At 40.7% G+C, this 71,718-nt stretch overlaps 3 protein-coding genes across 6 annotated transcripts in view; 2 read left to right on the forward strand and 1 right to left on the reverse strand.

Moving 5' to 3' along the window:
* The first annotated feature begins 2,752 nt into the window (after nt 1-2,752).
* On the forward strand, nt 2,753-37,112 carry SLC25A14 (solute carrier family 25 member 14). 4 transcript variants are annotated; one of them, XR_013825772.1, is made up of 10 exons: nt 2,753-3,037; nt 7,933-8,026; nt 10,175-10,322; nt 12,496-12,590; nt 13,989-14,074; nt 17,360-17,455; nt 22,437-22,561; nt 22,695-22,716; nt 23,357-23,492; nt 35,600-35,680. XR_013825772.1 is itself a non-coding variant. In XM_079911145.1 (10 exons), the coding sequence occupies exons 1-10, from the start codon at nt 2,906-2,908 to the stop codon at nt 36,709-36,711; spliced, it is 1,035 nt and encodes a 344-aa protein (XP_079767271.1). In that variant the 5' UTR covers nt 2,753-2,905; the 3' UTR covers nt 36,712-37,112. The 4 variants fall into 4 exon arrangements, 3 of the variants coding, with proteins under 3 accessions (XP_079767271.1, XP_079767273.1, XP_079767272.1); XM_079911145.1 differs by lacking the exon at nt 22,695-22,716 and adding an exon at nt 36,670-37,112; XM_079911146.1 differs by lacking the exons at nt 2,753-3,037; nt 22,695-22,716 and adding exons at nt 3,206-3,414; nt 36,670-37,112.
* Nucleotides 37,113-45,883: 8,771 nt separating this feature from the next.
* Nucleotides 45,884-46,957, reverse strand: GPR119 (G protein-coupled receptor 119; the record flags this gene model as incomplete). Its single annotated transcript, XM_079911791.1, has 1 exon — nt 45,884-46,957. The coding sequence occupies exon 1, from the start codon at nt 46,889-46,891 to the stop codon at nt 45,884-45,886; it is 1,008 nt and encodes a 335-aa protein (XP_079767917.1). The 5' UTR covers nt 46,892-46,957.
* A 15,244-nt stretch (nt 46,958-62,201) lies between these two features.
* Nucleotides 62,202-71,718, forward strand: part of RBMX2 (RNA binding motif protein X-linked 2) — a 9,532-nt gene continuing 15 nt past the window's right edge. The window contains exons 1-6 of the mRNA XM_079909681.1: nt 62,202-62,250; nt 62,428-62,543; nt 63,896-63,947; nt 68,369-68,498; nt 70,190-70,367; nt 70,833-71,718. The exon at nt 70,833-71,718 is cut by the window's right edge and continues 15 nt beyond it. Of these exons, the coding sequence (XP_079765807.1) occupies nt 62,246-62,250; nt 62,428-62,543; nt 63,896-63,947; nt 68,369-68,498; nt 70,190-70,367; nt 70,833-71,335 (984 nt within the window). The 5' untranslated portion in view covers nt 62,202-62,245 and the 3' untranslated portion in view covers nt 71,336-71,718. The remainder of the gene's footprint in view (nt 62,251-62,427; nt 62,544-63,895; nt 63,948-68,368; nt 68,499-70,189; nt 70,368-70,832) is intronic.

Genomic DNA, 71,718 nt, shown 5'->3' on the forward strand with positions numbered 1-71,718 from the left:
GATTAATGATGTTGAGCATTCTTTCATGTGTTTGTTGGCAGTCTGTATATCTTCTTTGGAGAAATGTCTATTTAGGTCTTCTGCCCATTTTTGGATTGGGTTGTTTGTTTTTTTGTTATTGAGCTGCATGAGCTGCTTGTAAATTTTGGAGATTAATCCTTTGTCGGTTGCTTCATTTGCAAATATTTTCTCCCATTCTGAGGGTTGTCTTTTGGTCTTGTTTATGGTTTCCTTTGCTGTGCAAAAGCTTTGAAGTTTCATTAGGTCCCATTTGTTTATTTTTGTTTTTATTTCCATTTCCCTAGGAGGTGGGTCAAAAAGGATCTTGCTGTGATTTATGTCATAGAGTGTTCTGCCTATGTTTTCCTCTAAGAGTTTGATAGTTTCTGGCCTTACATTTAGGTCTTTAATCCATTTTGAGCTTATTTTTGCGTATGGTGTTAGGGAGTGATCTAATCTCATACTTTTACATGTACCTGTCCAGTTTTCCCAGCACCACTTATTGAAGAGGCTGTCCTTTCTCCACCGTACAAACCTCTTGTTTTGACAGTCCTTTTAACTTCGGCCATGCTGGTGGGTGTGCAGTGTGATTTTAATTTTAATTTTCTAGATGACTAATAATGTTCAGCACTTTTTCATATGCTTATTGGTCATTTGGATCGACTCTTTTATGAAGTGTCTTTCAAGTATTTTTCCGATTAAAAAAATGAGTTGCCTGTCTTTTGGTCACTGAGTTTAGGAGTTATTTATACTGGATATGAGATGTTGTGGGATACATGATTAAAAATCTCTTCTCCCAGCCTGGAGCTTGCCTTTTCACTCCCTTAATCATGTCTTTTAATGAAAATAAAAATGTTCTCAATTTAATTTGTTTTTCCCCCAGTTTTATTGCGATATAATTGACATAATATTGTATTAGTGATGTGAACTTCACCTCAATTAATAAAAAAAAAGGTCTTCTGACTCCAAATAAAATTCTCTTTTCATTTTTTAAGACCAAATGTTTCTCTTGGGAGAGTAGAAAGATGAAAGCACGTTTTGGTTCAACATAAGTGAGAGTTTTCAGAGTTGTCAAATAGTGTAATGGGCTGACTTGTGATCTATACTTACACTGGAAGCATTCTAGCAGGGACCGGACAACTGTCTATAATGAATATTGTAGAAGGGACTGCTAAATCTCCTTCCAACATGAAGATTCAAGGATTCTATTCTCTTGAAGAGCTTATCTCTTGGAGAGATCAGAATTTGAGCATAACACAAGACAGAGTATAATCAAATATAGGTCTGTGTGGTAGAGACTACAAATAGAAGGCGATAATGTTGGAAACAAACTAAGCAAACTGCAAATGTGTCAAATAAAAGTGTGCTATGTGTTTATAATGCTATTTTTAAATTCATCTATTGTAGATCTTTTAAAATAAGTCATTTGAAAACAGTGCTCCTTTTTAACAAAATTTACCTAGGTGGTTGGTGAGATTAGCCGGTAGTGGCAGTGGCTGAAGAGACAAAAGTGCAGTGCAGTCTCGTAGAAAAGCTAAGATAGTGATTTGGTCACAAAGAGAGCCAAAATTCTACAAGGTTGAGCAATCTGGATGTGAGGGACAGGCCCAGGCCACAGCCACAGCTGGACATACAATTCATGTCACTGGAGAGAGTATAGTCCTTCCAAATAAGAAAGACTCTAAGCTACAACCCCCTTAGTGTGGCTGAAAGGGAGTACTTTGCTGAGACGTAAATTTAAGGGTATTCGCATTTTGGAATGCATGTACGGGTTTCTCACATTATCTCTATATTTAGTAAGGAAGTTTCTGAAGGTAACAAGGGTATTATTAAAGTTGAAAGCAGTATAGCAGTGGTTAAGAGCCTGAGCTCTGAAGTCAGAACTGAATTTGAGGTCTTAACTTCTTAAGACCTCAGTTTTCTCAGCTATCAAAAGGGGGAAATAATAGCGCCTGTCTCATAGGGTAGTTGTGCGCACATCCTTTTGGAACAAAGGTATTCCCAAAATATATTCATTTAAAAAATAATTATTTAGGGCCACAGGCCTTGCATTGACTTACTTTTACTTATACTCAACGTCTAAACCATAGTATTTTGTATTCTTGCGTGATTACGGAACCTTCACGCGAGAGGCTTAAAAACATAGCCCATTGGTTCACGTAATTATCTATGGTGCTTTGAAGTTATTCCTTCTGGCTCCTGGGGTGGGGCTAGAGCCCGAAGCTGGTCACCAGGCCCTCTCATCATCTTCTGGCTGATTGTGAGGTGAGGATTAACTCGGATTTCCCCGTTAGTATTTCTACTCTTCATTTTCTTTATCTTGAACTTTTTATGGTCCCTTTTCTGCTTCTAACTTGCTCTTTCTCAACCATGTGCTTTAAGCACCTGGCGACCTCAGACCTGGTGCTGAGGTTATTTGCTTATTTGATCTTTATTTCTGCCCCCACCCTGTCCCACTCCTCACCCCCGCCCCACTCCCCCCACAGCTCAGGCACCTCTGTAAATACCGCTCACTCCCTTTCCCTCATTTTCCCACTTTTGTTTTAAGCATTTGCCCCGCCCCCTCACATTCCCTCCTTTTTGGTACTCTGCCCGCAGGCGCCCCGCTCCGCCCTTTCACTCTGCTGGCTCCGCCCCTCGTACCCCGCCCCTCCTTTCCCTAGTCCTTGTACGCGCGAAGTGGGTGGTGATGCGGTGACGGGGCGACATCTCTGCACCCACGTTAGCTGCAGAAGCTGCCAAATTTCTCATGTCTTAGCCTCCTCTCCCTGCACCTCCCTAGAGTCGGGTTGCCCCGTCTGGGCCTTTGCGCCTGCAGCCTGCCCGACTCCTCCGTTAAGACCCTTGTCATTTCCGCCTCCTATTTCGCGCCTTCTCTTTTAGGCTCGGAGGGGGCGGAGTTGGAATGGCTGTACCACCGTTGCCGAGGCGACGACTTGGTTACTTCCGTTGGTACCAATACTTCCGGGTTGGCGTTGCAGTGGCGCTTCCGACTGTGGGAGCCTCGTCTTCCCAGTCGTCCGATGAGCCCGAGCAGGTGAGGGGGAGCTCCTGGGCTTCAAGGCTGGGGAGCGGGGCTGGGCCGCGCCAGGCCGCGCGGGGCCGGGCTGGCCTGGTTCCCGGCCTGGGAGGGGCTTAACGGTCCTTTGGTCTCTCTCTCCCCTCAGCTGAGTCCCTTCCCTGTCTTTCACTCTTCTGGCATCGGTGGTTTTACTTCTTCGATTGAACCCTGCTTCCTCGACCCCCCAGGGAGGCCGCCTCCTTCAGGCGCCTCCCTTCTCTCCACGAACTCGCTCTGACAGCTGAGGAACTGGCAAGATCCTGCTACCCAGAGGGTGAATGGGTATCTTTCCCGGAATAATCCTAATTTTTCTAAGGGTGAAGTTTGCAACGGCGGCCGTGATTGTAAGCGGAGTAAGCAAACACCTCCATTGTATTAGTGTGACGGATGCTGTTGAAAGATGCTCCCCTTCAGTTTCTACCCCCTGCCACTCCTTGAGGTCAAGGCATTGAAGGCATCTATTAAAATGCAGTTCAGCTAACTAATTAGGATGACAGCCATTATTAACATGAATTAGTTTCTCAGACAAGGTAACAGCAGGGACATTTGTAGTGTTCTGTCAGTGTTTCCTTGTTTTTTTCAGGCTGGGGATGCTTCAAGTCATCATGAACTCTTCCCTCCCCTTCATTCCCTACATCATCAAGTTCCTTTGTGTCTCTGTTTTAGAAGTTTATCTCTAACCTCACTGCCAACAAACATCTTGTCTGCTTTACTTCACACCATCCTAAGCTAGTTTCCCTGCCTCTCCTGTTTGTAATCCACTGGTTGGCTGCAGCCCTAGTAGGCTAACTAAATGTGGTAGATTTCCTCAAGTCACTTCCCTATTCAAAAATTTACAGTATCCCTCCCACCCTGCCACACACACTTTGGTTTCAGGACTTTCAACTTAACCTGTTCCTTATCATACTTTTTGTCTGATACTGTTTCAGTCAGATAAAATAATTCTCTGTTCCAGTTAGATTGCACTCTTCCTTCTGGGTCAAACCATACTGATGCTTGCCTCCACATGCTGTGTTTTTCCCCACATTTGTATCTATCCATCCTGTTCTCCTCCCCGCACCCTCTCCTTACCTATACCTGTTGAGATTCTACCTGCCCTCTGTCAAGGCCCACTTTAAGTTCTCTCATCTCCATAAGCCTTTTCAAATTATTCAAGCCCATGCGGATTGTCTCATTTTCCATGCTTCTCCTGCTCTTATAGTTTGTGCTACATAGTTTGGCACTTATTTTTTTCTTTAATGAACTACTCTGATTTCTTCCACCAGTTTATAAGCTCTTGAAAGGCAAGAACTGTATTTCATACAACTTTTATCCCCACACCCATCTCCTTAATTATCCAGGAAACATAAATATTGTCATGGTGTTAGAACATATGGTGTGTGTGTGTGTGTGTGTGTGTGTGTGTGTGTGTTTTAAACATCATGTTTATACCCATAGCACATTTGGGCATTTAGTATGCCTTCAATAAACATTTGCTTGACTCTCCATTATTACCTCCTGAATCTGAGAATCTCTAACGCCTACTCTTCCTTAAAGGAGAAAGCAAGAAAGGCACCTGCATTTTTCTGACCAGATCTTTGGAGTAGTGTAACAGGGTTATGTAATTTGTGTTCTAGATATTCTTCTGACTCTTTAGGCTATAAGATTTCCCTTAGTCAGACTTCAGAATACATGTCTGCATTTTGAAGGCATTTTTCATTGGCTTCTTAACACGATAAAAATATTTAAGGTACTATATTTCTACTTCAACTCAGATATGACTCTTTTCTTTTACCCATATCTGGGGATAGCCCCCACAAGTCAAAATCATTTTTAGAGTGCTTGGGGTATTTTACACAAGTAATTCTCTGCAACAAAAGCCAGGGGAGAGAATTAGTAGGGAGAGAATCTCTGAGGACCAGCAAAGTGTTGTGTACAGTGTGTAGCATTGGTCAGGTCCAGTAAGTTAACTTTCAAATTTTCCCCGTAACCTTTTACATACAGGCTGTATACATGCATAAAGGACATCACACTGGAACCAACCAAGTATTTATCAATAATAGACGTGTACCCAGTTCTGTACCAGCTATTGTAGGGGTTATAAAAAGTACTGTGAGACATGGTGTCGGCCTTCAGGGATCTTACCTAGTTAAGAGAGAAAATGACATGGGGCAACCAGAAGATAAACCTCATCCTAGTCATTATTTGTATGCCTGAGATTTAAGATATATAAGGGATACATGAAGGCTCAAAAGAGCATTATACAGCTGTGGAATAGCTATGACATAACATGCATGCATATATACAGCCTTATGTAAAAGGTTTTAGCTGACATTTGAGTGATTCAGTAGTGTGATATGGCCCCTACAAAAATGACTGAAATTTTCAGCTGTAGTAATTGAAGTGTAATATAGAGAATGACAAAAATGAGCACAAAGTAGGGTAGCCAGTCTTATTTTGCCAAATAAGAACACTAAACAATATCAGCTACCAACTACTAATACATTTCATACAAGAAAGGTGATTTTTAAAAAATGCTCCAGGAGTAGGAAGAACATGATCTTGTAATAGTCCTTTACATTAAATACATTTAGCTGAAATAAAAGGCACTAGGTGCCCTTATTTTCTTTAGTTCAAGCCAGAATCGTGAACATTTTCATTAAAGAACCACTGGGCTAACGGACCTGAGATTGTGACTGGTCTTTCTGGTCCCTGCTGTGGCTTTGCCCCCTGCCTTTAATTGCTTTATTATTGATCCCTGAACCCTGAGCACATCTTCTTTATTAAAAGGCTGGGTAGCAGGTAGTCAAGTCAGGCTTCTTCTGCGATGAAAAGAGTTGAAGGAAGTTATAAAGAGAAAGTGTTGGAGACAAGTATAGCAGCCATTTGAAATGTTTGATTGTTTTGGGCAATCTCTAAATTGGTGAATGGAAAGGGCATTCCACCTTGCCCCAACTTAGAGAAGGGATATGCCATGGTCCTTGCTTTTCCATGCCTACCCTCTCATCATTTGTGTCATGTTTTACTATCAGTTGTAATCTTAAAATATGGGCATAGCTGAAAATGTTGATAAGGTAGTATTTAGTACTCAAGACTTATCTCAAGCTGCAGCTGATAATTGAGTTGCTTATTGCTACTTTGCTTTTTAGAATTATTTTCAACAGTTTTCCTCCAAAAGAGTTGTCTACTGCAGACTCTGTCAGATGGACTGGCTGATCATACTATGTTTGAAAGGAAGTTTCCATAATTATTTTTCTGGCCTCTAAAACATTTGTCTGCATGTTAGCTATCCTGTCTGGAAAATTGTTCTTTTGTGCTTAGTTACAGAGAATTCCTTATGTGGAAACGAAACAAAACCTTGTCTCCCATAAAGAGACTGTGATTCAATGGTGCTAACCCCAGATTGGGCAGTAGGGGAGGTGGGCAGTAAGTATTATCTGTTAAAATGTATATTTGAGTACTTAACTATTCAAAAATGTAATAATGATAATAGCTAATAGTTGAACTAGGTGCCGGGTACTTTTCTAAGTGTTTTACATATATTATTTAATTTTCACAACAACCCTATAATATAGTATTTATTATTATTCCCATTTTACAGTTCAGAAAACTCAGGCACACAGTGGTTAAATAACTTGCCCAAGGTCACAGAACTAATAAGTGGTGGTGTCAGGATTTAAACCTAGGCAAGTCTGACTTTAGAGTCTTCATTCCTGACTGTAAACCACTTGAAGTTGCTTTTGAAATTCAATAGTATGCATACCATGAAGATCTGAAAAAGGAATATTTAAAAGAAATCTGAGAATCCATCCTCAGAAAATAGATTGCTTCCAGCTGGACCAGGATTTAGTAGGCAATGCCTAGAGTAGTAGTTCTTAAAGCGTGGAAGCATCAGCATTATTTGCAAATTTGCAAATTTCCCAGACCACCAATCAAAAACTCTGAGGGTAAGGGCCAGCAGTCAATGTTTTAATCTGCCTTCTAGATGATTCTGGTGCACATTGAAATTTGAAAACCACTGATTTAGAAGGCAGAACTGGAAAAAATAAAATCCAAGAGGGAAATAGCTGGGAGTGGCCGGAAAAAAAGGCTGAAAATATTGAGGGTGACAGGTCTAATGGGGGCGGGATGGGGAAGGAGGTGAGGGGGATGGGGAGTAGTATACATTGTTAAAGAACCCAAACATCAAAGAAAAACAATATTTGTATGTATGTGCTTTAAAAGGCCAGGGAAAAGGAGATTCATTAGATGGATGTATGTTAAATGTCAGAGAGAGGAGAGACATCATCCATATTGCCATCATTCCTCTGGGAACCAGAAGGAAGGTGAAAATGTGCTTAACTTACCCTGGGCCTAGTGGGGGGAGGTTGTGTGTAGCTGGAAAGTAGCTAGATGAAATAAAACCCTAAAATTTAGTGGAGAGATGAGAGGACTAAGACTATGAGAGGGTAGTGGTGTCAGTCTGCCTTGCACCTGAATCAAGCTAACTGAATACCATGAACTGCTTTTATGAGATGCCTCAGCCTATATAATTTAAAGTCCAGGCTCCTTCACTTGTAATTGTCTAGTTGGATGTCTAAGTTGGGTGTGCTGGATGGAATGAAACCTCTTCTTTGGGTGGGGATGCGAATAACATTAAAGAAACTAGAGAACGTGAAGGGCACAGGTTGATATTTGAGTGAATCGAACACTTACCTCTACAGAATGGCAGTAAAGAACACATTCATGATCATCACATAAAACAGGAGCCTTCATTTTTTGTCATTCCACCTGGTAGGGTTTCTTCTCTACGTTTGTTTTATTTGCAAATTTTGTTGATATAAATTATGTGATCATACACTAACAGATGCTCCTCACTCTTGTGCCTTGTTCTGATTTGTGTTTACTTTTAGCACCAGAAAAGTGCCACTGTAAGCCATGAGATGTCTGGTCTGAATTGGAAACCCTTCGTATATGGCGGCCTTGCCTCTATTGTTGCTGAGTTTGGTAAGAAAGTGAAAACTGAGAAACCTGCTCCTTAGGGTATAGATATGGTAGCGTTATTTGTTTTTTGTTTTTTTTTGCGGTACGTGGGCCTCTCACTGTTGTGGCCTCTCCCGTTGCGGAGCACAGGCTGCGGACGCGCAGGCTCAGCGGCCATGGCTCACGGGCCCAGCCGCTCCGCGGCATGTGGGATCTTCCCGGACCGGGACACGAACCCGTGTCCCCCGCATCGGCAGGCGGAATCTCAACCACTGCGCCACCAGGGAAGCCCGCTTGCCCTATTTAAAAAAAAAATTATCATAAGAAAGTAATGTACTTTAAAAAAATATATTTATTTATTTATTTGGCTGCACCGGGCCTTCGTCGGAGCACGCAGGACCTTCGTTGCCGCGTGCTGGATCTTTGTGCGGCATGTGGGATCTTTAGTTGTGGCATGCAGGATCTTTTAGTTGCAGCATGCAGGATCTAGTTCCCTGACCAGGGGTTGAACCTGGGCCCCCTGCATTGGGAGCGCAGAGTCTCAACCACTGGACCATCAGGGAAGTCCTGCCCTATTTGTTTTAAAAACTGTTGTCTCAAAGCTATCAAGTAATATTTTCTTTATATATGGAATCTAAAAAAAAAATGGTTCTGATGAGCCTAGGGGCAGGACAGGAATAAAGACGCAGATGTAGAGAATGGACTTGAGGACACGGGGAGGGGGAAGTGTAAGCTGGGATGAAGTGAGAGAGTGGCATGGACATATATACACTACCAAATGTCAAATAGATAGCTAGTGGGAAGCAGCCTCAGAGCACAGGGAGATCAGCTCGGTGCTTTGTGACCACCTAGAAGGGTGGGATAGGGAGGGTGGGAGGGAGATGCAAGAAGGGGGAGATATGGGGATATATGTATACGTATAGCTGATTCACTTTGTTATACAGCAGAAACTAACACACCATTGTAAAGCAATTATACTCCAATAAAGATGTTAAAAAAAAAGATGTACACCCTAAAGAAAAAAAAGTACTACAGACGGTATGGCAAGTGAAGTTAAGAAAAGTCAATTTTAGGAAGCTGTTTTGATAGTTTAATTATTTGTTAATTTGCTATGCTTAGGAAACATACATGAAAATATAGAGGGAGTGAGATAAGATAGGGGTTTCTGTTATATTCTTATACAAGTGGCCTTTCTGTGTGCTCAGTTGTTTATAAATTTCTTAGCAAGTATTCAGATTTCCTTTTTTCAAACCTCTTTCCCATTTTAGAAGATTGACCAAGATCAAACCAGATTCTTTTCTATTTGATTTTAATTTTGAAATACTTTTAGATTGTGTTTTTTCATCTTCCAAATTTTCTTTCCTAAACTGTTCATAAGTGACCCCAATCCACTAGTTTTTATTGACTTTCTTGGCATATTGTCTGGTGTTATGATATCAAGGTCATCAGCGACCAGAGCTGCATAAATATCTTGTTAGTTTTAGACCTTGAAATAGTCCTTGAAATATATTTTGCCAATGTAATGACCACTTCTCTGTGTTGATATAATAAGAGAAAGAAGTTTGGTTAAAGAAAATTTCCCACTCAGCACTGTGCTGGTGTTAGTCCTGAATTACCTAAGGAACCCAGATGAGTAGGCCAAATAGGACTTTGCCATTATCTTTCATAATACTAGAAAACTATTTCTCATAGACAGATAAAAGAAAAAACCCACAAAACTTTGTAATAGTATTTAAGAGTATGTGGAGCAGCAATCCCATGCTTTCCTATCTTCTTGGTGAAGATTTGGGGAGATTTTATGAGGGAGAAGTAGGGAGACTTGAGGTGGGAGGGGGGCAGAAGGAAGAGACAGATAAATGCCAGATTGTATGTTAACAGATGAAATTAAAACATTTACGTATTTTGCATTTATAGTGTATTAGGACTATCCTAAAGCACTTTATTATATCACAGTTTCAGTTATACTGTGGGTCAAATCCTGCTGCCTAGATATAGTACATTTCACTTTATCACATACAACTCTTGTCCTCTGATAGTGATATTTAAGTAGAGACCTAGGTGTTAGAAAAAGAACTTTGTCTTATGTTTTAAAAATTACCATTGGCTTAAATTCATCCAAAACTTAACTGTGATTCTTTGGAAAAACTTATAAATGAGTGTGTTCCTTCACAGGAACTTTCCCTGTGGACTTGACCAAAACGCGACTTCAAGTTCAAGGCCAAAGTATTGATGTCCGCTTCAAAGAGATAAAATACCGAGGAATGTTTCATGCCTTGTTCCGAATCTATAAGGAAGAAGGTGTATTGGCTCTGTATTCAGGGTGAGACTGGACTCTTTCCTTACGTCACGAATAGAAATACTTTTTTGAGAAGCCATGTATTTCAGCTGTCTGATAGTTTGTGCCCTTTATATTCACCATTTCAACTTATAATTCAATATTGATGTGCCAGTTTATATTTCACCTGCTTGTAAATCTTGAGCTTTGGATCTTGTGTTCATTTGGCTATAAGCGATACATTTTAAAGTGGATATCTCAAAAGCCAAAGCAGCATTGGCTTTTTCCTGTTTTCCTGAGAGTCATCCATAGCCACTGTGAATAGCGGCACCAATTCGCAGTATATATTTCTGTGATAATCTTCCTGAGTTGCCAAATACTGACTTGTAAAAAAATTTTTCCTCTTTAAAGAAATACTATTCTGTCAGTTTAAATAGAAAATGCAGAATGAAAGAGCGGGCGATCCATCATTTTTGGGGGGGGGTCATCTTTTGGTTATTCATATGTCAGTGGTTTATTGTCCAGTGTGTTGTTTATCTGCTGCCAATTTACTAGTCCACTCCTGCATCTAGGGTACCAGTTTATTGCTCAGAGAATGGATATCAGTTTTATTATTAACTTACGTTAGCCTTAATTTCAAAGATAGTTTACTTGGGGGAAAAAATCAAATATTACATCCTTAAGCAAGTGAATCATGGATCATCTGTTTCACCTTGTTCTTTTATCAGCACAGATGATCACAAGATTATTTTTTTCAGATAGCAAGCAATAAAGTCAGAAATATGCATGTTTTGTCATCATTTTAAAATCTTAACTGTTTGAGCTGCTGCTGTCTTTCTATTTATAACAGCTAAAGTATACTTCTGCAGTTTGGAAGAATCTCAAAGGAGGTATGAGTGAGAATGTCTTCAGTTTATAAGCAGAACTTAAATAGGGTGAAATCTTGGCTCTGGTACCTCCTTGATAGGATTGAAGATATATCTGCATCTGCTAGGAAGTAAGGTTGATTTAAAAAAAAAATCTATGAAGTGGGTAACGGTGTATACTTTTTCTACATTACTGGATTCAATATGCTGATATTTTGTTAAGGAGTTTTGCATCTAAGTTCATGAGAGATATTGGCTTGTAGTTAGTTTTCCTTTTCTGTACTGTTTTTTTGGTTTTGTTAGCAGGGTAATACTAGCTTCATAAAATGAGTTGGGAAGTGTTCCCTCTTCTGTTTTCTGGAAGAGATTGTGTAAGATTGGCATTCATTTATTAAGTATTTGGTAGAACTCCCCAGTGAAATGATCTGGGTGGGCCTGGAGAGTTCCTTTTTGGGAACTTTTAAATTATAAATTAAAAAATTTTAATGATTATGAGATTATTCAGATTATCTATTTCATCTTGATCGAGTTTTGGTAGTTTGTAGTTTACAAGGAATTAGTCCATTTCTTCTAAGTTGTTGAATTTATGAGCATAAGGTTGTTTATAGTATTCCTTTATTATTCTTTTAATGACTGCAGAATTGTAGTGCTATTCCTCGTTTTATTCCTGTTGGTGACATTTCTCTTTTTACTACTGGGACCCTTGCTAGAGTTTTATTAGTTTTATTGATTTTTTTTCAAAATAACTTTGTTTCATTGATTTTTCTTTATTTTCCTGTTTTCAAGTTTATTAATTTATGCTCTTTATTATTTACTTCCTTCTGCTTGCTTTGGGTTCATTTTGCTCTTCTTTTTTCTAGTTTCTTGAGGGTAGGAACTTAAATTATTGATTATTTTGAGACTTTCCCTCTTTTCTAATGTAAGCATTTTGTGCTATAAATTTCTCTCTCAGCACTGCTTTGGTTGCATCCCACATATTTTAATAGGTTGAATTTTCATCTTCATTCAATTCTATTTATTTAAAAAATACACCCATGTCACCCATGGATTGTTTAGAAGTATCATTTAATTTCCAAGTGTTTGTGGATTTTCCTTATTGATTTCCAGCTTAATTCCATTATGGTCAGAGAACATATTCTATATGATTTCAATTATTTTAAATTTTTGAGGTTTGTTTCATGACCTAGATGTGCTCTCTTGATGAATCCATGGATGCTTGAAAAAAATGCGTATTTTGCTGTTTTTATGGAATGAGGGGGGTGATGGAAGTGAGTAGGCTGTCTAGATATGTATAATCTGTGAGTGCATGTTAAGTATAACTGACTTTCTTTTTCTTTCCTTCTTTCTGGCAGAATCGCTCCTGCTTTACTAAGACAGGCATCATATGGCACCATTAAAATTGGCATTTACCAGAGCTTGAAGAGATTATTTGTAGAACGTTTAGAAGGTCAGTATAAGACTCCTTATTCTCTTTTAAGGTAACACTCAAAGGGATTGTTGAAATCATGCTTAATGAGAAGTGTTCATCACAGGGTGCCTGAGAATGGGTAGCAGTCATTGCAAGGACAAAATAAGCTTGTACTGATTTGGGATTAATCCTTGCAGAGGTGATGTATAGGTTAGAGGGACCTGCTCTTCAAGTTTGTCCCTTTTCCTATCAAACGAACAAAAAAAGGCTTCTGGTCCTCACAGAGAGAACATGGAGCAAACTTGTTGAGAAAATTAATGCTGTCCTCATCTACAAGAGGACTTCAACTATAAGGAATCCTCTAGCTGTGGGTTTTGATAAGCTTTGGTCAGGTAGAGTAGTTTTATATATATACAAAATATGGCCACCTTAACCCACATTCAGCATTACCATATGTCTCTCTATTTGCTGCTGTAGCTTTTTCAGCTCAATACTATACTAAAATGGTTATTTTACTACAGGCCTGAGGCTGTTGCATAGTTGGGGACAGCTGGAGAGCTTTTCGGTTCGTAATGTCCTTTGAATTGCTTTATTGTCTAAGTCAACTTTTTCTGGAGCCTTTTTGCGGTACACGGGCCTCTCACTGTCGTGGCCTCTCCCGTTGTGGAGCACAGGCTCCGGACGCGCAGGCTCAGCGGCCATGGCTCACGGGCCCAGCCGCTCCATGGCATGTGGGATCTTCCCAGACCGGGGCACGAACCCGTGTCCCCTGCATCGGCAGGCGGACTCCCAACCACTGCACCACCAGGGAAGCCCGGTTTACCTAGGTTTTAACTTGTAGGCTCGCTCTGGTGAGGAGGCGTGGTGAAGATTGAATTTTAGAACAATACGCTCTGTGGTTTCTTTGTTCTTTTTTCTAGCTGAGAGGATTTAGTTCCAAATGACTAGTTTTTCCACATTTAACTACAGAAATCTTCTGTCAATAAATAGAGGCTAGTAGATAATATGGCCAATTAAAATTAATATTTAGGTTTTTTTTTTCCTATTAGACATAAGATTTTATCCTTTAACATTCGGTTCCTGAGTCTTTAGAGTTGATGATTCTCCAGAAAAAGACTTAAAAATTTTTTTCTTTAGATGTTTGAAATGATTGAAGGAGAAATAGCACATTCTGAATTTATATGGAATATTGGCAGTTATACAGAATAATAGGATATATTCCAGTGTGTTTTAGAAATATCTATTTTAATTTTATATGTTTCAGTACTGATTTGGAACCTAGAAATATTTGAGTTTCTTTATTTTCATAAGCTTTGTGGTTCATTTCTGTAGTCAGTTCTCTGACATGGTTCCCTTTCTCTGATAGCTCAGCGCTCTGTTCTCAGAAACTGGTACCTCTTACAAGCAGACCTTTCTTTTTTTTGTTCATTTTTACAGATGAAACTCTTTTAATTAATATGATATGTGGGGTAGTGTCAGGAGTGATATCTTCCACTATAGCCAATCCCACCGATGTGCTAAAGGTAAGAGAAGTCTGGCAGCGTTGGATGTATGCAGTGTGACACGAAAAGAGCATGAGCTTTGAGTCAGATTTGGGCTCAGATCCCCACTCCGTCACTTGCCAGCTGTAAAACCTTGGGCAAATCACTTAACTGCTTTAAGCCTCAGTTTCTTCATTTGTAAAATGAAGATAATTCAGTATGTATTGCATAGGGTTGTTAAGGATTAAAGATAATATATGTAAACTGTTATCATTGTACTTGGTAGGTAGTTGATGCTTAATAAATAGTAGTCAATTTATTATGATGTGCATTAATCCATTGGTCTTCAAACTAGAGTATGCAAACCTTTATAGGTTCTTTCCAAGGGGGCTATGCAATTTTTTTGGGGGGGGGGCTATGCAATTTTAAGGGAATCAATTTCCAGATCCCTTACTTTCTTTGTACCCTTCTCAAAAACTGATCTGAAAATGAGCTTGTGTTTAGAACAGCCCTTGCCCCACTTTACAAAAGAAAGGCACATTCCCCCACCCATTCCAAAACACAGTATGGTATATTGACCTGTGGTGTAACCTGGAGTATCAGACAAAGAGATAAAGTGAAATACAGTTTTTAGAGAAGCCTCCTTTAATAACTAATTGAAATACTGTAAATCTATAATGTCGCTATCTTTTCCTGTCTTATCCATATTTCTATTAAGAATGAGATTTGGCTTTAAAATGATATATTTTGGCCTATTAGAGATATTCTGAATTCAGAACCAGAACAGTATAGGTTAGTGGTGCTGAGTTTTTTTACAACGTAATTGAATTTCTTTCAAATTTTATCAAAATTCAGAATAAAACATTTATTTAATAATATCAATGATATCAATCTATATCTTATTTAATCTAATAATCTAACTTAATCTAATAATAGCAATCCGCATCTTATTTTTGAGATAAAATCGTTAACATTTTTTACTTATTAACTCATTTACACTTACGATAATTAAAAGCACTAAATATATGATTAAAATGTGTAAGAGGATCCCAAGTTTTTAAAAATCATTTTAGGGGGAATGTGAGAAAAAAGAGTAAGAGAACATATGTTTTATTTATTTGAAACCACAAGTGGCTAGGTTGGTGGAGGGGAGATCTATTGTGATTCAGAGTTTTGAGAACCGAGAGAGTGACTTGAAAAACAACACACGTGAAAGAAACCAGTGGTGGTTGATGAAGAAATGATATGAAATGATATTTCTGGGTTAAATTGAGAATACTTTAGCTACAGAATTTTTATATCACTTTAGATTTACAGAACAAGTATTTTGAAGATAATTGACTATATCCTAAAACTCTAAAATATGTGCAATATAATTACACTGGTTAGAATGTGCTTTTCAAGAACAATAATATTTAATTCCCTAAAACTTCCTTTGTTACCCATCAGGGTCCTAAACTTAATCATATAAGTGATTCACTTCAATTTCCTGTTGCTCTGACCTGTCTGGTACAATTACAACCATTGACCAATGCTACAATCTCCCTTTTCCTTTCATATCCTTAGGTAGGGCTGAGTGGTGAGTGGTGCTGGGACGTGGAGGGTCGGGGGTAGTCACAATCCTATATAGGAGTTATAATCACAGTTGGGCTGTTTAATTCTTTCATTTATCCTTGAATAGATCTTTCTCTGAACTACGTGCCGCTTCCTTGCCTTTGTGCATGTAGTTCTCTTTTTGCCTGCAATGCCTTTTCCCCCTTTCCTCATGAATTTATCCTTCAAGACTGCTCAGGAACAGGGCCAAGACTAGGACAAGGGAGATACTCCCCTTGGGTGCAAAATGTAAGGGTGTGCCAAAAAATTCAATAATCAAGAGAAATAACATTTTTATGCAATATTTTTCAAAAATTAAAATGAATGTGAAAAATTCATGATGAACAAAATAGCAATATTTTGTACAATCCGTCTCACTCACTCTAATCCCGCCCTGTTGGATCCTGTCTTTAATTACAGTTTTGATACTTGGTTCATCATGGGTTTTTGTGCATTAATTTTGATTTTTAAAAATATCACATTAAGATATTATTTATCTGGATTACTGAGGTTTTTTACAACCCCCCCCCACTACATTTTGTGCCTGAGGAAAGTGCCACACTTGCCTCACCCTCATCCCAGCCCTGGTCAGGAATCACCTGCATAAAGAAGTCTTCTACTTACCATAGGATATTTGTGGTTTCAATTTGTCTTTGTGATAGTTTCTATTCCATTTTAATTTGGTTTAGGTTTTATTTCAAAACTCTTAGTAGTAGCAGTTGACTTTCCGCATAAAAACATGCTGCTGTAACATGATTTACCAAGAGCATTTATTAAAACCTAGAGTTGTGCTTCATGAAAATCAGGCCTACATTTGGGCCACTAGTACTTAGTGACTGACTACTATGATCTATATGTGCATTCGGTGGAAATTGTACCAAATCTTTTACATGGCCTTTTAATGCTGTATCTCCTTTCTTGTGCCTCTCAAAGGCTACTTTGCAGAATACAGTGTCATGCTTTTTACAAGTAAAACTCAATTTAAGGTCTTGTAAGCATTAAATTATATTTTTAAACTTTTTTCCTGCTTTTTATACTTCAATAAGCAATGCATGTTCAATGTAGTAAAAAGTGGAAGGCAGGAAAAAACACAAAAGAGAAAAATGCCCACTTGGAGCTTCATCACTTAGACGTAAGCCACTGTCAACATTTGGGTGTGTATGTTTAGTCAGTCTCTTTGTTGAACATATGGTTATTTTTAAGTCTACATGTTTTTGATAAAAATGATATACCATACATACTGCTTTGCAACCTGCTTTTTCTATTTAGCAATTAATTGTTGACATTTTCCAATATCCACAAATATTATTCTACAATAAAATTTTATGGCTGCATAGTATTCCCTTAAATGGATGTATCATAGTTTATGCAGCTAATCCTTTGTTGTTATTTTTGGACATATAGGTTGTTTATAGTTTTTCACTAAACTAATCATAGTTTAAATGGGTTATTTTCTATCCCTACAGAGTACTCATTCTTTCTTTTCCCCAAATTTTTTTCCAACTCCAGAAATGATGGACTTAGTATGAGGAATGTGAGGCTGATAAAAATTGTCTTTATAAAATATACTTTGACACAAATTACATTCTTTCTATATGTAGCTTAAGTCATTAATTTCATCATAATAGTAAGCTGATTTTTAATTCCCAAATACTGTTTTCTTCATTTTAAATGAGTGAAACATCTCAATTTGGTTCTCTGTCAAAATAAAATGTTCACCTCTTCTGATTTTAGATTCGAATGCAGGCTCAAGGAAGCTTGTTCCAAGGCAGCATGATTGGCAGCTTCATTGATATATACCAACAAGAAGGTACCAGGGGTCTGTGGAGGGTGAGTAATCTTTTCTTGGTATTATTCTTTACACAGTTGCTAGAATTTGCAAAAATTACCTTTTATATAAAGCCATAAAATTGTGAATTGTCACCTTATACTATGTAAGATTCTTGGTAACCTAAAAAATAAGGTAAGAAGCTCCTTATCAGCTATGAAAGGACCAAAACTTATCAGTTGTCTTTATTTCTGCTTAATGTTTGGGGATTGTATTTGTGAGAGAAGTTATATTGTTTGAGATAGCCATTTTGGTTTGTTCAAATTCACAGTGAGTTTAACTTTTCAATCTATATTTTTGCCAGTTTTGTATTAACACAGCAATGTATGTTTATGGTAGTCTCTGTAGTGCTTATGATCAAAATTTATTGCCTAAAACAACTTTTTTAACATTATAAAAGGTAAAAGATATACTATAAAATGTTGAGAAAGTATATAAAAGATAAAAATATCCAGTAGTCCCACTAGCTAGAGATATCACTGTTAACATTTTGTCGTATTATCTTCCACTCTTCTATCTATACTTTTTAAAATATTTTTGTTCCTGTAATTTTTTATCCAGTTTTAATCACTTAGGATTGTAATATTAAATAAGACTACTAGTAGTAGAGAGTAGAATGGGAAATCCATTAATAGACTCTTAAAAGAGAGAGCTTTACTTTTATTATTTCTTTATAATTTTCCCTAACTACTTACTATAAAAATTTTCAAACATACAGACAAGTTGGAAGAACAGAACAATGAACACCTACACAGCTGGATTAAATGACTCAAAGTTTGGCCCTATTTGCTTTATCTACTTATGTATATACACACATGCACACACATACCCATACACACACACATACACACACACACGTGCACACTCTCTTTTTTTGTTTAAATATCTAATGAGTCTCTCTTTTTCCTTTTTTTCCTAAACTATTTGAAAGGAAGTTGCAGACATCGTGTTACTCCCCTAAGTACTTCATTATGCATCTCCTAAGAATAAGGACATTCTCCTACATAATAACAATACCATTGTCACACCTAAGAAAATTAATAAGTCCCTAATATCTAATACCTAGTCCATATTCAAATTTCCTTTATTGATGAGGTCAGGTCAGTTTTCTTATATAAAATGTTTCCTTGCATTTCCCCTGTATTTCCTGTAAGCTAGAAGTTAGATCTGTTGGCTTGATTAGATGCATGTTAAACTTCATAGATGACACTATTTCATATGCATCACAGCAAGAGACACAAAATGATAGTTTGTCCCAAAATTGGTGATGCCAAGTTCGTTTACTTGTTAAGATGATGCCTACCAGGTCTTATCATAGTAAAAGATACGTTTCTTTCCCCCTTTGCAATTAGCAAGTAATTTGTAGGGTAAAATTCTAACAACGTGCATATATCCTATTACTTAATGACCTTTCACCAAATGATCTTAGCATCCGTTAATGATCCTTGATGTTTGCTTTTTGATAAAAAGCACTTGGAGGTACACTTTCTTTTCCCCTTCCTTCCTTCCTTCCTTCCTTCCTTCCTTTTTCTTTCTTTCTTTCTTTCCTTCCTTCCTTTCCTTTCCTTTCCTTTCCTTCCCTTCCCTTCCCTTCCCTTCCCTTCCCTTCCCTTTCCTTTCCTTTCCTTCTTTCTTTCTTTCTTTCTCTTTCTTTCTTTCTTTCTTTCTTTCTTTCTTTCTTTCTTTCTTTCTTTCTTTCTTTCTTTCTTTCTTTCTTCCTTTCTTTCCTTTCTTTCCTTTCTTTCCTTTCTTTCTTTCTTTCTTTCTTTCTCCACACTGCACGGCATGCGGGATCTTAGTTCCCTGACCAGGGATCGAACCCGCGCCCCTGCAGTGGAAGTGTGGTGTCTTAACCACTGGACTGCCAGGGAAGTCCCAAGGTACACTTTCTTGATTAGTCTAATTTAAAGCCAGAAAATGGAACTAACTAGAACTTTTTTCACAAACTAAGGCTAAGGAAAAGGCAAAGACAGAACAATAAGTAGAATTGGAGATTTTGTCAGGGGAACATAGCTACTTTGTTTTTAATTAAAATAATCTTTTAATTGTGTTAAAATACATATAAAATATCACATTTTTGTACAACCAGTCTCCAGAATTCTTTTCATCCTGCAAAACTGGAACTCTGTACCCATTAAACAACAACTCCGTATTTCCTCTTCCCCTAGCCCCTGGCCACCAACCTTTTATTATCTCTCTATGAATTTGATGGTTCTGGGTACCTCATATAAGTGGAATCATACAGTTTGTCTTTTTATTACTGGCTTATTTCTTAGCATAATGTCCTTACTTAGCATAATGTCCTCAAGGTTCATTCATGTTGTCACATGTGTCAGAATTTCCTTTTTAAGGCTGAATAACATTCCATTATATGCGTATACTACATTTTGTTAATCCATTCATACATTAATGGACATTTAGTTTGTTTCTGTATCTTGGCTCTTGTGAATAATGCTGCTGTGAACATGGATGTGCAGATACCTCTTCAAGACTGATGTCAATTCTTTTGTGTATGTACCCAAAAGTAGGATTGCTGGATTGTATGGTAATTCTCTGTTTAATTTTTTGAGGAACTGAACATAGCTACTTTTATGATCCAGGCTACTTACTTCATCCAGGCATGTAAGGAGAAGTGAAGTATATTGTGTTATGTATTCTTTTGACACAGACATGTATTATTTACATATTAAAATATGGGAATCTTTTTTTCATTTCAACAAGGAAATATGTTTACATTTTTCTTCAAACACATGTCTGTATTTTGTTTTCCTGCTTTGACTGTAACATGGCTACTGGAAACATTTCACTTTCACTGGAAACACTTCACTTTCTTCCAAACTCCATTGTAAGAAATAACAACAGGAGTACAGTAATAAAGAGTAACTGGCACTTAAGTCAGAGTTGGACAGATAGTAGAGTAGTGAACTGGAGAGCACTTGCCCTGTTCATTGCTGTCGTACACCACGTGAATCCAGTGTGGCCAAATTTTCTGGGCTTTCAAGAGAAGCTGGAAATTTGCATTCCTGTGTGAAATAACCATTCCTGTGGTTTTGTTTTTGTTTTATGTTGACAGCTAATTCAGCCTTTTAAGAAACACTGTGTAGGCCACACAAAACATGTCTGTGACCTGAATTCAGCCCGTGGGGCCTTACGGTTCACCAAATTAGTCTTCTGAGGCCATCTTCTAACAGAGTTGAGCAGGTGGAAGGATCAGAGAGGAAGGTACTGCTGGGCCAGCCAGCCTGATCAGCAGAATCAAACATCTCCTGATGACAGCACAGCTACCTCACTTCCACTTTATAAATGGAGTTTGGGAATTTAGAGATGACTGAACTCTTTAATTATAACAGGTATCACAGAAAGCAGTTGTTCCCCATCGTATATTATTTTCAGTTTTTTAAATGATATTTAAATTTAAACACAATTGTAAAAGTAAAACATTCCTTGTGAAAATTTTTACAAAAATTTGGCATGTGTTTGTATACCTTTTCCCCTAAAGTTAGAATAATACTATAAGTAATTTTATGTCTTACCTTCTTCAGCGTTGTAGGCATTTTCTCATATCATTCATATTCTTCAAAAACAGGACTTTTAATGCTCTGGCAGCCCTATGTTGTAACGTGAGCTGTGATAGGAATACTGTACTAGTGAGTGAAAAGCTGGTAGTGTTATCACAGGAGGACTCATAAGGAGGTACTCCTTTGCCTTGGCCTTCTCCCTGGCTGCATCATACGTTTGCTGTCATCCTAGTGTGTCCTTTCTGCACATCCTAAATTCTGTGAAATAAACTTGAAAGCTCTTTTCTCCCTACTGACTTTTGCTTCCTGGTTTTATTTTTAATAACATCTTTATTGAGATAATTCATATACCATAAAAATTTGCCATCTTAAAGTGTACAATTTAATGTTTTTTGGATATCCACAGACTTGTGCAACCATCACCACTGTCTAAGTTTAGAACATTTTTATCACCACAAAAAGAAACCCCATATCCATTAATGGTCACTTCCCATGACCTCCAACCTTCCCAAACCTAGACAACCACTAATCTAGTTTCTGTCTCTATAGATTTACCAATTCTGGCATTTCTTGTAAATGGAATTATACAATATGTGGCATTTATGACTGGCTTCTTTAGTTTAACGTACTGTTTTTAAGTTCATCTATGTTTTAGCATTTATCAGTACTTCATTTCTTTTTATGGCTGAATAATAATTCCATTGTATGTATATACCACATTTTGTTTATCCCTTCATCAATTAATAAGCATTTGGGTGGTTTGTACTTTTTGGCTATTATGAATAATGCTGTTATGAACATTCATGTACAAGTTTTTGGATAAATATATGTTTATAATTTTCTTGGGTATGTATCTAGATGTGAAATTGCTGGGTCATGTAGTAATTCTATGTTTAACTTTTGAGGAATTGCCAAAGTGTTTATCACAGTGGCTGCCATATATTGTATTCCCACCAGCAGTGTATAAGTGTTTATCTTCTTTGGGGAAATGTCTATTTAGATCTTTTGCCCATTTTTTAATTGGGTTGTTTGTCTTTTTATTATTGTGTTGTAAGAGTTCTTTATTTTGGATACTAGTCCATGTATAATATATGATATATACTAGTCCAGATATATGATTTGCAAATATTTTCTCCCGTTGTGTGGGTTGTCTTTTCACTTTCTTGATGGTGTCCTTTGAATCACAAAAATGTTTAATTGTGATAAAGTCCCATTTATCTATTTTTTCTTTCGTTGCTTGTGCTTTGGGTGTCATATCAATGGTTTTATTTTTTAGTACAGTAAGTGAATTGGAAATTTATAAATGTTCCAGTATTAGCTATTGATTTGAAGGAGTAATAACCCCTATACTTCAGACTTGGATTTTTTCTGTTAGTTTTTAATTCCTGACTTACTTTGTTCACTTTTAGACTTATGTCACTACCAGTGTATTTCCTTGGTGTCTCATGTCACTTATGTTTTGTAGGGTGTTGTCCCAACTGCTCAGCGGGCTGCCATCGTTGTGGGAGTAGAGCTACCAGTCTATGACATTACGAAGAAGCACTTAATATTATCAGGGGTGGTGGGAGACACAATCTTAACTCACTTTGTGTAAGTATGATAGGTTGTACTCATTCCATATATTTAGTACTTTAAGCACAAAAAGCATCTTTCACTGAAGTCCTCAGGTAGAATTGATAATGGCTACATATGGTCTAAATACCTTTTTCTCTCTCATCACCAGAACTTCAAGCCTTCTGATACAGGTACAGAGATTCCAGATGCTATGGGCACTTTGGTACTTGGGGGCAGTGTCTAATACAGTAGCCTATCAGAGGTCTGTAGGATTTGCATTTGTTCATACACAGCCTCTGTATCTAATAAACTCATCTGTTATTTGCTTTGGTTAATTTTGGATCAGAAAGCAAATTTTCTCAATGAGAAACAGAATAAAAGGGTGAAATTTTATAGGGCCTGTGAAACAAAACCACAGTTTTGGGCTGAAGACTGTTGCTAATTTCATTCTACGTTTTCTTCATCTTGCAACTTTTATGATATTTTACTACTCAAATGCATTTGGCGTATGATGCTGTGGTTTGAAAAATGTACATAACTAATAGATGATGCATAATACTTCCTGCTTAGGGAACTTGCTAGACTTATATAAACTGTCCCCTTAAAAAAAAAGGCTATCTGAATTTTGGATTGAAAAGTGAAGGGGACAACTTTTGAATAATGTAAAGATTAGTAAATATTTCCTTTCTTTTTAGATTGTAATGAAAGGGCAAGTGCCAGGTTTTATCTGATGAGTCTGACTCATTGTACATTTATATTTGGACTAATTTCAGTTTAAGCGGGCAGAGGTGGAAGTGGGGCAGTCTGTCTTCTTAAAGTTTTTATCTTTAGTTCCAGCTTTACATGCGGCTTGGCTGGGGCTCTGGCTTCCAATCCAGTTGATGTGGTTCGAACTCGCATGATGAACCAGAGGGCAATTGTGGGACATGTGGACCTCTACAAAGGCACTTTGGATGGTATTTTAAAGGTACGCACACTGTGAACTTGGATTGTATTTTTAATTTTCTTTGATGTCTCGGACCTTCTTGCAGTCTTTATTCTTAGTTGCTGCATTTCATTCTGAAGGTGGAAGAATCATTATGTCTATTTTTAGTAGCCTCTCAGAGTAATTCCTAGGTAGGAAAGCTGTCTCCTTGGCAATCTGCTGATGCACAGTGATCCTTAATATTATTATTCCAGTTTGAATGCTTAAGACTGCAGGATACTTTTATCAATAGCACCATGTAGAATTACTGATAGAAAGGACTTAACATTATCCCACATTTGCCCATTTCAGACAAGGCAGAGATGCTATAATAGAAAATCTGGTACTTGGTTTCCATTCAGCATTGTACTATTGTTCACGGTTTGGCTTTGAAAGTTTCTGCTATGTTATGTTTGTAGGAAGCTGAATATCATACATGTATTATATATTATATAATCATTCATGATAATACTTCTACAAAAAACAAATTTGGAGCTAAAATATGATATTGTCATATGGTTTCTCAGTTTAGTTAACAACTATTATCTATCAGGCACCATTTTAGTACGTACAGAGAAATTACAGTGTACCACATGTATACAAACAGATAATCAACACATCTTGTCAAGTGATAAACTCAGGGGTCTATGGGAGGAAATTTTAGTCCAATTTGGAAGTTTGGGATAGGTTTCCTGTAGATGGAGCGTCTAAAATAATAGTAACTCACATCTGTTGAGTGCTTTACTGTGTATCGGGGACTGTCCTAATGAGACTTACATGTATTCATTCATTTAATCCTTACCAGTACAGCATACTGAAGTGCTAAGAGATTAACTAACCTGCCCAAGGTTTCACAGCTAGTAAGTGGGAGAGCTGGGATTTCAACTTAGACCATTGGCTTCAACCCAACATTCTTCACACTGTGGTGCCTTCCTCATGTTGGTGGATGAGGGTTAGTTAGGTTATAAAGGATATTGAATGCTATGCTGAGATGCTTGGACTTATTCTTTTACTTGATGAGGAGCTATTGAAAGATTTTAATCAGGTCAGATCTACGTTTTAAATAGATCACGCTGGCTTTGTGGAGACAGTTGTTCTCAATCTTAGATGCACACTGCAATCACCTGGGGAACATTCACAGCTCTGCACCCACCTTAAACCAATGACTTCAGAACGCCTGGGGTGGGAGCCAGGTTATCAGTATTTTGAAAACTCCTCAGGTGATTGCAATGTTCGCCCAAGGTTGAAAACCATTAATCTAAGGGGATAAGCCTGGAACAGTGGTTCTTAAAACTTTAACATGCATCTGAACCCCCTGGAAGGCTTGTTAAAATGCAGGTGGCTGGGCCCCATCACCAGATTCTGATTCAATAAGTTTGGAGAAGAACCTGGGAATTTGCATTTCTAACCAGTTCCCAGGCAGTACTGATGCTCCTAGTCTGGGACCACACTTTGAGAACCACTGACCTAGAGATAGGGAAACTGATTAGAAGGCTCTTATAGTAGTCTGAGCAAGAGATGATGAGAGCCTGAACTTGAGCATGAATAGTGGGGATAGAGTTGAGAATAATTTAGTTGATAAAGTCAACAGGATTTTGTTGACTTGATGTGGAGAGGTGTGGGAGAAAGAAGATGTCAAAGATAACTTCCCAAAAAAAAAAAAAGATAACTTCCCAGTTTTTGGCCTTGGTGACCATGTAGTGACATTCATTGACAGAGGCATTACAGGAAGAGGAGCAGGTTTTGTGGGAGACATCACAGTTTTGGATATTTTGAGGAACACCCAGTGAATATATTTGGATATCTTAGTCTTAACTTGGGGGAGAGTTCAGGGGTGTAGATAAGAACCTGGGGAAGCAGTAGTGTACAGGTGTTACATAACTGGAGGGGGAGGCCAAGGAGAGCAGGTAGAGGAGTTCACAGCTTTTTTGCTTTCCTAGCACACTGGAGTATTATAAAACTCCTTCCATTCATTAACAGTGATTCACAGAAGCAGTGATTCTCATACCCTGGGGAGTAGAGTTTGGCAAAAGACCCCCTTTCTATTTCTGACATGCTCACCCTTCCACTTGACAGTCACTGGTATAGAGAGAAGTGGGACCAAGGAAAGAACTCTGGGGAAATACCAACTTTTAAGGGCTTGGCAGACGAGGAACCCAGGAGAGACACCAAAAGGTAACACTTCAGGGAATTCCCTGGCGGTCTAGTGGTTAGGACTCTGCGCTTTCACTGCTGAGGGTGCGGGTTCAGTCCACTGTTGGGGAACTAAAATCCCACAAGCTATGTGGTGCGGCCAAAAAAAAAAAAAAAGAAGAAAAAAAGATAACAGTTCAGAAGATACGAGGAAACTTACAAGCGAGTAGTGTCACAGAAGCCAAGGGAGTAATGAGCTTCAAGAAGGGATGAGCAGTTATTTAATGCTAAATGGAATAGAGAGATCCAGTATAAGGACTGCAAAGTGTCTGCTGGATTTAATATTTTCTAGAGGAGGTTTGCTGGATTGGTGTTTGTAAAAGTCAGATTGCTGTGCATTGAAGAGTGTGTTTAATCATTCATTCATTCATTACAAAAATGTTTGTGTCTTCTGTGCTAGGTACTGTTCTAGGTTGGTGAACAAATAAGTCCTGGCCTTCATGACATTTTAATTCTAATAGGAAGAGACAGATAAACACATAGGAAGTGAGGATGAGTAGACAAGTATAAAATACTCTTTCAAGAAGGTTGGCTAAGAGGAGATAGAGGGTATAGTAATATAGTAATAGCATTTATTGAATGCTTATTATGTACCACACACTAGAGTATATCCTTTAACTCTCAGCAACCCTATAGAGTGGATAATATCTTTGTCATTTTATATAGGAGAGAACTCAGGTTCAGAGTAGCTAAGTATTTACCCAAGATTATATACCTAATAAGTGGCAGATCTGAGATTTAAATCAGGGTTTGTTTGATTCCAGGGTTTATACTTGTAACCACTATGCTGTATGATATTGTCAGAAACATATTTTCATGTTGACAGTAACCTTTAAGTACTTATATTTACTCACTCATTCACTTACTTGCTATTAAAATTCTTTAAAACAACTTTGCTCTTTATTGTCATCATACATTTTTATTTTATCTATAAGAGTGCCATAACACTTTGGTGAATGGAATTATGCATTCATCTCTGATGTAGAAATGAGCAGCTGCAAATCTCATCCTGTTACCTCTATATTAAAACCCTTGAATGGCTTCTCTTTGATGCAAGGTCCATATGACTTGACCCCTTTTTACCTCTACAGCCTTATCTTTGCTACCTTTATTCTGTATTCCAGACATACTGAACAAGTTCTAGTACCAGACTTTTCTTTCATTCCCAAGTTTTCACCCATGCCATATACTTTGTTAGACGGCTAGCTTCTACTCATTCTTCAGATTGCATTATTTTTTCATAAAGGCCTTCCCTGACCATTAAACTGTGTATGTGTATGTAGTTCTGTATACTTGCTCTGTCATAGCATTTAATATATTTTAAAAAACATCTTTTTTTAAACATCTTTATTGGGGTATAATTGCTTTACAATGGTGTGTTAGTTTCTGCTTTACAACAAAGTGAATCAGTTATACATATACATATGTTCCCATATCTCTTCCCTCTTGCGTCTCCCTCCCTCCCACCCTCCCTATCCCACCCCTCCAGGCGGTCACAAAGCACTGAGCTGATCTCCCTGTGCTATGTGGCTGCTTCCCACTAGCTATCTACCTTATGTTTGGTAGTGTATATATGTCCATGCCTCTCTCTCGCTTTGTCACAGCTCACCCTTCCCCCTCCCCATATCCTCAAGCCCGTTCTCTAGTAGGTCTGTGTCTTTATTCCTGTCTTACCCCTAGGTTCTTCATGACATTTTTTTTCTTAAATTCTATATATATGTGTTAGCATACGGTATTTGTCTTTCTCTTTCTGACTCACTTCACTCTGTATGACAGACTCTAGGTCCATCCACCTCATTACAAATAGCTCAATTTCATTTCTTTTTATGGCTGAGTAATATTCCATTGTATATATGTGCCACATCTTCTTTATCCATTCATCCGATGATGGGCACTTAGGTTGTTCCCATCTCCAGGCTATTGTAAATAGAGCTGCAATGAACATTTTGGTACATGACTCTTTTTGAATTAAAAAAACATCTTTTTTGACGTTTCTTTAACTTCATAGAATTCATAAAATTCACCTATTCAGAGTGAATAGGCTTTTGGTATATTCACGGATATGTGCAACCATCATCACCACAGTCAATTTTAGAACATTTTCATGACCTCAAAAAGAAACCCTGTGCCCTTTAGCTATTACCTCCCTGTCTTCCAGCCCTAAGAAACTACTAATGTACTTTTATCTGTGTAGATTTGCCTATTCTGGATATCTTATATAAATGGAACCATACAATATGTGAGCATTTTTTTTTTTTTTTTGCGTTATGCAGGCCTTTCACTGTTGTGGCCTCTCCCGTTGCGGAGCACAGGCTCCGGACGCGCGGGCCCAGCGGCCACGGCTCACGGGCCCAGCCGCTCCACGGCATGCGGCATCCCCCCGGACCGGGGCATGAACCCGTGTCCCCTGCATTGGCAGGTGGACTCTCAACCACTGCGCCACCAGGGAAGCCCTATGTGAGCTTTTTGACTGGCTCATTTCACTTATCATAATGTTTCAAGGTTCATCCATGCTGTAGCATGTATCAGTACAGGCATACCTCAGAGGTGTGCTTCCAGACCACCGCAATAAAGCAAATGTCACAATAAAGCAAGTCACATGAACTTTTTGGTTTCCCAGTGCATGTAAAAATTATGTTTACGCTATACAGTAGTCTATGAAGTGTGCAATAGTATTGTCTTAAAAAAAACAATGTACATACCTTGATTTGCTAAAAAATGTTAACCATCATCTGAGCCTTCAGTGAGTCATTTCTTTGCAAGAGTAACATCAAAGATTACAGATCATGATAACAAATATAATATAATGAAGAAGTTTGAAATATGACGAGAATTACCAAAAGTGACAGAGAGATACAAAATGAGCAAGTGCTGTTGGAAAAATGGTGCTGATAGACTTGCTCCATGCAGGGTTGCCACAAACCTTCAATTTGTTAAAAATCCACTATCTGCAAAGTGTAGTAAAGTGAAGTGCAATAAAATGAGGTATGCCTGTACTTTGTTCCTTTTTATGGTTGGGTAATATTCTGTGGTATGGCTGTATCACATTTGTTACATTTTATTGTATAGTTGACACTTGAGCAACATGAGTTTGAACTGCATGGGTCCATTTATTTTTTTTTATTTTTATTTTTTTGCGGTATGCGGGCCTCTCACTGTTGTGGCCTCTCCCGTTGCGGAGCACAGGCTCCGGACGCGAAGGCTCAGTGGCCATGGCTCACGGGCCCAGCCGCTCTGTGCCATGTGGGATCTTCCTGGACCGGGGCATGAACCCGTGTCCCCTTCATTGGCAGGCGGACTCTCAGCCACTGTGCCACCAGGGAAGCCCGGGGGTTTCCTTTTCTCCACACCCTCTCCAGCATTTGTTGTTGGTAGATTTTCTGATGATGCCCATTCTAAATGGTGTGAGGTGATACCTCATTGTAGTTTTGATTTGCATTTCTCTAATAATTAGTGATGTTAGCAGCTTTTCATGTGCTTCTTGGAGATCTGTATGTCTTCTTTGGAGAAATGTCTGTTTAGGTCTTCTGCCCATTTTTGGATTGGGTTGTTTGTTGTTTTAATATTGAGCTGCATGAGCTGTTTATATATTTTGGAGATTAAGGCTTTGTCCGTTGATTTGTTTGCAAATATTTTCTCCCATTCTGAGGGTTATCTTTTCATCTTGTTTGTAGTTTCCTTTACTGTTCAAAAGCTTTTAAGTTTCATTAGGTCCCATTTGTTTATTTTTGTTTTTATTTCCATTAGTCTAGGAGGTGGATCAAAACCGATCTTGCTGTGATTTATGTCAAAGAGTGTTCTTCCTATGTTTTCCTCTAAGAGTTTTATAGTGTCTGGTCTTACATTTAGCTCTTTAATCCATTTTGAGTTTATTTTTGTGTATGGTTTTAGGGAGTGTTCTAATTTCCTTCTTTTGCATATAGCTGTCCAGTTTTCCCAGCACCACTTATTGAAGAAATCGTCTTTTCTCCACTGTATATCCTTGCGTCCTTTGTCATAGATTAGTTGACCGTAGGTGCATGGGTTTATCTCTGGGGTTTCTATCCTGTTCCATTGATCTGTCTTTCTGTTTTTGTGCTAGTACCATATTGTCTTGATTACTCTAGCTTTGTAGTATAGTCTGAAGTCAGGGAGTCTGATTCCTCCAGCTCCATTTTTTTCCCTCAAGACTGCTTTGGCTATTCGGGGTCTTTTGTGTCTCCATACAAGTTTTAAGATTTTTTGTTGTAGTTCTGTAAAAAATGCCAGTGGTAATTTGATAGGGATTGCATTGAATCTGTAGATTGCTTTGGGTAGTATAGTCATTTTCACAATGTTGATTCTTCCAATCCAAGAACATGGTATATCTCTCCATCTGTTGGTATCATTTTTAATTTCTTTCACCAGTGTCTTATAGTTTTCTGCATACAGGTTTTTGTCTCCTTAGGTAGGTTTATTCCTAGGTATTTTATAATTTTTGTTGCAGTGGTAAATGGGAATGTTTCCTTAATTTCTCTTTCAGATTTTTCATTAGTGCATAGGAATGCAAGAGATTTCTGTGCATTCATTTTGTATCCTGCAACTTTACCAGATTCATTGATTAGCTCTAGTAGTTTTCTAGTGGCATCTTTAGGAGTCTGTATGTATAGTATCATGTCATCTGCAAGCAGTGACGGTTTTACTTCTTCTTTTCCAATCTGTATTCCTTTTATTTTTTCTTCTCTGATTGCCGTGGCTAGGACATCCAAAACTGTGTTGAATAATAGTGGCGAGAGTGTACATCCCTGTCTTTTTCCTGATCTTAGAGGAAATGCTTTCAGTTTTTCACCATTGAGAATGATCTTTGCTGTGGGTTTGTCATATATGGCCTTTATTACGTTGAGGTAGTTTCCCTCTATGCCCACTTTCTGGAGAGTTTTTATCAAAAATGGGTGTTGAATTTTGTCAGAAGCTTTTTCTGCATCTATTGAGATGAACATATGGTTTTCATTTTTCAGTTTGTTAATATGGTGTATCACATTGATTGATTTCCATATATTGAAGAATCCTCGCGTCCCTGGGATAAATCCCACTTCATCATGGTGTATGATCCTTTTAATGTGCTGTTGGATTCTGTTTGCTAGTATTTTGTTGAGGATTTTTGCATCTATATTCATGAGTGATATTGGCCTGTAACTTTCTTTTTTTTGTAGCATTTTTGTCTGGTTTTGGTATCAGGGTGATGGTGGCCTCATAGGATGAGTTTGGGAGTGTTCCTGCAATTTTTTGGAAGAGTTTGAGAAGGATGGGAGTTAGCTCTTCTCTAAATGTTTGATAGAATTCACCTGTGAAGCCATCGGGTCCTGGACTTTTCTTTGTTGGATGATTTTCAATCACAGTTTCAATTTCATTACTTGTGATTGGTCTGCTCATATTTTCTGTTTCTTCCTGGTTCAGTCTTGGAAGGTGATATCTTTCTAAGAATTTGTCCATTTCTTCCAGGTTGTCCATTTTATTGGCATAGAGTTGCTTGTAGTAGTCTCTTATGATGCTTTGTATTTCTGCGGTGTCTGTTGTAACTTCTCCTTTTTCATTTCTAATTCTACTGATTTGAGTCCTCTCCCTTTTTCTTGATGAGTCTGGCTAAAGGTTTATCAATTTTGTTTAGCATCTCAAATAACCAGCTTTTAGTTTTATTGATCTTTACTATTGTTTCCTTCATTTCTTTTTAATTTATTTCTGGTCTGATCTTTATGATTTCTTTCCTTCTGCTAACTTAAGGGGTTTTTTGTTCTTCTGTCTCTAATTGCTTTAGGTGTAAGTTTAGGTTGCTTATTTGAGATTTTTCTTGTTTCCTGAGGTAGGATTGTATTGCTATAAACTTCCCTGTTAGAACTGCTTTTGCTGCATCCCATAAGTTTTGGGTCATCGTGTTATCCTTGTCATTTGTTTCTAGGTATTTTTTTATTTCCTCTTTGATTTCTTCAGTGATCTCTTGGTTATTTAGTAGCATATTGTTTAGCCTCCATGTGTTTGTGTTTTTTACGTTTTTTTCCCTGTAATTGATTTCTAATCTCATAGCTTTGTGGTCGGAAAAGATGCTTGATATGATTTCAGTTTTCTTAAATTTACCAAGGCTTGATTTGTGACCCAGGATGTGATCTATCCTTCAGAATATTCCATGTGCAGTTGAGAAGAGAGTGTAATCTGCTGTTTTTGGGTGGAATGTCCTATAAATATCAATTAAATTTATCTGGTCTGTTGTGTCATTTAAAGCTTGTGTTTCCTTATTAATTTTCTGTCTGGATGATCTGAACATTGGTGTAAGTGAGGTGTTAAAGTCCCCCACTATGATTGTGTTACTGTCGATTTCCTCTTTTATAGCTGTTAGCAGTTGCCTTATGTATTGAGGTGCTCCTATGTTGGGTGCATGTATATTTATAATTGTTATATGTTCTTCTTGGATTGATCCCTTGATCATTATGTAGTGTCCTTCCTTGTCTCTTGTAACATTCTTTATTTTAAAGTCTATTTTATCTGATATGAGTATTGCTACTCCAGCTTTCTTTTGATTTCCATTTGCATGGAATATCTTTTTCTATCCCCTCAGTTTCAGTCTGTATTTGTCCCTAGATCTGAAGTGGGTCTCTTGTAGACAGTATATATATGGGTCTTGTTTTTGTATCCATTCAGCTAGCCTGTGTCTTTAGGTTGGAGAATTTAATCCGTTCACGTTTAAGGTAATTATCGATATGTATGTTCCTATTACCATTTTCTTAATTGTTATTGGTTTGTTTTTTTTAACATCTTTATTGGAGTAAAATTGCTTTACAATGGTGTTAGTTTGCTTTGTAACAAAATGAATTAGCTATACGTATACATATATCCCCGTATCTCCTCCCTCTTGCGTCACCCTCCCACCCTCACTATCCCACCCCTCTAGGTGTTCACAAAGCACCGAGCTAATCTCCCTGTGCTATATGGGTTCTTTTTTGTAGTTCCTTTTCTTCTATTGTGTTTTCCACTTAGAGAAGTTCCTTTAGCTTTTGTTGTAGAGCTGGTTTGGTGATTCTGAATCTCTTAGCTTTTGCTTGTCTGTAAAGCTTTTGATTTCTCCATCAAATCTGAATGAGATCCTTGCCAGGTAGAGTAATCTTTGTTGTAGTTTCTTCCCTTTCATCACTTTAAATATACCGTGCCACTCCCTTCTGGCTTGTAGAGCTTCTGCTGAGAAATCAGCTGTTAACCTTATGGGAGTTCCCTTGTATGTTATTTGTCATTTTTCCCTTGTTGCTTTCAATAAGTTTTGTTTGTCTTTAATTTTTTTCAGTTTGATTATTATGTGTCTCGGCCTGTTTCTCCTTGGGTTTACCCTGCCTGGGACTCTCTGCGCTTCCTGGACTTGAGTGGCTATTTCCTTTCCCATGTTAGGGAATTTTTTGACTATAATCTCTTCAAATATTTTCCCGGATCCTTTCTCTCTCTCTTCTCCTTCTGGGACCCCTATAATGCAAATGTTGTTGTGTTTAATGTTGTCTCAGAGGTCTCTTAGGCTGTCTTCATTTCTTTTCATTCTTTTTCTTTATTCTGGTCCACAGCAGTGAATTCCACCATTTCTGTCTTCTAGGTCACTTATCCATTCTTCTGCCTCAGTTATTCTGCTCTTGATTCCTTCTAGTGTATTTTTCATTTCAGTTATTGTATTGTTCATCTCTCTTTGTTTGTTCTTTAATTCTTCTAGGTGTTTGTTAAACTTTTCTTGCATCTTCTCGATCTTTGCCTCCATTCTTTTTCCGAGGTCCTGGATCATCTTCACTATCATTATTCTGAATTCTTTTTCTGGAAGGTTGCCTATCTCCACTTCTTTTAGTTGTTTTTCTGGGGTTTTGTCTTATTCCTTCATCTGGTACAAAGTCCTCTGCCTTTTCATTTTGTCTATCTTTCTGTGAATGTGGTTTTCCTTCCACAGGCTGCAGAATTGTAGTTCTTCTTGCTTCTGCTGTCTTCCCTCTGGTGGATGAGGCTATCTAAGAGGCTTGTGCAAGGTTCCTGATGGGAAGGACTGGTGGTGGGTAGAGCTGGCTGTTCCTCTGGTGGGCAGAGCTCAGTAAAACTTTAATCCACTTGTCTACTGATGGGTGGGGTTGGGTTCCCTCCCTGTTGGTTGTTTGACCTGAGTCGACCCAGCACTGGAGCCTACCCGGCTCTTTGGTTGGGCTAATGGTGGACTCTGGGAGGGCTCACGCCAAGGAGTACTTCCCAGAAGTTCTGCTGCCAGTGTCCTTGTCCCCACGGTGAGCCACAGCCACTCCCCGCCTCTGCAGGAGACCCTCCAACAGTAGCAGGTAGGTCTGGTTCAGTCTCCTATGGAGCCACTGCTCCTTCCCCTGGACCCTGATGCGCACGCTACTTTGTGTGTGCCCTCCAAGAGTGGAGTCTCTATGATTCCCCCAGTCCTGTCGAAGTCCTGCAATCAAATCCCGCTAGGCTTCAAAGTCTGATTGTCTAGGAATTCCTTCTCCCGTTGCCGGATCCCCAGGTTGGGAACTGACGTGGGGCTCAGAACCTTCACTCCAATGGGTGGACTTATGTGATATAAGTGTTCTCCAGTTTGTGAGTTACCCACCCAGCAGTTATGGGATTTGATTTTATTGTGATTGCACCCCTCCTCCCATCTCATTGCGGCTTCTCCTTTGTCTTTGGATGTGGGGTATCTTTTTTAGTGAGTTCCAGTGTCTCCTGTCTATGATTGTTCAGCAGTTAGTTGTGATTCTGGTGCTTTCACAAGAGGGAGTGAGCGCATGTCCTTCTATTTTGCCATCTTGAACCAATCTCTGTGTCATTTAATTCTAATAACCACTCAGTTGGCGTATGTAGGACCTACAGTGTATAAAACAGAAAACTTAAACTCAAAGCATTTTACACTATTCCTCATCTAATCCTCTGGTCATTCACATGAGGTCATCCATGGCATTACATACACAGAATTTACAGTGATGAAACAGATTCAGAGAAGGACAGTGACTTGCCCAACTCCTCTTCCCCTACTCTGCTTTAGTTGTCTTATTAGTACTTATTATTTGTGAATATAATATATATCAATTTATGTATTCGTTTGTCAGGTCCACTAGAGTATGCACTCCATGAGGGCAGGGAATGTATGTTATCTGTGGCTGTGTAACAAATTACTCCAAAACTCAGTGCCTTAATACAACATGCATTTATTATGTCACAGTTTCTGTGGGTTAGGAATTCAGAGGCAGCTTAGCTGAATGATTTCAGCTTAGGCTCTCTCATGAGGTAATAGTCCGGATGTCAGCTAGGGTTGAAATCATCTGAAGGCTTGACTGGGGCTGGGACATCTGCTTCAAGGATCACTCATGTAGTTGTCAGCAGGAAGGCTTTGTTCCTCTCTGGCTGTTGGCTGGAGGGCTTAGTCTCTCACCACATGGGCTTCTCTTCATGACATGGCAGCTGGCTTCCTCCAGAGTAAATGATCAAAGACAGAACAAGGCAAAACCTTATTATATACAAAACGTTTATAGCATAGCATTGGCGGTGACGTACGTTCACTACTGCCATACTCTATTGGTGACACAGACCAATCCTGATATGTTGTGGGAGGGACTACACAAGGGTGTGAATAACTGGAGTTGGCTTTCATCGGGGGCCATCTTGGAGGCTGGCTAACACAGACACTTTCTCTCTTGTTTACTATTATTACTATTATCCCAACATGGAGAAGAATACTTTGCATATTGTAGGTCCTTAGTAAATACTTGTTGAATGAGTGGGTGGGTGGATTTAGAACACAAAATGTATGTCTTTAGAAAAAGGACCATTCATGGATTCTAAGTTGTTGGGGAGGGGCATGGAAGATGAGTACTAAAATAAAAGTAATTGTCAGATGTAAAATGTAAGGAGAATTCACTCATTTTTTTATTATATCTTTCCGTCAGATGTGGAAACATGAGGGCTTTTTTGCACTCTATAAAGGATTTTGGCCAAACTGGCTTCGACTTGGACCCTGGAACATCATTGTATCCTTTTGGAACATGAGAATGGAAGTACATGCTTCAAGCTCCCAGGTAATTCTAGGCTATAGGAAGGAAAATTTGATTATTGAAGCCTTTAGGCAAGTGAGAATCTACTCAAGCATTCTAATGGTGACCACTGCGGGTGGAACTAAGTACAGAAATGGCTTTCAGTTGGAGTCTAATACAAACTAAAGGGATTAGAAAAGAAATGCCAAAGTTTCTTTTCCTCTTTAAAACAAACAACAACAACAAACACAGCCAAATCTGGAAGGGGCTAGGAAGTTTTGGGAAACCCTGCTAGGAGATGTCCACAGGAAGGTCCATGCTGAGGTAATCCATATTTCCTACCCCTAAGTGTATGACTAAAATAGCTGGGGAAATAATAAGACAGAAAACACTCATAGAGCAAAAGAATCCAGAGCGAAGCAGGGCTCTTTCCTCATGGATGACCTCCTTCCTTTAGCTGTGTTTGAGTGCCTCCTATGGGAAGAGCCATGAGTTGGATAGTGTGTGTGGTGGTGTTTGTACAGTGGTGAGCACTTCAGGGTTGAAAAGTAATCCTTGCCCTTGTGGAGTCTATAGGTTAATGGAGATAGTATCTCCCTCCCTCCTTGGGATTCCTCTGATCGCCTAATGTCTGTAACAGTTACTCTAGCACTGAATTATATGTCGTTGATGTTCTTGGATATTTGTGTGTGTGTGTGTGTGTGTGTGTGTGTGTGTGTATGGCCTGTTTGCCCCTGAAGAATATAAATATGTTAGAATTTTAATATGTTTATATTGCTAAATGCCAGCAATCAAAATTGGCACATGGTGGGCACTCAACACATGCTTGATTTGCTAGATATTGTTTTAAAAAAGACTTTTAAAACAAATGCAACTTAGAATAGCACAGACTAAGTACCTCAATTTAAGAGAATGCAATGCACAATTTTAGAACCGGGTTTGACTTTCAGTATCATCCCAGTGATCTTCCATGACTTACTCTTCAGTTTTTTATTACATACGAGCAGCTCAAGAGGCTTCAAATCTAAGGACTGAATATATGTGAGTCAAGCCCTGCCAACCTTTCTACTCTTCTTTTCCCTTTTTCTGTGTTCTAATGTATTTTGACAAAGTTGTAAGTGTTTACTGAATCATTGGTCTCCCAAGGCCCTCCTGATGGAAGAACGATAGGATGGTTCAAAATTGCTCATGTGTTTGTGTTGCCATGTGAACTTTTCCCTGAGAGGGAGTATTAACACTGAGACTCTGGCCCCAGATTGGTATCTTCTGTGAAGATGGATACTGATAGATGACACTCAAAATGACCTTCTCTTCAAATGTGGGTTAAATGTAGTTTGTTAGCCCCAGACTTGGGCTAGAGCAGAAGGCATAGGCCAGGGCAGTTACTGCTATTTATGTTACAGACCTCGGTTCTCATTAAAGTATTTATTGGCAGAATAACTTTGGCTTTGTCTTCATTTACTGTTTTCTCATTTGCCAAATCTTTATATTATATTCTCCAGAAAGCAATAAAGAGAAGGTGACTATGAAGTTGAGTCTGGACTCCCAAAGCACATTTATGGGAATGGACTAAGTACATTGTGCTTTCCCATTGCCATTCATTGTCATAAGGCCACTTGTAAACATCAGACAAGTGGTTCTATCCTAAAGAATGCATAAACAAACAAGGGGCTCATTTGGAAGTTTCCACAGATAAAATGCTGAAAGAGGCTTAAGATAGAACCCTGTGTGCAGGGTTCTAATTGTCTTACAGGCAAAAAGTTCTGGCTACTTTCTTGTACCAGAATAGTGCCTACCACATTGTAGGCACTCAAATATTTGTGAGATGAATACTTTAGTTCTTCATCTTTATCCATTCATTCATTTGTTCAACAAACATTTATTGTTATCTATTATGTCTTAGATGCTGGGGATGTAAAAATAAATTAAAACATAGTCTCTGATTTCAAGGTCACATTATAGTAGAAGAAACAGACATGTAAGTAGGTACTAAGTACAGTACAGTAGGTACTAAGTACTGTCTGAGAGATGAACTAAGTGCTGTAGAAGCACAGAGGAGGAAACAGACAATTACCTAGGGGATTGGCCAAAGGCTTCATAGTGGAGGTGACAGTTGTGCTAAAAAGCAGATGTTACCAGGTAGATAAGGCAGGGAAGGACATTCCAGGCAGGGGAATGGGGGAAATTTCAACATGGCTGAAATAAAGGGTTATGGTTTTCAAATACCACCTGAGGCAGAATCACCTGGAGATCTTGTGAAAATGTAGATTCTTGCACCCTGTCACCTGAGATCCTAACCTTATTTGGGGCAAAGGCATTTGCTTTTGTCATAGGCACTTGATGGAGGGTGATCCTTAGATTACACTTTGAGAAGCACTTGTAAAGAAATATGGGCTAGGGACTTCCCTGGTGGTCCAGTAGCTAAGGCTCCGCCCTCCCAATGCAGGGGGTCTGGGTTCGATCCCTGGTCGGGGAACTAGATCCCGCATGTATGCCACAACTAAGAAGTCCATATGCCACAACTAAGAGCCCACGTGCTGCAACTAAGCCCTGGTGCAGGGCTTCCCTGGTGGCGCAGTGGTTAAGAATCCGCCTGCCAATGCAGGGGACACGGGTTCGAGCCCTGGTTCAGGAAGATCCCATATGCCGCGGAGCAACTAAGCCTGTGCGCCACAACTACCGAGCCCACGCGCCACAACTACTGAAGTCCACGCACCTAAAGCCCGTGCTCTGCAACAAGAGAAACCACTACAATGAGAAGCCCGCACACCACAACCAAGAGTAGCCCCACTCGCCGTAACTAGAGAAAGCCCGTGCGCAGCAACAAAGACCCAACGCAACCAAAAATAAATAAATAGATTAATTAATTAAAAAAAAGATCTGGTGCAGCCTAAATAAATATTTTTTAAAAGTAAGGTGATTTGAAAACAGAAAAGTAATGTTAATTTAAAAAAAAGAAATATGGACTAGAATGAAAGGAAATTAGAATAGTGTGGCCAAAAGGGTCAAATTGTGAAGGGTCTCTATATATCCTAAGAAAGAGTTTGGCTTTTATCCTGGAGGGAGAGGCCAGGCAAAGGAAGTTTAAAATAGGGAATAATATAACCAGCTTTTATTTTTTAGGAAGATAATCCTTGTGTGGAGGGTAGCCTGGAAGGGAGCAACCCAAACAAGGTTAAGCCCCACTGAGCTTTACTCCCCTTTTTGTACAGGTAGACAAAATAGCGTCCAGAAAAGCTAAGAAAATTTGTCCTAAGTCACATAGCCTGATTATGGCAGATTTGAGGCCAGCACATAGTTATCAGATTCCTTCTCTGTCTCATTCTACCACCCCACAGTGTCTTCTTAATTGTCAATCTAAAGTACTACCTTTTCAAAATAAATTTTAATAGACTTAATTTTTTAGAGAAGTTTTAGATTCGTAGCAAAATTGTGTGGAAGATACAGAGATTTCCCGTGTACCTCCTACCCCCGCATACATGCAGCTTCCCCTTGATCAAAATTCCTCACCCAGGGTGATTAATTTGTTACAGTCAATGAACCTACATTGGCACATCATTATCAGTTCACATCCATCATTTATATTAGGGTTCACTCTCAGTGTTATACATCCTGTGGGTTTTGACAAATGTATAATGACATGTATGCACCATTATAGTATCATACAGAATAGTTTCACTATCCTAAAAATCCTCTGTGCTCTGCCTATTCAGTCTTCCCTCTCCCCTAAACCCCCAGAATCCACTGATCATTTTACTGTCTCTATGGTTTTGCTTTTTCCAGAGTGTCATATAGTTGGAATCAAACAGTATGTAGCCTTCTTAGGCTTATATGGGCTATACTATATATAAGTATATATCACTTAGTAATATATACTTAAGGTTCCTCCATGTCTTTTCATGGCTTTATAGCTCATTTTCTCTTTTTTCTTTCTGAATGTACCACAGTATATTTATCCATTCACCTACGGAAGGACGTCTTGGTTGCTTCCAAGTTTTGGCAGTTATGAATAAAGCTGTTATAAATATTCATTTGCAGGCGTTTATGTGGACACAAGTTTTCAGCTCATTTGGTTAAATACCAAGGAGTGCAATTGCTGGATTGTATGGTAAGCATATGTTTAGCTTTGTAAGAAACTGCTAAACTATCTTCCAAAGTGGCTTATAAAGCTTTTATGTGCCAGATACTGTTTTAAGTGTATTATGTTTATAAAACTGTTTACATCCTTTCAACGATCCTATGAGATAGGTACTATTCTTATTTTTCAGGTGAGGAACTGAGGCACAGAAAGGTAAAAACTTCATTCCTAGGAAATGGCAGAACCAGGATTCTAACCCAGGCCATCTGGGTCATGAGCCCATGCTTATAATCACCATGCTAGAGGTGTACTGACTTAGCCTTGTCCAGGGTCACTTAAAGTTTATGGCAGGTGAGCAGTAAAGAATACTGATTTCATTAGTTCCCCTGTCTTTATAGCACCCTGGGAGAAAGAAGGTCAATGGTCGTTGTGGTTGATCACTCTTTGACACTTAACTGTAAGACTAGATTTAAATTACTTTCCTGGAGACCTGTGACTGCAAATATATCATTTTCTTCTTATTCTCCACTTTCTACTGCTTCCTTATGTTTCCTTTGTTGGCCTTTCTTCTCCATGACCTCCTTCCTCACTATCCCCCTCTTCCTCCCCAGTCTAAGTGAGCATACCATACACACAGGAGTTTGTTCTTGTTGTATGTAATACTATTTATTGAAGAACAGATGTCACTGATTTCTTTTTTTTAAAGTCTTTATTGAATTTGTTACAATATTGCTTCTGTTTTATGTTTTGTTTTTTGGCCCCGAGGCATGTGGGATCTTAGCTCCCTGGCCCGCACCCCCTGCATTGGAAGGTGAAGTCTTAACCACTGGACTGCCAGGGAAGTCCCAGGTCTCACTAATTTCAAATTGAGTAATTTGAACATGGGACTAGACTTCTCACCCTCTTTCCTCCTGTGCAAAGAAGTCTGTTGTTAGGCTTATAAATTTATGGGAGGAATGATTAAACTTCTAAGAACCTGATTATAAATACTTCTTTTCTATTCACTAAAACATATCCCTTAAGGGATAATATTTTTGATCTTCATATCTTCTCAGTTAGCATGGCCACTCGCATTAATCTTAATTCCTGAGGTTTCAGTAAAGGATATCTCTTCTGTCTATCCAGTGTCTCAGATTAGCATCAGAATTCAGTTGTATTAGGGGCTGTGCCTAACTCATTATAAACACTCTTCATGCATCCTTGGCTCTCCCGTTTATTTAGCAAATAAGAAAAACAATTTAACACATCATTGCATAAGATTACTAAGGGACCTGGTAATCTTAAAGTGGTAGTTGGAATTTTGGATCATGAGCCCGTTTTCCACATTTGAAATAACCCCACAGCCATTCAGCTCTAATTTCTTGGTTCAGTTTTCTTACTTTTTAAACCACCTCTGAGATGACAGAGATGACTGAGATGACATCAGTTTGCTCTTCCATAGGATGTGCTTTAGTATTTGTCGAATGGCTCAGTGGGCAAATCCGCAGAACTATTATGAGTGGTAAAAGCACAATGAACAGTTTTGTAAGACAGCATGGCATTTTACTGGGCCAATGACTGTTATCTCAGCATGTTCATCATCTTTTTAGTGCCATAATGTCAACTCAGTTGAGATAGAACTGGAACCAATATGGATTTATTATATTAAATGGGAAATATAATTCAATCATGGAACTATTGGGTAACATCCACCAAATGAAAAGAAACCTAAAAAATTAGAGAACCCCCCAGCCCCCAGGTTCTTGGTCTGATTTTAGTCCCTCTGGAGCTTTGGAGCAAATGAATTCTGCCCGTGCCATTGTGTAGAAGGCATTTTGAAAGAAACAGGAGCTGCTTTGTGCATTAAAACAGACTCTGAGACCCTTAGCAGCTGCATTAGTTGTTTCTAGGACTCCTCATGAGAGGGCTCTTTGAGCTCAGTGGCTGCTTATGGTCCCAACAGCTTGTAAATCCAGTGAACATATGGCTGGCTAGTAGCATGTTAAGCTCTCCCACACTTCACCCTGCCACAGTGGATCCATTAGGTGGAGCACATCTTTCCTGGTCAGCAAGGCTGCGAGACCATGGCTTCGAGGCTTCAGCTGCATCAAGACCTGGCTCCTGGCTCCATGTGATCATATTTTCATATTCTCGTGCCTATTTAGCATTTCATGGTATTGCACAAAGCCACTATCAGAAGATTTTAAGAGTGAAAACACACTGAAATTGGTATCTGTATATCACACGATGCTGTATCAATGATGCAGTTGTCCTGTGAGGGGTGTTGTTAGACTGCTGTGTCCCATTAGTCCAGAATTCTGGATTTGCAGATTAACTCTAGCAGTAGGGCATAGCAACAGGTTTCCTTTTGTTAAAAAAAAAAACTGGTCAGCCCCCTTGGTATGGTTTATGCTTTCAGGAAGCCATGCACTTTTATTTCTTTGAGATATTCATATCACTGTGGTCTGTTCATTTATGGCTCACTTTTGACTTCTCATAGCAAATATCCTAGGGAAACATTACCTTTCAAGAAAGGCCAGCAAAAGTATGAATCAGAATTCTTATAAGTGTTTAATGCTCCTTGACCTAGTAATACTACTTTGGAGAATTTTATCTTAGGGGATTAAACAGACATGTCAAAGATTTATATACAAGGGTATTTACAGTGGTATTATAACAGTGAGAAATTGGAAATAACATAAATGTACAACTATAGAAAAATGGTTAAAATATTATATACTCATGTTGAAAAACATGCAACCCTTAGAACTCATATTTTTGAAGAAAGCTTAATGACATAGGAAAATAGCACAATATAATATTAAGTGAAGAAAACAGATGAAGGAAAATAACAGTGATCATCTCTGGGTGGTATAATTATGGGTAACTTTATGATTTTCTGTATATTCAAAAATTTCTAAAATGAAAAAAATTGCTTTTATAATCAGAAAAAAAATAATGAACATCATGCATACATCAATATATAGCTCTAAAAGAAATCCAGGAAAGCTGGAGTAGTTTTAGCACCTAGCCCTCAATAAATGCTTGTGGGGTAGGTAGATGGATGGACAGATGAATGAATGAATGCCAGCTGACACTTGTAGGTACCATCATTGAGTTTATATGATTGCAAGAAATAACAAATGAAGATTTATTAATTAAAAGGAGAAGATTCCAGACCAGTCAGCCATTTGAAGGATGACATGGAAGGTACTGAAGGAGTCACAAAATAAGTGAGTGGCTGATGGCAGCAAGGGGTTGGGTCTGGCCTTGGGCCCATTGCTGTTCTCATTGCCCAGCTGTCAACACCATGTTTCCTCTTGTTCTGTGTGTCCTTGAAGTATCTCTGGAGCCTGCTGTTTTCACTGGTCTCTGTTTAGTTTGGCCAGTGACTGAGCATGTGAGTCACAAGTTCATTTCCCATGTGAACCAGTAAACACTTCACCATATAGGAAGAAGATATCCCAAGGCTAACTCTGGCTGGCCAACTCTCAGAGATGGGCTTTTTGGTCATGTGGACAAGCAGGAGAGTGTTGGTGGATCAGGGCAACCTGCCTCTAACATTTGTGAAACCACTCAAAATGACCCTGTCCAGAGGGCTGTGTGTACTGTTCTTGAGGGTAGTCCTCTGAAACGGAGGTATGCTGTACATAACATTAGCTACCCAAGGAATTAGTATAAAACTTAGTCATGTCACAATGTTTTTTAATGGATTCACAATAAGCTTTTCATGGAAATTATAGATGGGACCAATTGATCTACATTCTGTCCTATAAGGTCTTAATATCTTTTTGGCTATTTTGATCAAATTGCTGAACAGGATCTGGCTTCTCTGCAAGTCCATCAGGAGACAACATTGGATGTGTGAATGAAATCTAAATGTCTCCACTCCAGTGCATTCCCTTATCTGTGCAGGAGCCTGCGTCAAAGAAAGCCATTAGACTCTTTAGCATAGCATTCTGTATCTCTGCTCTTGGTGGCTTATTAAACACAGTGTTCTTAATTGCGGTTACTCTTAAACCCAAGAATATGATAACAGTGCCTTGTTTATATCTGCTCTGTCTTGATCCTGCTAAAGTATTAGATTTATGTTTGTCTTTTCCAGCCTGAGTCACCTCTCATCACTCATTTTTCCTAATGTCTGCAGATGTGACGGATTCCCTTAAATTGGTCAGCTGGATGTTTTATTCTTTAGGTTTTTTAAGGAAGAGGAAGAGAACATTTTCTGAGTACTAACAATGAAATGTGCTGTGGTGTACTAGGCATTTTCATATGCATTGTCTGAATTAATCGTCACTATAGCCAAATAAGGTAGGCATTATCATCCCAATTTTACAAATGAGGAAACTGTGGCCTTGAGAATTTAAATGACTGAATCATAATTTGAACACTGGTCTGTTGGACTTCAAAGCCTGTGATTTTCCCACTGCTCACACTGACTCCCAGGAATAGCAGGGTGTTTTAGACTGAACCTCATAACACAACAATCAGCTGGCCTCCCCTTAGCTCCTGCCTTTCTCCTGTAACTAGCTGCCATTCCACTTTGCTTGTGTTACCTTGGGAAGATCAGTCCTTTGCAGCAAGGCCAGGAAATTAAGCTTTGAACCACCAGTAAGGAGGGCATTGATTTGAGCCTGCTTTCAATTTTGTCCCCAAACCCAGTTACTATTTGTGTTTGTGTTTGGTACCAAATCCCAGACAAATCAATTCATACTGTTTTGGTTTCTTCTGCCCTTTTTTGTTGTCCACTCAGCAGCTTTCTAGGGAGATAATCTAGTTGAGGGCCTTAAGAGACAAACTCTCTAGGAATGTACTGTGGAGACCAGGAGGTTGTGGAAAGGGTTACAGGAAAGCTCAGGAAGGCTGAGCGTGGTTCCTGGGTTTCTTCCCCACTCTATTCTTGTAGTTTCTGCTGCCAGGGTTGCCCAGGGGGAGCCTGAGTATAATTCCCAGTTGCCAACAGTCATTTTCTGTACCTGCAAGAAAGCAGGATAAGGCTGGTCTCCTGGGCCATTTTGGAGACATCCTCTTATGCAACTGAGTTTCTTAGGAAAATGCAAATTTGGGAGTAAATGGAAGAAGGTCAGTCTCTGAGGAGCAAAGTGGGTCCAGTGTGGAGGGCTTGGCAGTGCCTTTTTTGGTACCTACCCCTTTTTTCCCTTTCTTTCCTTTCAATGTCTCAGAATCTGTGGTTTGGCATCGTCATCAGCAAGTAGCTACAAGTGACATAAGAGGCCAACTGAGGGGAAGGGGCACCACAGAGTTAGGAAGGTGGTGGGTTGGAGGGGTAACAGCAGAAATAATTACAAGACAGGCGATTCGCCAAAGAAACACTGTTTTGAACACCGTGAAGTGTGGAAAAAGACAAGCTTTAGTATCTAATTCAGGTTCCTACATTCGTACAACCTCACTACATAAAATGTCTGATTTACATCAGGGAGGGCAGGACCCCTCATTTCACCAAAGCAATCACTGTAGTACACAGTTAAAAAGAACAGAACCTCATTTCTCTAGTGCTGTGCTTTCTAATATGATAGCCACTGGCCACGTGTAGCTCTTGAGCATTGGCACATGGCTAGTTTGAATTGAGGTATTCTATAAGGGTAAAATACACACCAGACTTCAAAGATTTGGCATGAAAAAAATAGGGTAATAATCTTTTATATTGATTACACGTTGAATTAATGTTTTAGATATATTGAGTTAAATGAAACATTATTTTCGCCTGCTTTTTTTTTTTTTTACCTTTTTAACATGACTACTAGAACATTTAAGATTACATAGGTGGCTTGCATTAGACTTCTATTAGACAGTGCTGCTCTAGTGTATTCAAAAATAAGATTTGAGTTTAAGCATCTTTCCAGTAGTACACTTCTTGCTTTGAGTAAGTATACCTCTACAGGAGAAACAGACTCATCGCAAAAGAAGGGCAGGGAGGAATGGAGATTTGCAAATGGGGAAGCTGATTATAGAGTGAAGTCAGCACCCTGCCTTAGTTACCTCTCAGTCTGAGGTAAGGAGGTGCAGGGGGTGGTCAGTTGCTGGAAGCAAGTGCTCTCTTTTCCCTAGCTCCACCTGGTCTCCTAGCTGGGGCTCTGAGAAGGGAGAGAGGGGCACTTTGAAACTTGTCTGCCCTTACCGTCTTAGCCGTCAAGCTCTGAGTGGGAGATGGTGGTGATGTGACGGGCACTTTCCCTGGGCCCCTGTGGGCCACCATCCCTGGCTGAGAGAAGGAGAAGGAATGCGGCGAGCCCCTTCTTCATTCCCAGGGCCATCTGGGAGAACTGTTGCCGTATCTCCTTCTGCCAATAGGCATAGATGAGTGGGTTGAGCAGGGAGTTGCCCACACCAAGCAGCCACAGGTACCGTTCCAGCACTGGGTAGAGGTGGCACTCCTGGCAGGCCACCTGCACAATGCTAGTGATAAGGAACGGGGTCCAGGACAGAGTGAAGCTGCCAATGAGAATGGCCACAGTGCGGACAGCCTTGAAGTCACTGGGGGTCCGTGGGGGCCGGTGAGCCCCGGCTGGGGCTCCTGCATGCTCTGTCTTGCGGATCTGCTGGCTGTGCATGGAAGCAATCTTGAGTATGTCACAGTAGAAGAAGACAAAGAGGAGCAGGGCTGGGAAGAAGCCAACGCAGGAGAGGGTCAGCACGAAGCGCGGGTGAAACACAGCGAAGAAGCTGCAGGGCCCCTTGTAGGTGGTCTGCTGGAATACGCGGACCCCGAGTGGGAGGAAGCCAATGAGGTAAGACACCAACCACAGCCCGGCAATGCAGGCCCCGGCCATGAGCCCGTTCATGATCTGGAAATAGCGGAGGGGCTGCTTGATGGCAAGGTACCTGTCAAAGGCAATCAGCATGACCGTGAGGACAGAGGCAGCTGCAGAAGAAGTGACAAATGCCATCTGAAGGCTGCACAGGGTCTTCTGTGTGGGCCGAGCCGTGCTGGAGAGCTGGTCTGTGACTAGGCCAGAGATGGCCAGGCCAAGCGAGGTGTCAGCCACAGCCAGATTCAAGGTGAAGCTGAGACCGACACCATCATTCTTGTGGATCAACGACAGCACAGCCATGACCACTAGGGCATTAGCAGCAATAATGAGGGAGGCCAGGATAGCAAGGATCACTCCAAATGAGAAAGATGACTCCATGTCTTGAAGTGGCAGTATTTCCACTTACCAGGGCATGCTGGCTCTCCAGCTCAAATTCTCACGGTGGGGAGGCAGAGTGGTGGGTTCAGAGCTGCAACGCAGTGCCGGCCATCGCTGGCAGTCCAGGCCAGCAGCTTCCTTTCTTTGGGATACTGCTGGTCACTGAGAATCACTCCCCGTCTCGTTTTCAGTCCTCAGCCTCTTGCCTCTCCAACTCTCTGAAGGCAGCAATCCCAGCGCAGACGTTTCCCTGGGTCCTGAGCTAGTCCCTCCTCCCACCACCAAGTTACTAGACAACTCCCAAGTACCTGCTGCCCATTGTCTCACCAGGCTCCCTCCCTTCACTGATGTTTCAAGGACTTTGGAGAGACTCGGACATTCATCAGGTCTTCCATCGGGCAGAATATATAATTGATTCTAATCACACTTTTTCTTTCTCCATAGCTTGATCTGAGATGTCCACTTCTTTTCTTCCTAAGCCTCAAGTTCTAGCTTAACAACTAATCTCAGTTTAATTAAGCATTTGCTTAATAACAAATTCTCAGTTACTATTATGTCTGCTTTTAATCAAGCAAGATGATCATAATCAGTTGAAGTGGGAAGCAGGGCAGACAAGCTATTTTAGGGTCTAGCATACTTTCAGGGGAGTTACCACACGCTTAGGCTGTTTCTTTTTTTTTCTTTTTAACATCTTTATTGGAGTATAATTGCTTTACAATGGTGTGTTAGTTTCTGCTTTATAACAAAGTGAACCAGCTATACATATACATCTATCCCCATATCCCTTCCCTCTTGTGTCTCCCTCCCTCCCACCCTCCCTATCCCACCCCTCTAGGTGGTCACAAAGCACCGAGCTGATCTCCCTGTGCTATGCGGCTGCTTCCCACTAGCTATCTATTTTACATTTGGTAGTGTATGTATATATATATATATATATATATATATATATATATATATATATATATATATATATATATATATATATTTTACATCTTTATTGGAGTATAATTGCTTTACAATGCTGTGTTAGTTTCTGCTTTATAACAAAGTGAATCAGCTATACCTGTTGTTTCCTAACACCTCAGATTCTAATTCTTTCAAATAGGGTGTGCTGGTCCCCTATTTCTCATCCCTCAGAACTTGATTAGGTGAGGATTCAGAAGGGCAGGAAAAGCAAAACAGAATTGTTACTAGCTGTCATTCAGTTTAGAATAGAGCCTACTCCGTGTTGAGAGCTGCTGTCTATTGGGTATACTCACTGAGAACTTTTTCTGCACTATGTTGGACCATGTCTCTGGTCATGAGTTGTGGCTGCCAGTCTTGTACTTTCTTTCTTTTTTTTTTTTTTTTTTTTATTTCAGGCCACACCGTGAGGCATGCAGGATCCCTGACCAGGGATTGAACCCATGCCCCCTGAAGTGGAAGTGTGGAGTCCTAACCACTGGACCGCCAGGAAATTCCCTGCCTTCTACTTTCTCGATCCTGTAGCTTTGCCTTTCTTTTTTTTAAAAAAATTACTTTATTGAAGTATAGTTGATTTACAATGTTGTGTTAATTTCTACAGTACAGCAAATTGATTCAGTTATACATATATACATGTTCTTTTTCATATTCTTTTCCATTATGGTTTATTGCAGGGTATTGAATATATTTCCCTATGCTGTATGGTAGGACCTTGTTTATCCATCCTATACATAATAGTTTGCACCTGCTAATCCCAAACTCCCAATCCCTCCCTTCCCCACCTTCCCTCCCCCTTAGCAACCACAAGTCTGTTCTTTATGTCTGTGAGTCTGTTTCTGTTTTGTAGATAAGTTCATTTGTGTCATATTTTAGATTCCACATATAAGTGATATCATATGGTATTTGTCTTTCTCTTTCTGACTTACTTCACTTAGTGTGATAATCCCTAGGTCCATCCATGTTGTTGCAAATGGCATTATTTCATTCTTTTTTATGGCTGAGTAATATTCCATTGTATGTATGTACCACAGCTTCTTTATCCATTCATGTGTCGATGGACATTTAGGTTGCTTCCGTGTCCTGGCTATTGTAAATGGTGCTGCAGTGAACATTGGGGTCCATGTATCTTTTCGAATTAGAGTTTTCTCTGAATATATGCCCAGGAGTGTGATTGCAGGATCATATTAGCCTTGTTTTTCTTGATCCTGTAGACTTGAGGTATCTCTGGGACAGGAGAAGGGGAGGTGAGCTCCATTCTGGAAAGTATCTACTCTAATGTTTGGTTGTGGAATTTTCCATTTTCCTGGGATAGAGTTAGGCCAAAGGGCGGCAGTGTTGCTGAGGCAGGTGAGATGGGCCCAGGGAGGGCGGCTGTGTACCTCACTGCTATTTTAGATTGTATATCCATTTGCTCAGGTACATTAGAACTAACCTTTTGCCTGCTACTCTCATCTTGGATACCAAGAAGAGAGGGGTGGGGAGAAGAGTGGTGAGAAGCTTGTTTACTCAGTTCAGGTCAGAGCACAAATGGGAAAGGTTAGTGTTTTAAGTGAGGGAGTGAAGAGCAAGGTGCAGAGTTGGAAGCAAATATTATATTCCAGGATGTTTTGACAATCTGAGAGGGCCTTTGGCAGATGTCTCTCTTACAAAGGATCAGAAAGGTTGTGGCGTGGGGACTTGGTATTCTGGTTGCCAACCTGAGAACTGTTTTTATTCTTTGGTACATCCATTAGGAGGCTGGTTTCAGTCGCTTAGCACCTGGCCTAATTTTATACCTGGATCTAAGGTGTGCTTTTGTTTCCCCAGCCCTTGACTCTATGCGTGGAGTCAAGGTGGCCCTTTTCAAACCCATGCTAAAACTCAAGAGTGCATCAGAATCCCCTGGAGGGCTGGTTAACACCCAGATTCTTGAGCCTCACCTCCAGAGTTTTGAATGTGTTAGTTCTGGGGTGGGCCCAAGAATCTGCATTTTTAACAAGTTCCCAGGTGATGCTGATGCTGATGCTGCTCTAGTGAAATGCTCTAGTGAAACAGTTCTTAGCCTTCGCTGTGCAGTGGAATCACTTGTTGATTCCAAAACTAGTGATGTTTGGGTCACACACCAAGGGATTCTGATGTCATTAGTCTGGGATTTGACCTCTGCATCTGGAGTTTTAAAAGGTCTGCAGGTGATTCTAATATTCAGCCAGGGGTGGGAACCACTGTCAAATGGCAGAAGCACAGGCTCTGGAGTCAGGGCACCTGGGGGCCAGCCTGACGCTATTTCTGTGCTTTTGTGTGGACAAATGACTTCACCTCTCTGATTTAGCTTTGGCTTCCTCATGTGTGACATGGGGGCAATAATACCTACCTCTCAGTGTTGTGGGTATGATAAAAATGAGATATGATGGATGCAAAAAGGCTTTATGAACAGTAAAATGTTACACAGGTATTTTTCTTGATTTTCTTCTATCCTCTTGTTAATCAAAGGGTGTATCAGATCAGGAACATTGGTATGACCTGACAGCTTGGTAGAAATGCAAATCTCAGGCCCTGCCCAAGACTTACTGATGCAGAGTCTGCATTTGAACAAGATCTCCAGGTGATCTGTAGGCATGGTAAAGTTGTCCTTTCCTCTCTCCTACTGTCAGGTGCCTGGTTGTATTAGTTTCATTTTGCTGCTGTAACAAACTACCATAAACACAGCGGTTTAAACCACACAAATTTATTATCTTAGTTCTCAAGATCAGAAGTCCCAAACTGGTCCCACAGGCTCAAATCAAGGTGTTGGTAGGGCTGCATTCCTTCGGGAGCCTCTAGCGGGGAATAATTTCCTTGTCTTTTTCAGCTTTTAGAAGCTGAGCACATTCCTTGGCTCATGGCACATCACTCAGACCTCTGCTTCCATAATCACATCTCCTCCTCTGACTCTTACCCTTCTGCCTCCCTCTTTTAAAGGACCCTGTGATTACTTTGAGTCTACCTGGCTATCCATGATATCCTCCCCATATTAAGATCCTTAATCACATCTGCAAAGTGCCTTTTGTCATGTAAGGTAAAATACTCATAGGTTCTGGGGATTAGGATGTGCACATGTTTGGTGGTGTGGGGACCATTATTCTGCCTATTGCACCAGTATTCTCTGCTGCCCAGGTCTCTTTTCCCTCCATCCCCAACAGATGCTCTTCTCAGTCTACTTTTCCTTTGCTCATATCCTAGACAGTTATTTGTTTTCTTTTAGCCGTTAACACTTCCCTGTTTTCTGTCTCAGGAACCCACACGCAGATTCAAACTAATTTAGGCATCCTTGGAAAATAGTGAGCTCTCTGTCATTGGAAGTATGCAAGTAAACGATGAATGCCCACCTGTCAGGAGGGCCTTAGAAGGAGATTCTGCAGTGGTGCAAAACATCATTATTCCCACTGAATTGTCTTTCACTCCCTACACAATCTGTTTTTGATGGGCCTCCAAGAGTCTCCCTTAGCTCACTCCCTTCATTCTTAGCTACCCCCATCTCTGTGTTTCCCTTGGTATTTTCTACCCCCTTTCCCACACCACCACCTGGTCTCAGCTGTGTGTCCTAGATCATAGCCACAGAGAACATGGCTCCTTCCTGGGAGGTTGGTTGCTGGTCCTTACAGTCCTGGAGCAGACTGAGGACTCTGAGTCTCCAGTGTGGAGCATTGACAAGGCAAACAAGCTGGGGTTGAGAAAGGGAAGAATGAAAGGGCTTAATCTCCGGTCAATCTATTCTATAACGAATGCATTAAAGGCTGGTCACATGAGCTGTCACCAAGGATGCAACAGGGCGCTTCATCCACCCCTAGGGAATGGGACAAAGGGCCACAGGTTTCAGCTGGAATGGGAGTGCAGGAGATGCCAGGCTTCAACAGAGCCTGGCTTTGGAGCCAGGATCGTGGGAGAGGAGCTCTAGGAAGATATTCAAGACAAGTTACACCTGATTTCTCATGGTGCCTAGACCAGCCATCTGCCGGTGATGGTTTAGCTGCATCTTTCCCAGGACTTTAATATCTCTTCCTGAATGAGTAGACTGGTACATCCATTACTGTGAAATATTATGCAGTGGTGTGAAAAGAATGGGATGGGTTTATATGTCCTGACACAGAGAGACCTCCAAGACATGTTGTTGGTTGATAAATCAAGTCACACATCAATATGTAGAGTCTGAACCCACTTATGAAAATAAAACCCCAAACCTCAGCTAAATGTATAGAGAGGAGATTGTTAACAGTGAGTGAATAACTGTGAGGTGGGCAGTGGGATTGATGGGGGGTGAAGAGAGACCATCATGATTTACTTTGAATACTTCTTACTTGTTATATATTCTCACAGTGAGGATGTATTCATGTAATTTCAAAAGAAAAAACCTCCTCAAAACTCCCCCTTCCTATTCCAACTCAGGCACTAGTTTGCAAAGGCCTTTTTCGGACTATACAGAAATGCACACACACACATTCTCAGACAGCCATTTCCAACTGTTTCCTGAGGAAGATCTGGGGGTAAGATTTGGGGGCTGCAGAAGGGGTGGGGGATTGTAACAATGCCTGGGGGTATGTAGAATCTGAGAAGATTATTGTTAATATTAGTAATACCTACATTTTATCACACACACTTTACATGTGTGATCTCATTTATTCCTCACAATATCCACGTGAAATGATATTATCACCAACGCACATGGAAGTTCACTGAAGCTAATTAAACTGCTCAGGGTTCCACAGCTAGCAAGGGGTGGAACTGGGGTTTGAACCCAGGTCTGCCAAGCCTCAGAGTCTATATTCTCCTAACTCTGTCAGCTGGTCTCTTCAGAATTGTAACGTTATTACAGAAATGTAAATTGCTGACCAGAGAAAGGGTGAAAGCTGTGTGGCATCATCTGAAGGCTTTGAAAACCTGTGCCCAGCCTCATGAAGGATGCTAGCCCTCACCACATACGAGAAGAATGCTGCCAGCCTACATGCAATGTCATTGTGACTTGAGCCAAGACAGGCCCGTCCTGTGCTTCTTTTCTGAGGGCTTTTCTTGCCCCTCAGCTTGTCTCTCTGATCGCCCATCTGATCTAGTCTTTTCAATGATGTGTCTCAGTGATCTGGCTTCTCTGCCCTGTGGCCCAGCCACTCCTTTCCCTAATCTGCAGACTGTCTCCTACTCTCTGGATCAGTGTTTCTGGATCATTCCTGCTAACTAGCTTCTTCACCTTGGTCTCTATATGTCATTCTGTGATATGGCTCAGCAACAGAACACCCCAGAAAAAGTCTGGCTCAAATAGTGAAAATGAGGACAGTAAAAGCTGATCATGCAGGGAACATTTTGGAGAATAGGGAGTAGAGCACTAGTCATTGGGTTGGAGATTGACCTGAGTAGGCAGGCTCCTGTCATCCCTCAAAAATGCTTTTCCGGGTTTCCCTGGTGGCGCAGTGGTTGAGAGTCCGCCTGCCGATGCAGGGGACATGGGTTCGTGCCCCGGTCCGGGAAGATCCCACGTGCCGCGGAGCGGCTGGGCCCGTGAGCCATGGCCACTGAGCCTGCGCGTCCGGAGCCTGTGCTCCGCAATGGGAGAGGCCACAGCAGTGAGAGGCCCACGTATCGCAAAAAAAAAAAAAAAAAAAAATTGCTTTTCCATTCAGCTCCAGTTGGATTGGCCCAGCTCTGTTCCTCACCCCATCTGGTATGATTGTCCCATTCAGTTCAGTTCAGCACACACACTCCATAGGCCTGCATGCCAATGGGGATTTAACATCATGGATTTAGAGTAAATGTGATTTGTGATTACAGGAGGCTCCTCTTGGATCAGAGCCATTTACTCCCCCAGCAATTTCTTCTTTACTCTCTCACTTTCTTCTCTGGAACTGGATTCTGCTTTCAAAGTCAGCTTATCAGAAATCTTGGCTGCTTCTGAAATTTGTGATGCTTGACGTGTAGAAAGCTGCTGCTTTGGGCAGTGGAGGAAGGGGAAAATGACAGCCAGGTGGTAAAAGGACATCTGTTGTGTGTCTTCTAGAAGGCAAACTCACTCCTGGAAGCAACTTGGCCTCTTGCTCCTCAAGAGTTCGGGATTCTCCGTCCAGTTACTTGGGATTCTACCTAAAGCATCAGATTGCCAGGGACCAACAGTTGTGCTGAGCCTGGCGGGGAGCCCATAGGGGTGCAGTTGTGCTTCCAGTTCACCAATACCTGACTCACATAACTCATGCCAGTTCTCCTGCAACACCTTCTTGCTAAGCTTTGCAGACTGCTCTCAATTATCTGTGGATGACAGTATTCACAGATAATCAAAGGTGCTTATCTAAGGCAGTTATCCTTAGCTGTTATTGTGGTATTTTTTAAAAACTGAAGTATAGTTGATTTACAATGTTGTGTTAGTTTCAATTGTACAGCACAGTGATTCAGTTATACATACATACATATATTTATACATATATATAATCTTTTCCAGATTCTTTTCTAAGTTATTACAAAATATTGAGTACAGTTCCCTGTGCCATACAGTAGGTCCTTGTTGTTTACCTATTTTGTATATAGCAGTGTGTATATGTTAATCCCAAACTCCTAATTTATCTCCCCACCCACCTATCCCCTTTGGTAAAGGTAAATTTGTTTTCTATGTCTGTGAGTCTATTTCTGTTTTGTAAATAAGTTCATTTGTATCATTTTTTAGATTCCACACATAAGTGATACATGATATTTGTCTTTCTCTGTCTGACTTACTTCACTTAGTATAATAATCTCTAGGTCCATCCATGTTGCTACAAACGGCATTATTTCATTCTTTTTTCATGGTTGAGTAGTATTTCATTGTATGTATGTACCACATCTTCTTTATCCATTCATCTGTCGATGGAAATTTAGATTGCTTCCATGTCTTGGCTATTGTAAACAGTGCTGCAATGAACATTGGGGTGCATGTATCTTTTTGAATTACGGTTTTCTCCGGATGTACATGCCCAGGAGTGGGATTGCAGGATCATATGGTAACTCTGTTTTTAGCTTTTTAAGGAACTTCCATACTGTTCTCCATAGTGACTGCACCAATTTACATTCCCACCCACAGTGTAGGAGGGTTCCCTTTTCTTCATACTCTCTCCTAGCTGTTGTTTTTGAATCATAGAACTCTTTAAAAATCTGATGGAAGCTGTGGACCTCCTTCTAAAAAATGCACATGTTCATGTACATACACATCATACAAACAAATTCAGGGTCTTCATAGACTCCCTGAAGCCCACGCATGGATTCAAGCTAATGTCCCAGGAAGAGATGATAAGATCCTCTGTTAACACAATGTATCATTTCTTATTCCCTTTAGTCCTCCAGGAAACCTACAAATCAGGACCAGATCTTTGAAACAAATACATTTAAACAGCTTTCTTTAACTCAAGTAAAGTGTGGCCTGCATCCATTGTTTTAGGCTTCTGTTTTGCTTCCATCAAGCAGCATTGCCCCTAAGTCTCCAGTGTGGGAGCAGGTAAGTACAGGATGGCATGCTGCTTAGATTTATGGGTCCTCTTGAGTCAGCCTTCCTGATGGTGACATTGTTTTTGGATCAATTGAAATAAGTGGATGAAAACACTGAAAAATTAAAGGTGCTTCTACCAAGAGACCTTTTCTGTAGTGTCTGACAATGTTGATCACCTTTCACTCTTCTTGAATCCTACTTTCTCCTGCTGCTTCATCTTCATCTGTCATCCTCCTCCTCATTTCCTTTGTTGGCTCCTCAGGCACTTTGACTCAACAGTTTACCAATGAATTCATAATCTTTCTCCCAAACCAGTCTTCCTCTCTGCCTTTCTTGCCTCGGCAGAATGTCATTACCCAGCTAGTCTTGAACCAGAAACCTAAGCGTCATCCCTAGATGTTTCCTCACCACCCACATTTACTTCAATCAACATATTGTGCCACTGAAGTCTGTTGACTTTGGTCCTGCGCATCACAGCCAACTGCTCTCCCAACATAAGAACTCGTGCACCTTCAGTCTATTCTCCATAGTGGTTCCAAGGGGATCTAAAATAAAATTGACAATTTCATTCCCAGGGTTAAGGGAGAATGCCAGGATTATATTTTTCCCCCCACATATATGTTTTCCCTTGAGACTGAGCATGTTCCGCTTTGTATTCTCAGTACCTAATGCAGTATCTGCGTATAGCAGGTCCTCAATAAAAGCAGCTGCCTTGTTGGTTGGCTGAATGACTGAATGACTGAGCCATATGATCACCTCTCATTGCCTACAGGCTGGAATCTGACTTTTTTAAAAACATCTTTATTGGAGTATAATTGCTTTACAATGGTGTGTTAGTTTCTGCTGTATAACAAAGTGAATCAGCTATACGTATACATATATCCCCGTAACTCCTCTCTCTTGTGTCTCCCTCCCACCCTCCCTATCCCACCCCTCTAGGTGGACACAAATCACCGAGCTGATCTCCCTGTGCTATATGCTTTCCACTAGCTAGCTATTTTACATTTGGTAGTGTATATATGTCCATGCCACTCTCTCACTTCGTCCCAGCTTACCCTTCCCCCTCCCCGTGTCCTCAAGTCCATTCTCTATGTCCTCTGCATCTTAATTCCTGTCCTGCCCCTAGGTTCTTCAGAACCATTTTTCTTTTTTAGATTCCATATATATGTGTTAGCATACGGTATTTGTTTTTCTCTTTCTGACTTACTTCACTCTGTATGACAGACTCTAGGTCCATCTACCTTACTACAAATGACTCAATTTCGTTTCTTTTTATGGCTGAGTAATATTCCATTGTACATATGTGCCACATCTTCTTTATCCATTCATCTGTCGATGGACAGCATTTTTCACAGAACTAGAACAAAAAATTTCACAATTTGTATGGAAACACAAAAGACCCCGAATAGCCAAAGCAATCTTGAGAAAGAAAAATGGAGCTGGAGGAATCAGGCTCCCTGACTTCAGACTATACTACAAAGCTACAGTAATCAAGACAATATAGTACTGGCACAAAAACAGAAATATAGATCAATGGAACAGAATGGAAAACCCAGAGATAAACCCACGCACATATGGTCATCTTATCTTTGATAAAGGAGGCAAGAATATACAATGGAGAAAAGACAGCCTCTTCAATAAGTGGTGCTGAGAAAACTGGATAGCTACATGTAAAAGAATGGAATCTGACTTTCTTGGCTTCGTCTACAAGGCCCTTCACAAAATGGCCTGAACTCTTCCATCTTCATAGGATGTCCTGCCCCCCATTCCATCCCCTGGTCACACTATACACTTTAAAAAAATTGAAGTATAGTTAATTTACAGTGTTGTGTTAGTTTCAGGTGTACAGCAAAGTTAGTGATATAAATATATATATATATATTCTTTTTCAGATTCTTTTCCATTATAGGTTATTACAAGATATTGAATATAGTTCCCTGTGCTATACAGTAGGTCCTTGTTGTTTACCTATATAATATTTGTCTTTCTCTTTCTGGATTACTTCCCTTAGTATGAAAATCTCTAGGTCCATCCATGTTGCTGCACTTGGAATTATTTCATTCTATTAATGGCTGAGTAGTATTCCATTGTGTGTGTGTGTGTGTGTGTGTGTGTGTGTGTGTGTGTGTGTGTGTGTATATATATATATATATATATATATATATATATATATATATATATATATATATATATACCACATCTTCTTTATCCATTCATCTGTTGATGGACCCTTAGGTTGCTTCCATGTCTTGGCATTGTAAGTACACCATACACTTTGATGCTTTTGCCTTTGGTGGTTCTTCTTCTGCTGGTTCCTCTGCTTGAAACGCTCTTTCTGCATGGCACCCATCCCCTATCTTCCACCTGCATGGTGATTGCCTTCAAGGTCCAGCTCAACTGTTACCTGCCTTTCTGTATCTTTACATGACAATCTGCTTTCCATCCCCAGCTCCCTCTGACCCCAAGCAATCAGAATTAACTGATTCCTTATCTAGTTCCAATAGCAGTTCACTCATGTCTTCATTTTGACACTCATCCTTTTGTGTTATATTTATTCACATATGTAATTGTCTGGCAACATTGTGAGCTGGTGTCTTGTGGTCTTGTTCACTGTAGTATCCCCAGCATCTAGCCCAGCACCTAAACACTCGCAAACACAGGATATGACTTTATGTTGGTGTTAGATGTGTTCTTATTTATTTTTTTAAATATATTTTTTAGCTTAAAAAGATACCAGCATGGAATACCACCTCCTTTGCTGTCACCCTGAGATAAACCACCAACATCTTTTGCCTGAATTATTGCAGAGCTTCCTAACTAGTCTTCCTGCTTCTACCTTAGGCATTCCCCCTCCCACTTCCCCGCCCCTGGCCACCTCCAATCTGTGGCCAAAGTGATCCTGCTAAAATGTAAGTCAGACTAAAATCCTTCAGTGGCTTCTCACCTCACATTGAGTAAAATCCGAAGTTGCCACCCAACATGGCCATGCCTGATTTGCTCCCCTGAACCCCGCTTATCCTGTGCATAGTGGCTAAGGGTACAGACTTTGAAGCCACACTATCCTGGCTCTCCCATTGTGTGACCTAGGGTAAGTGACTTAACCTCTCTGTGCCTCAGTTTCCTCATCGGCAAAATGGGGATTACAGTATCTCCTTCATAGAGCTGTTGTCAGAAGTAAATGAATTAATATGTGTAAAGTACCTAAAACAATGTCTGGAACATGGTGGGTATTAAATTGGATTTTGTTAAATAAACAAAAATTTGTCATTCTTTCCCTTGCCTGCTCCTCTCCAGTCACTCTGGCCTCCTTGTTGTTTCTCAAACACACTCCTGTCTCAGGACCTTTGCACGTACTGTTCCTGCTACCTAGAACAGTCTTCTCCCAGATACCCCCATGGCTTGCTCCCCAGATACCCCCATGGCTTGCAGATCTCCACCTCCATATCACTTTATCGGGGGGGCTTCTTTGACTGACACCCTTTATAAAATACCAATACTCTCTCACTCTCTGCCCCCTAATGCTGCTTTATTTTTCCTTCATAGCATTTATCAACATCAAATGTATATTTATATGTCTGTTTTCCTTCTTTCCCAACAAGAATGTAAACTCCATAAGGACAGGAATTCCACTTGCCTTGTTTACTGTTATAACCCCAGCACTTAGAACAGTGTCTAGCATATAATAGTTGCTCAATAAATATTTGTTGAATGAATAAAAGACAAAAGCAAGAAAATTAAGATCATAACATGGCAATAAAAAAGTGTGATAAAGGTAAGATAGCTGGATAATGGTAAGAAAGTTCTAACAGTATAGAAAGGGACAAAGGGAAAATAAAAGCCTCTTTCCCCCTACCTTCATCTGTTTCCCTAAAGGTAACCATAGTTGTGTTTTCAGTTTCATTAACCAATAAGTGTATTGTGTGCTTGCTATGTGTGCAGGAAAGTGTTTGAGGTTTGAGGTGCTGAGAGCTTAAAGATGCAGTCTTTACCTTCTGGGATCTCACAGTCTTTTTGGGGGGAGAGCATAAAAGAGCAGCAAAGTGCTGCAGAGTTCAGAAGTGAGAGCCATCACTGCAGGCTGGCAAGGTCAGGAAAGGTTTCCTGTATGAGAGATGCCTTGATGAGAGTTTGGAGCTTGGGCAGGTTTCAGTTAGAGAGAGGCGAGTGGCCCAGGGATATGGGGCTCTCTCAGAAGAGGTATCTGGATTGGATAATGAAAGGGGCCCTTGAGGGAATGGATAGAAGTGGAACCTGGCTGAAGTTGAGGCTTCATGGTGAGGCGCAGTGGGAGAAAAGACCGGAGAATAGGGGCTGGGGCAGTTATAAGAGTACTGAAAGAGCTAGGAGGCATGTGACAATGACTCAAAACACCACAGAGTAGACGGGTGTGTTTTATAGACACTGCAGTGACACAATTATTAGGAATTGGTGATTGGATATATATATGTATATATATATACATATATATATATACATATATATATGTATATATATATATATATTTTTTGTGGTACACGGGCCTCTCACTGTTGTGGCCTCTCCCGCTGTGGAGCACAGGCTCCGGACGCACAGGCTCAGCGGCCATGGCTCACGGGCCCAGCCGCTCCGCGGCATGTGGGATCTTCCCGGACTGGGGCACGAACCCGTGTCCCCCGCATTGGCAGGCGGACTCTCAACCACTGCGTCACCAGGGAAGCCCTGGATATATATTTTTGGGTGAGTAATAGGGAAGACTGACGCATGACATCCCTGTTTTTGAACCTGGGCAACCAGGAAAATGGTGATAACATTGGGATGTGGTGTGGTGGTGGGAAGTGGAGAGATGAATTTGTCTAGACATATTGTTCAGCTTTTCCTTGAATGTGGGGACTGCCTTCAGTTTCCTTAGCATTACCCACTGAACCTAAAAGTGAGCTCTGCATACAATGGGTGCTAAATGAATGTTATTGGTGGAGAAAGGAGTAGAAGCTGGGAAAGCTAAAAATCTTCCTAGTTTACCTGGGACATCTCCATGAATGTGCTTCCACTTGGTAGGAATTGGTAGGTAAGATGATGCCTAGAGATTTCCATAAGTCTGAGTGGAAAGGGGACGGGAATCCAGAGGACCCTCTGAATTTAATGTCTGAGAGGAGGACCAGCGTTTGCCATCCAAGCTGGCTATTATTTTGTTCATCTTATTCTCCTCTTTTGCTTCATCTTCTTTTTGAACTCTGATGACTAAGGCCCAGGTATTGCTCCAATTCTCTCATTTCACAGTTGCCTGAAGAATCCAGCCAGATAATACTGCATGCTAGTTTACCACTTTGCAGTGACTACTTCAACCCTACAACTAAGCAACCTAAGGTTTCTAGGAGCAGATAAAACCCATATGCAATCTGTCACTGTTTAGTTTTCATTGCCAAGGTAATTCTACAAAGTTAATAAGTAGCTGGGTTGGAGTAGGGGAGGGGAAAAGACACAGAATGAATGAAGAGAAACTGTCATTTATGGGCAGCCTCTGTTCTGCTTCTTGGCAAGAGTACATCGTGAACCACTGAGGGTACAGTTGTCATCATCACCATCGTCATCAAAGTACTTTTATGAAGTGCCTAGTTTCTGGGGCTCTGAGCTAGGCCTACACAGAGAACTACACAGCTCTGGAATTTCACTTTTAGACCATGCATGATCTGAGACCAGATACTGATGTCCACATATGCAAGATGGATTCAAGTCTTCAGTATGGTTTATTCACACATTATATGCCACCACCTCTTCTACATGTTCCTGATTATTTCTGGAGTAAAATCTATCAAGCAAATATACCCTGTCCCCTCGATGATATTATAGCTCTTTGAAGGCAGAGAACCCAACCTTACAATCCTGTCTACAGACTTTCTATACAGGACAAATACAGATGCTCAGTAAGGATTGATGAATCAGCCAGACCTGATGGGTAGAGAGAGTACCTTTCAAGCTCTTTAACTCCTTTAAACCTCAGTTTCTTCTATAAAATGGGGACCATAATAGTATCTATAGACTTCACGGGGTTGTTACGAGGACAGAGGGCCAACGCATGTAAATTGATTAGCACACAATCTAGCATTTTCTGCTCAACTGTTAGCTATTAATTTAACAATATGAATTTCTACCTCCCGCTTGAGTAGGAAAGTGACTACGGAAAAGGGGTAGCAGCTTTCACACAAATCTGGGTATTCAATTCAGCCTATGGAGGCACACTTGTCAGTTGCCTATGCATTGGGATTTGAGAGACAAAAAAGATTTACCCCCTCACGTATCTTCTTCACTTTTCTGCCATCACTCCTGAACAGGGATGATTTGATGGGGGTGTGCGTGTGAGTAATCGGCTGGAGTGAAGGATGGAGTGGGAATTAGCCCTGGGAGCGAAGGCTGGGACTCAAGTCGCCGTATCAGGCACCTTTTTCAGTCTTAATTCAGCAAACATTTATAGCTAACCCAATCAATGCCAGGCGTCGTCCAAGAGCTAGGAGTCCTGTAACAGACCAGGCTCACACTCTCGCCCAATTTCACAGAGGAAAGAAGGGAGGGACCAGAGAAAAACTCTGACGGAACAAGTTCACCAGACCAGGAATGCGGCTTCTCGACCTAGTGCGCAGGCGCCGCGTCCGCAGCGCGGCTGCGCTCTTCCGGCGCGGCGCAAGCTCCGCGGAGACCAATGGGAGCGCGGCTGCGTTCTTCCGGCACGGCGCAAGCTCCGCGGAGACCAATGGGCACACGGCTGCGTTCTTCCGTCACGGCGCAAGCTCCGCGGAGACCAATGGGCGCGCGGCTGCGCTCTTCCGGCGCGGCGCAAGTTCTGCGGAGACCAATGGGCGCGCGGCGCTGGGGCTGCGCATGTGTCTTACGGCTTCTCCCGGAAGTCTCTTCCTAGGTTCTGAGCGTGAAGGCTGTTCCTAGCTTCTGAGCGTGAACCTGCAGAGATGAAGTAAGGCCCCAGAGCTTCCCTCTGAGGGGAGGTGTCGGGGACGGGCAGCCGGAGGTGGCCTACCGGGGCTGAGGGGCGGGAGAGGCGGGGAGACTAGAAAATTAGTCCCCCAGTTTTGCTCTCCTTTACCTCAGGCCGGGCCGCGCTTACTTGTGCGCTTTTTCGCGCCCTGTGCAGCCCTTTAACTAAGGTTAAGCTGATCAACGAGCTGAATGAGCGTGAGGTCCAGCTGGGGGTAGCGGAGAAGGTGTCTTGGCACTCCGAGTACAAGGACAGCGCCTGGATCTTCTTGGGTGAGGCCCACATCTTTCTCCCGTAGGGCTCCTCATTCTCTCCTGACCTGCTCCCTAACATTTCAGCGTTCCCGCCCTTCAGTCCTCCCGACATTCATCACTCACTTTTATTTCCTTCCGCTCTCTGCCTGTGAATCCGTTTTCCATGTCTTTTCTCTCCCGCATTTCTAGTTTTCTCTCTCTGCCAAGTCAGTGCTCATGATAGGTACTGCTTGTCATCCACTATGCTAAGAATCGTGCCACTTGGTTTCTTAGAGACCATTTTTTTTTTTTTTTTTTTTTTTTTTTTTGCGGTACGCGGGCCTCTTACTGTTGTGGCCTCTCCTGTTGCGGAGTACAGGCTCCGGACGCGCAGGCTCAGCGTCCATGGCTCACAGGCCCAGCCGCTCCGCGGCATGTGGGATCTTCCCGGACCGGGGCATGAACCCGTGTCCCCTGCATCGGCAGGCGGACTCTCAACCACTGCGCCACCAGGGAAGCCCTCAGAGACCATTTTTATCACCCCCGTCCCCCCATTTATACAGCTAAGGAAACTGAGGTGCAGAGAAGTTAATAGACTTCCTTCCAATAGCTAGTAAGTGAAACAGCCAGAACTATGGGATTTTAGAACTCATGGTCTTAGCCCCTATCCCATATTACTGCCAACTCCCTCCCGCCCCATTCCCCTTCCCTCAGAATTTATTTTCCTCATCTAATTAGCTCCTGCCTTCTATCCATGGTCATATCACCATCTCTGTATTCACTTGTGTCACATCCAGTAATTTGACAGGTTATTCAAAGAGGTTATTGCACCAGACATTGTGCTAAGCATTTTATAAACATTGTTTTATTTAATTCTTATAAAAATTCTGTGAAGAAAGTACTAATATCCCCATTCTACTGATGAGGAAGGAAACATTTGCAGGGGAATTTATTTCCTATGAAATGCTTAACAATTGACTTTATAATCCTTAGTCTGTGTGAGTTGGGGTTAATATTTGCATATTTAAACTGATTTTGCATCTTAGCTGTTGAATTTGTAGATAAAGAGCACATGAGTTCAAGATATGTTTATGGAATCCAAGTTTTGTGCTGGAAACTATCTGCTTTGTCCAGAAGATTTTGGGTGTGAGGAGGACTAGTTTGGTTAGGGGTGGCCCTGATCTTTCCACTCAGAGTTAATCACTGTTTTTTCTGTACTACTGCTACATCTTCTATGTGTTTCTGTGATTGCATCAGACTGTGAGTTCTTGGAGGGCAGGCCCTGTTGTTTACTCTTCTTTGCACCCCCAGTGCCTAGCTGGAAGCATGCATGGCACATAGTAGACACTTGGTAAATGTTTGCTGAACTGAAATGTGTTTTTTTCTTCTAGGAGGGCTTCCTTATGAGCTGACTGAAGGGGACATCATCTGTGTGTTCTCACAGTAAGTCCCCTTTCATTTTCTGCCTTCTCAATCATGAGCATAGTTTGCTTCCATAATGCATTTTATGGCATCACAAAAACCATTTATTTTAATTCTAGGCTGACCGGCCTCCCTGCACAGGGAGGGCTGGAGCTTCTGCTCTAGTTTAGATCAGTCCCAGGACATGGTGCTGGTACTCTCCCAATGTGGAAGATCCAAGAAGTTGGATGATTTAGGAGGCTGTCTTGGGGATTCTGGTCTATTTTTATTACTTTTTCAGTGAGGCCTACACTGGAACAGGCTGGAACTCCCAGGAAGGTACTGTGTTGGCCCATCTCTTTGGGCTCCTACAAACCCGTGGTAACTCATGATCACGGGGCCCTTCTGGACCCACACCTGTGTGGCATTGTAGGATTAGGGCAAAGCACAGAGAAATTGGGAAAAAAGCAACAAGTTTAGGCAATAGTTTGCTTGCTTTGTTTCTAGATTAGGGTAAGGTTAGTGAGCAGAGCCAGTCTCTAACCGGAGGCTGAGAATCACAGGCTGCTGAGGAATAAGAATGTCTAGGAGAACCTTATATTCTTCATTCTGCTATGGGATGATAGCAGCAGCACTGGGTGGGAGAGGGTCTTGGCAGCTCACACTAGTAGTGGCAGCTGGTAGGAGAGGGGTTGGGCACAACCCCAGAGCTACATAGAGTAGTTAGTCCATAGGGCCAGAGGGCCTTGGCAGCTCACAGGAGCAGAGGGCCATGACCCCTGGGCTGTGTAGCCCTCAGGGGAAGAGGACCATGGTAAAAGAGGTTGGGCAAGCAAACACGGCTAGCACACCCTGGCAGAGTCATTGCCATGGCAGGGCATGGTTGGGCCTTCCAGTGGGCAGAGGGCCCTGGCTGAGTGGTTGGGCAACTTAGGGGGCAGCAGGTTCTGGCAGAATGGTTGGGCAGCATATAGGGCAGAAGGCCATGGGAAAGAAATTGGGCAAGAAGAAGGCCATGGGGCTTCCCTGGTGGTGCAGTGGTTGAGAGTCCGCCTGCCGATGCAGGGGACACGGGTTCGTGCCCCGGTCCGGGAAGATCCCACATGCCGCAGAGCGGCTGGGCCTGTGAGCCATGGCCACTGAGCCTGTGCGTCTGGAGCCTGTGCTCCGCAACAGGAGAGGCCACAACAGTGAGAAGCCCGCGTACCGCAAAACAAACAAACAAACAAAAAGCAAAACAAAAACAACAACAACAACAAGAAGAAGGCGGCCATGGTAGAAGGCCCTGAGAGGGACAGAGGCTGCTTCCTCCAACTCCTGGTTATTGGGAAGTTCACAGCAGGTACAGCCTATAATTTCCACTCCTTTGTGATACCTCTCCCTGATCCAGCCTTCCATCTGGGAGCTGTTTTTGTCTTATTTGCATTGAGTGTGTTTATATCACACAGCTAGTGTGTGTGTTTATTCCAGTTCTCTGTTCTGGCTATACACGTTGCTCTCCATGAAGATTGCCTTTGCGATTGATAACAGTGGCTTTCAAAAAGTATTTTGTTTTCTGATTATCAGAGTAATGTATAGTCATTATAGAACATTTGGCAATACCCTGAGAAAACCATAGTTCAGGAAGAGTCATGTACCGAAATGTTCATTGCAGCTCTGTTTACAATAGCCAGGACATGGAAGCAACCTAAGTGTCCATCAACAGATGAATGGATAAAGAAGATGTGGCACATATATACAATGGAATATTACTCAGCTGTAAAAAGAAACGAAATTGAGTTACCTGCAGTGAGGTGGATGGACCTAGAGTCTGTCATACAGAGTGAAGTAAGTCAGAAAGAGAAAAACAAATACCATATGCTAACACATATATGGAATCTAAAAAAAAAAAAGGTCATGAAGAACCTAGGGGCAAGATGGGAATAAAGACGCAGACCTACTAGAGAATGGACTTAAGGATATGGGGAGGGGGAAGGGTAAGCTGTGACAAAGTGAGAGAGTGGCATGGACATGTATACACTACCAAAAGTAAAATAGATAGCTAATGGGAAGTAGCCGCATAGCACAGGGAGATCAGCTTGGTGCTTTGTGACCACCTAGAGGGGTGGGTTAGGGAGTGTGGGAGGGAGGGAGATGCGGGAAGTGGGGGGACGTGTGTGTGTGTGTGTGTGTGTGTAGCTGATTCACTTTGTTGTAGGGTGGAGGCTAACACACCATTGTGGGGCAATTGTCCTCCAATAAAGATGTTTAAAAAAAATTTATAGTTATAAAAAAAAAGAACATTTGGCAAAAAGAAAAAGTATAAAGAAGAAAATAGAATGTACTTTAAGGAAAAGCTGTTAACATCTTGGTGTTTTTCTTTATTGTCCTCTTTTCAAAGTTGGGCATTATTTCTAATATTTTGCTGTTATAAATTATACTGCAATATACATTGTAGTGTATACATCTTTGTATGCATCCCTGATGGTTTCCTTAGTGAAATTACTGGATCAGTATGGTAGCATTTTTAAGATGTTTTATAAACATTGCCAGATTACTCTCTGAAAAGGTTGTTTCAGTTTCCACTGAAAAGGTGGTATCAATTTCCACTCTCACTAGAATGGTCATTTTTCTGAATCCAAATCAGTAATCGTTATTTAAAAAAATATTTGCAATACAGCCTCTCAGTATTATTTTACTTTGCCTTTATTTCATCATCAGGGAGGTTGAACATCCTTTCATAGATTTACAGGCCCTTATTATTTCTTTTTCTTTGTAAATTGTCTATTAATATCATTTGCCTATTTTTTCCCTATTACTGTATTCCTCATTTTCTTACTGATTTTACAAGAGCTGTTCATGTGTTAAGGGTATTAACTTATTGTTGTAACACTTTATCATGTATTGTATTGCTGTGGACTTTTTTTTTATTTGATGTGTTATACTACATTGCTGTTATTCTTATTTCTTGATGCTCAAATTGTCCCAGTTTGGTCTGTAGTAGTCCCTTCAAGCCAACTCCTGTATTCTTTTTTCTTTTACTTTTTATTTTGAAATAATTTCTGGCTTAAAACAGGCAAGTTATAAAATAGTATAAAGTATACCTGTACCCCCTTCACTGGGAGTCCCCAGATGTTAGCATTTTACCACATATGCTTTGTTATTATTTCTTGCCACCTATACATATTTTTTTTAACCTTTTGAGAGTCAGTTGCAGACATGATGCCCATTTACTCCTAAATTCTTCAATGTGTATTTCCCAAAATACAAGTACATTCTCTTGTTTAACCTCAGTATAGTGATCAAATTCAGGAAATCAACACTGTTGCAGTATTATTATCTAATCTTATAGACTTTATTCAACTCCACCAGTTGTCCTGATAATGTCTTTTATAGCAAAAGGAAAAAAATGGTTTTCTAGTCCTTAATCTGTGATATAAATTGCAAACGTTTTCTCCTAGTTTGTCATTTCACTTTTGACTTTGCTTATTGTGATCTTTTTGCTATGCAAAATTATTTTTTTAAATTTTTATGCATTCATTTATTCATATGTTTAAATTATGTTATGGTAACATTGACTTTTTAGGGGATGTACAGTCTACAGATTTTCCTGAGTGTGGTTTTAGCCACATCCCATAAATTTTGGTATATATTCCCATTTTTGTTATTTTCTAAAGAGTCTGCCATTGATTTCTTTCCTTTATTTTGTTTTACTTTCTCTTTCATCCAGTAGTTAGCTTGGAGAATAGGTTTCAAGTTCTAGGTAGGGTATTCTTTGTTTTAAAATATTATTTCCAGCAGTTTAACATTGTGGTTGGAGAATATGGTCTGTGCTGTTTTTGGAGATGATTGAGGTTTACTTTGAGACCTAGTCTACAGTCAATTTTAATATGTGTTTCATGGATTCTTGAGAAGAAACTCATCTTTTTGTACAATCAAATATATCTGTACATATACTAGTCTGATGTTAATATTTTTAACAATATAATTGTTATATTATTAGTTATATGTTTATTTGTATTTATATTATATAATTTTATGTTAATTAATTCCTCTGGCCTATTTTTGTCAATTTTATGTGTTATGAACTCAAAGTGGTGTGTTAAAATCTCTCATACTTTCACTCTTACTTGCTCATCCTATTTTTAATTATAATTTTTGATTTGTTGATTTATGCATAAAATTTCATGACTTTTGTTATGTATTAGGACCTTTTTCAGAGCAAAAGAGCCCTCTTAGTCACATGTAAATGTTTTTTTCTGTTGGCCTTGAAGTCATCTTTGATCTTAATACTACCACCCATTTCTTAATTGGGTGTTCTTGATATATCTTTGTCTAACTTTTTATTTTTAACCTTTCGTTGTCATCTTGTTCTAGATGTGTCTCCCGTACAGACTATATTATTTGAATTTTGTTTTGTCATCCAATCTGAAAGTTTTTGCATTTTAAATCAATAGTGTCTTACTCTTTTATAAAATAAATAGATATGGCGAAATTGTTAACATTAATTTGGTACGGGACAAGAAGACTGGGAAATCCAAAGGATTCTGTTTCCTCTGCTATGAAGACCAGAGGAGCACAATTCTGGCTGTTGACAATTTTAATGGGATCAAGGTGAGTATGCTTACTAAGCAGAACTTTTCCTTCATGTAGGGCTTCAGTTTCATTTCCCACCTGATAGCCACAGGCTCAAGGGCAGTACTGGTCAGCTGGGTGTGTTGTGAGGGTTGCAGAGGTTTGGGGACATATTGACCAGGAAATGATCCCAGAAAATAATTCCATTGGCTCATGACTCTGCCAGCACTTGTTCCTTTTACCCATCTCTTAGCAAACCATCTTCTCAGGAGCATAGGTACCATGACCCCCCACTCCCCTTCACCCGGCACCCAACCAGGCCTCTATTTCTCACCTTTCCCTCCTCACACTCCAGTCTCATTTCTGGTATACTGGAGAACAAAGAGACTAGCAAATGCTGCTCTTCCATGCTGTCCTGTGTCAGGAAATTTGGGGCTCCATCATGGTTTCATGGCTGAGGACATAGCCATGTATGTCTGTCATATGTCTCCACTGACTTAGCAGTACTGGGCCCTGGAAATTCTCTAGTTAAAATCTGATGACAAATTCTACAAAAGTAACTCATTCTGAAGTTTTCTCTCCTCTGATCCCCTCTCTCTTCCACCCTTGTAAGTGAGACGTTTGGCTAAGAGAAGGGGATGGGGCAAGTCAGGCTTATCTGTGCTCCATGTGGTCCCTATGCTTGTTTAGGAAAAGCATTGCCGTTGAACGAGCATTGTCACAGGTCAGAGGGGTAACTCTTGACTTGGAGAGTTTGTCACTGACTGCACCAGTGTGGAACAACTGGAGATTATAGGACAGGGTGGAAAAAGGTTCTAGGCTTGATTTTTAAGAGAGCCGGCAGTCAAAGGGAGTCACCATAAAGGGAAGGTTTTCAAAAATGTTTTGAAATGGGGAATAAGATTGATGATAGAAAGTGCTCAGGCTTAAAGGTAAGAGTAAAAACTTGCTCTTGAATGGAACAGTAAAAGCCAGACATTTCAAATTTCAGATGGCTTTGTCTATAGAATAAGTCTGTATCTGCCTGAATGTTTTTGTTTTAAGTAAGGGGTCAATTTTTTGTTGTTCACCTGGAGAGTTGTGCTTTGCAGCGATAGTATCAGCGTGAGCCAGTTGTTCCAGTATGGTGGGGGTAGAGCAAGGTGTGAGGGCTTAAGAAAAAAAAAAGTAGTCCTTTCTAGATTCCTTCCCCCCTCCCAACTATTGGTCTGCTTTGGCCTTGTCCTAATTGCTGTGTCGGGAAAGCAGCTGTAGCAGTGAGCTCAATTTCAGGAATTCCCTCTTGCTGCCAGGCTTTTTCATGGTGTGTTTCACTGTGGGTGTTACAGATTGAGGGTAATTCATTGTTTGTGCGTCTGAACTCTTACAGTTTTCCGTGCTGCTTGTGCTTTGGGGCAGTACTTCCCAGGCTCTTTTCACTTCATGGCACACGTAGAACGTGAAGATATTAGTATGGCACTCTGGGGTAAACTGATGAGGCTGCCTAGTACAACTGCCCTGGGGGCTCCAGCTGCGCCAGGCCCCACCTGGCTGCCCCAAGGGCTGAGCGAATTAATGTGTAGGGATATGTGCTGTGACACACCAGTTGGGCAGGTCTGCTTTCAAGATTTCCCGAGAAATAGAATAGCGGGAGGGTAATGGGTATGGTTCAAACCATGGATTTCTGCAGCTGGGTTCGAATAGTTAGATAGGAGGGCTGTCTTTGCTGAAGCATTGCCTGTCTGTCTTAGATCAAAGGAAGAACTATCCGAGTGGATCATGTGTCTAACTATCGGGCTCCTAAGGACTCAGAAGAAATGGATGATGTGACCAGAGAGCTGCAGGAGAGGGGCTGTGGGGCTCACACTCCCTCACTGAATTCATCTGAGGGCTCTGAAGATGGCAAACCCACCAAAAAACACAAAAAAGGTAAAGCATTAAGGCCCAAGAGAAGATTCTGGGTAGGCTTAGTGTTTGCTCTTCTTAGCATTCACTGAGAGTTGGTAATCAGTTCTTAAGTGTGAAGGGGGAAGGTGTGGGGAAGCTTACTTTAATTGGGAAAGGAGAGGTATCAGCAGAAGGCTAATGGTATGGGCTGAATTCTGTGACCAAAATACATATGTTGAAGTCCTAACCGCCCCCCCCCCACCCAGTAACTCAGAATGTGACTGTATTTGGAGGTAGGGTCTTTAAAGAAGTAATTAAGAGTGGGGGTTGCCTTATACAGCAACTCGACATATCAAGGGTGACAGACATCCAGCTTGGCTTCTCGGGGGCACGTTTCTGGAAGTAGAGACTGTGACTGCTTCACGCTGCTGCCAAGGATGCTTTCCTTTTGCATGTCCTCCATCTTTTCCATCTTCCTTTTCTTATTTTGCCCTTCTTTTCCTCCAGACAGAAAGGAAAAAAAGAAAAGAAAGAAAGAAAAAGAGAAGACTGACCAGGAGGTACAGGCAGAGCAGCCAGCCTCCTCTTCATCGCCCAGAAGCAAGATGATAAAGGAAAAGGATGACCCTGGCTCTAAAAAGCACAGTGGCAAGAACTCAGAGAGGGGTCAGAAGTCAGAGTCCAGGGAGGTGTGGAAGCCCCACCCCAGCTCCCCTGAGATCAGGGCCACCTGCTGTGGTGGAACAGAGGACCGAGAGAGGGAGCTGAGGAAGGAGAAGCCCAAGCACGAACACAAGTCATCAAGCAGGAGGGAAGAGAGAGAAGACAAGAACAGAGATAGAGACAGAGGTCGAAGCTCAGACGCACATTGCAGCTGGCACAGTGGGCGCTCTGAGGGGCGTAGTCACAGAAGTAGAAGTAGGAGTCAAGATAAATCTCACAGGCATAAAAGGGCCCGGCACTCCCGGGACCGGGAGTCCTCTAATCCTAGTGACCACAGGCATCACTGAAGCCACAGCCTGTTCAGCTGCATGGTAGAATTGGAAATAAACTGTGTTTTCTTTTTGTTTTTGTTTTTCTTTTCTCTGTACGCGCACCTCTCACTGTTGTGGCCTCTCCCGTTGTGGAGCACAGGCTCCAGACGCGCAGGCTCAGCGGCCATGGCTCACGGGCCCAGCCGCTCTGCGGCATGTGGGATCTTCCCGGACCAGGGCACAAACCCGCGTCCCCTGCATCGGCAGGTGGACTCTCAACCACTGCGCCACCAGGGAAGCCCCTGAGCTGTGTTTTTAAAATGCAGTGAAATTCAGTTATGCTTTTACTATTTCTATATGTAAAATATCTGAGGATGAGTTCTTTTAATCCCTTGAGTGTTAGAAACATTGAGAGAGCT

This window comes from Stenella coeruleoalba (assembly GCF_951394435.1).
Source record: "Stenella coeruleoalba genome assembly, chromosome: X".
Lineage (NCBI taxonomy): Eukaryota > Metazoa > Chordata > Mammalia > Artiodactyla > Delphinidae > Stenella > Stenella coeruleoalba.

What these genes read in the sequence shown, in the direction of transcription:
- SLC25A14 (XM_079911145.1), top strand. Translation starts at nt 2,906, where the DNA reads ATGGCTGTACCACCGTTGCCGAGGCGACGACTTGGTTACTTCCGTTGG. An exon ending in ATCCCACCGATGTGCTAAAG is followed by an intron (nt 14,075 to 17,359) that starts GTAAGAGAAGTC and finishes TTCTGATTTTAG; the next exon opens with ATTCGAATGCAGGCTCAAGG. An exon ending in ACAATCTTAACTCACTTTGT is followed by an intron (nt 22,562 to 23,356) that starts GTAAGTATGATA and finishes TTTTATCTTTAG; the next exon opens with TTCCAGCTTTACATGCGGCT.